Genomic DNA, 72,089 nt, shown 5'->3' with positions numbered 1-72,089 from the left:
TATGGATTATCTGAGTTGATTTTCCAGATGTTGAGAATATTCTCAGAACTTTAATACCTGATTCGGTATTACTTGACTTGATGTGTTGCCACATGATGATTATAATTCCTGTAACAGCTATGAAGTCGATTTTGAGATAATGCTATGATGATATGATGAAAAGAAATCTGATTTCTTTGTGTTGAAATGATACTATCGAAGTATATGACATCAGACCAGACATGATTTGTCGATATCAGATTAGATTTGATTTGAGGAACACAAAGATGATAAATATGAATCTGTATGAAGCGAGAACAATGAAGACGAATCAGAGTAAGTAATTGAATGATAGATATAATTTTTTAAGCTAAAACTGATTCGTTAAGCGGAAGAGTTATTCTTGAAACATCATTCAATTCAGAATTGAGAAAGAACAGAGTTGTTTTACAGATTCAGAGTAGGAATGGGAATACTGATTGTGAAGTGATGAACAGAATGACAGTGTAGACTTGATATATGTTCTATGCAGAGCATGGAATAATATAGAGAAAGAAACAAGTCAACACAAAAAGCTGAAATTTATTGAATCAGATGTCTGACAGAATTGATGATTTGCTTGAAAGATTTATTCTTTTCAGCTCGATACAATGGGTCCGAATTGTTCCATGTGATTAAAAGAAGAAAGTATCAGTAGATTCTTCTTATGTACTTTAATCCAATGAGATGGATATTGAAAAGATTCTGAGTTAAGTCGATTATTCGACAGATATTATATTGAAGAAAGAAACAGTTCAGAATGAATTCTTTGCAATTAATTCAAGTACAACTGAAGAGATACCAAAAACAAGAGAATTGAAGCAGATTCGAAGAAAGAATCTGATATGAGATGAATAAATGAAATATGAAGTTTCAGAGTTATATGATTGAAGTGAGAATCATTTGAGATAATCATTCAGTCTATCAGATTGAATAGTTCGATTGAATGTGATTTCGAGGACGAAATCATTTCTTAGAGAGGAGGAATTGTAAGGCCCGAAAATATTAAATGAATAATTATGGGATTTGAGAATTCAATTTCATATTATGGGCTAATATTTATTTGAGAAGTTATGGATATGATAGATTTAATTTCCGAACCGAAAATATTTAATTTGAGAATTTATGGATTTTGAGAATTAAATTCCGAGAATTCTTAAATTAAAAGAATAAATATTCGATTTGAATATTTATGGGATTTAAGATTAAATTCCATGTTTCGGGAATTAACGAAGATTAAATTTGAAGATAAAACCCGACCAGGGACTGATTTGCAAATATCGAAGTTGAAGGGCTAAAGTGCAAAAGGCCGGGATTATGGATTTAATCCGAATTTATTTAATTTTAATCCGAGTATATTTAATTTGGGAATATTTAGAGTTTTGATTTAAATTCTAATATTCTTAAATTATTTTGGATTGAAATTGAATTAAAAAGAGGGCCGAGGACTGAATTGCAATTAAGGAAGACTTGAAGGACTAAATTGCAATTTGGAAATACATATCCGATTTTAACTTAAATATATCTGAATGAATAATTGTGTGAAGATGTCCAAATTCAGCAATCTGAAGAACAGAGCTCGAACTCCCTTTCATTTACTTTAGATTTTGATTTTTCAAATCGCCGTAACTTTTGATCCGATCGTCCGATTTTAATTCCGAAAAGTGTTCTGGAATCCTTGCGATGAGGAATTCGATTTGATGTAAGTCTTGAATTATTTCGGTATATTTTGAAGATCGAAATATGGCAGAGATCAGATTTTATGTTCTATGCATGTACTTGAGCTGTTGTATTTTGTGTAGTCGAAATTGAATGGAGGAACGATTGTTGTTTGTATTCGTTATGATTTCCAGAAGTGTTTCGACTTATATAGATTATGATTATGCTGGTTTCGATGGCTTGTGAACTGACTTGAAGTTACGTATGAATGGAATTGAAGTTAGATTCGAATTCGATATTTCGTCGGTTACCGATTTTCAATCGCTACACCATCGATTTGTGTTTTAAGACCAGTTTGATAGCTGATTATTGAGATGAGATGTTCTTTGAAATATTATCGATGATATAGCATTTTTATTTCTCAGTTTCAGACTTGTTTTGAAGATTAACGACGCATAACTCCGAATGAGAACCGAAGAAGAAGAAGTGGAAGTTTGAAATGGATTGAATGAAGATGTATTGATGAATTTGACTCGACTCTGAAATGAATGAATTGAATGAAGTTTGATGTGAATGTTTGGATATTGTAGTGCAGATTTGAAGAATTCAGAACATAAGAAATACGAAGGTAAAAGTGGACTACTACTTGAATGGGATTAAAACTCGAGATGGTTTGTATCGAGTTTTCTAAATCACATACTTATTTGATTACTTGCTCTTATGTGACTTATTGAATGAGTCTATGATATTAATGAATGCTATATTGATGTATATGTTGCATTCATCTTGTGAGACCTATCCTTTGATTTTGAAATGAACGGAGTCGTTCGATTAGACGATTTGAGGAACTATATATGTATGGCCTGGGTGGTTGAGTTAGCCTAGCGTCTGATTTACATGTATAGTGGCTTCAAAGTCTAGAGAAGCAAGATAAGTAGCCCCACCTCGATCGGGAGTGTCGGTGGTTTAGTTACGATATCTTCTTCTCGGGATCCCAACCGACGAAATGAGAGATTTCTTGAGAGAAGCCTGTTTTAAATCATGCATTGTATTTTATTTCTTATCATGAGTTTGATAATTATAATTTGCTATGCATGTTAGTTGCTTTTACTGGGAAATATATATTTCTTACCGGAGTTATCCGGCTGTTGTCATGTTTGTATGTGTGCATGGCAACAGGTGATTCAGGAACAGGGCAAGGACGGGCATGTCGAATCGAGACTTGAGATATTAGAGTGATGATCCGGTGTAGATGTTAGTTGCTGTCAATCTTTGTTGGTTCAAGAGCATTGATCTTGTAGTTGTTAGACTTGAACTTTTGGTCTAAATATTCCACTACTTTGAGATGTATAACACATGATCATGTTGAGTTTGAGTTTTTGATGTTATCATCTTCTCTTGTACATATTTGGTTTTGTTAGAAGAAGTTAGACATCACAAACCTTCATTTGACAGCAGAAATTCAGATTTTTTAGCAGCGAGGCAGAGTGCAGCTCGCTCGAGCGGAGCCTGAGGCTTGCTCGAGCGAGCCAAGGGGTCTTGGACTCGAGAGGCTCTCGCTCGAGCGAGAGGTGAGGCTCGCTCGAGCGAGCCACCTTAGTTTTTTTAAAAAAAAAAAAAAAATTTGTTGGCTTTGATGTTTGCCTTTAATTCATGAACATTGAATTATTATTATTTTGATTTGAGAGATTAAGAACCGGGTCATCACAATGTAGCTCAAGAAACAAATTTAGAGCTTATAAAAAGGATCAACACAAGATGAACACATGTCTTTCGGATAAACACATAACTCATTATCATTTAAGGATCACAAATATGACTTCTATGATGAACGCATGTCTTTCAAGATCAATACAGTAGCAGCAACATTATATCATTTCACAAACATATGTGTTGTAGGATGAACATACAATTCACAGTCAAAACCATGAAGGATGATCTGGAAAAATTTGATAACAATATAGGGCAACATGAAATCAAACAGGTTCTTTCATTTGCATAAACTTAGTCAAAACACAACAATACAACACAATGTCTTTCCAAGGTTTTTCCAACTTCCTTATTCTAAATTAAAACATATTAGCTAGCCGCATTTATGCATCTAAAAGAATTACAAACATAGCTAAAACAACTACAAAACCAAGAAGACACAACGCCAACACAAGATAATTTTTTATTTTTTTGTTCTCCTTGGCCAGCTGCTCACGTTCATCTTCCAAAGTAGATATCTTTCTCTTTAAAGCTAGAATAATTGACATAGCCCTAGAGCACATGGTTGGATCCTCCCAAACAAAAAAAATTGCAGCCCCCATTCTGAAAAATAAAAACCAAGACCCGGAAATGAGAATCAACCAAAAAAAATTCAATGTCATTCTTATATTTACAGAAATGAACATTGGTTCAAATTAGGAAGAAAGATTACCTTCCAGTTCTGGCATCCGTGAAACCTTCTTCCTGGACTGTCAACTGTCCAAGATGTACGCAAATAAGCTCTTTTCCCACAATTACAATGCAAGGAACCACCATTAGAAACAGAAGACATTTTTTTCTTCGAATTGCTATTCTTCAACGATGCTTTCTGGTTTGGAAAACTTTTTCATCTGGGTTCAACTCAAAAAGTAAGAGTGAATTATTGGATAGTGGAGGATTCTGGAGGGAAATGACATGGCAACATAATTTCTCGCTTTTTTTTATTTCTTGATCAAGTGTATACAATAAAATATATGGGAAATATGATTAGGAAATGTAGTGGCCAAAATTTAAGTGTGTCATCCGAATTTAATGTCACATAAGCTCCAGCCACCGCCTACTAGGATTTTTCCGGCAGAAAGTGACCGTAAAATAGAAAATGGACCAAAACAAAAGAAAAGTAAAAGATAGTGGATCGAAATCCTTAATGGATTAGTTGATAGACCAAAACCCAAAATGTGTAAAGTTATTGGACTAAAAAAAGTATTTTCCCAAAATAAAATTTAGAATTTGAAATTAGAATCGGATTTTAAATCCATGAAATTATAATTTTATTTTGGTGTTTGAAAAAAATTTAAAATATATTTTGGAATTTTATAGTATAAATTTTGGATAAATTATATTTTGTAAAAAAAAATTATAAAGAAAACTTAAATTTAAAAGTAAAATATATAAATTTATTATTAAAATTAATTTTTATTATTTTATAAACTCAAATCTCGTGAAATTCGAATAATTTTGTCAAAACTTCACTTAAAGTGATACCTTATGAAATTCCATCAAATATCAATCTCATTTTGAATCTCGTCTTGCCAAACACTAAAACGATATTTTTAATTTTAAATCCCACTAAATCCCGTCTAATTCCACTGATCCTAACATAGTGTTAATTTCTTGAAAATAAAGGGCCTGAGTACTTAGCATATGTATTTATTTGATGGCAAAATTTTTATTTTGTATAAGACTGATCTACTTTTCAAATAAATTTGATGAAATTTTAATTAATTTTATAGAGTTATTTTCAAATTATAATTTTCTTTTGACTTATTCAAACTTATCTTAAACAATATATATCTCATCATTTATTATTATTATTATTATTATTATTATTATTATTATTATTATTATTATTATTATTATTATTATTATTATTATTTATCATACTTTATCGCATTTTTAGAATTTATAAATTACTAAATACCTTTTTATCTTAATATATATTTTTTAATATTTAATTAGTAATGTGAAATTGAAGTGAAAATTAATTAACATAAACAAAATATTACGTATATACATGATGCATGTGCAAGAAGCTCTAGCTAGTAGGCATAAAAAAAATGGCATATGATTAATTAAGTGGATTTCAAGGTGGTATCGATATTAATGTTTTGTTTAAATAACAGCTTTATGTGTAGGTTTTTTGTAAAAATATTGAATAGCTAGACACATTTCATAAGTAAAACGAAAAGTAATATTTTTTTATGTATCGAATTGAGTAGCAAATCTATATAACAAAATTTAGGTTTGATATAGACTCACAATAGTTTTAATCAAGCATTATATATTTAAGTTAATATCCATAAAAACAATGTCGATGAATTCATTTATTTTTCCACCTCAAAAAGAAAAAAAAAACACTGGGAAAAAATGGAAGACGATTCAGAACGCACACGCCCTTTATAATTTCCGAAGGACAGACAAACCTCAGTGCAATGCCTATTCATCCTCAGAATATTAGTCTTAATAATTTCATCACCTTGGAATTGAAAACTAACCTTTTCATGTTCGTATCTCTTGGATTCGTATCTTCAATGGCTTTTTTTTTTCGTATTTCTTGCATTTTCGAACGTGATGCACGTTACATTTGTTTACTTTCAATTTTTATGTATTATTTATCTAAACTATATTAATTTAGACTAAATAAAAACATATCTTCTCTAGAAAATATATTATAAAAGTTGAATAGAGTTGATTCATACGCGACCGCTGCCTCGAGAATTAAATCATCACTTAGCATTAATCAAAATTTTAATTTTTAAAAAAACTGACCTTATTAATCATTATCACATGATAACTTGACAGCCACTGCAGAAGTGCAACGCTGATGAAGAGTACCATTATTTTTATTTTTATAATGGCATATTGAGTATTTACAAAAAAATAAACTAAAAAAAAATGTGTCCAAGCATAAGATGGCTTTGTAAGTTTCATCGCTGAAAAATAAGTTCATAAATAAAACTTTCGAGAAGCATTCGGTCAATTAATTTTGTCTAAAATTTAGGTAGTATTTGTAACTTTTAAAAATAAGTTATTATGGAGATTCTCTTAATAATTTTGTTAAAAAAATCCTCATAATAACTTGTTTTTAAAGGTTGCAAACACTACCTTAAAAACCTAACAAAATTCTACGCCCAATTTTCTTTTCGTGGATTGATTGGGGCATTGAAATGCGTTGTAAGAACGATAATTACAGCAGCAAGGTCATCTATCCAGTTAACGAGATCCTAAGGTAGTATCTAAATATGCATCCAATGACATATATCGATCTCAACACATATGCATAATTAATTAATGCTATAGTGCTGACATGAAAAATTATGAGTCGTTAAATCTCATGTTAAAATAATATCCTTAAGATCGATTAAATTAAACCATTAGGATAATAACCTTAAATTAGGTTGAATTAAACTCATCTACCCATACCCACAGGATGCGAGACATTCGGGTATATGCTTATTTTAATTTATTATTATGGACAATATTTTTCCAATATTCAATTTAGTACCTAACACCAAGGACCTCATATTGAAGGACAAGCCCGTGAGAGTATTGGACCACAACAGATTGGCCCATTTTGTACGGCCCAGCATAGATATCAAATCAAATCCCCCTCTTTTCCCCACGTCGATAATTATGTAGCTTTCGTGTTTCAAGTATTTTACTTTTATATTCATAGTATATTTTTTATTTTTATTTATTAAAAAATTGTATGTTTATTTCTGTTAAATCATAAGTGAAAAACGAAGAATAATTCTTTTTTTAGAGATCAAGAAGAAAATGTCAAACTCAAAGTTATCATAATAATAAGGAAAAATTATTTTTTTGGTCATGTAAGTTTGTCACTTTGCGATTTCAGTCCTTTATATTTTTAGATTTCAGTTTTAGTCTGCTATCTTTATTTTTTGGTAATTTTAGTCTTTTTTCCGACGTAGCGCTGACATTGCACCAATTCAGTGTTGATGTGGAGCTGACGTGTACAGTGCCACGTAAGCATTTTCGAATAAAAATGACCGAAATTGCCAAAAATTAGAACATGCAGAACTAAAACTGAAATGTGAAAACATAGAGAACCAAAATTGCAAAGTGACAAACATACATGACTAAATTTGCTATTTTCCCTAATAATAATAAATGAAAAAATAAAAGAAAAAATAAAAAAGAAGTAAAGGATGATTGTGAGACTTGGTCTTAAATATACCACCTAACCTTGGTAAGTATTTAATATTTTGGTACAATGGAAGACATGTCTGAACCAAAGCTGTCGAAAAAACGACCCGCAAACATTTATTCACAACTCATCCCAAATCACGCTTGAACTGAGTTGAATTTTTCCGAAGCCCCTGGCAAAAGTAAAACAAACCGGGTTAACGAGATGCTATCTTTAAGATACGTAATCATGTATCCGATTGTTCATATTTATCATAATTTTGACATGACGAATCACGAGTCATTAAATATACAATTACGACAATATTTTTAACTCTTAAGATAAGTCGAACTCTGTCAACAAAGAGATCGAGATGGATGGATGCATGGGTTCCCGCCTTGGCTCCCTTATCTTCTTGCTAAAGTGTGGTTACGATCAAATCATTTTTCTCTGGGTCCCTTCCCTTTATTACCTTGGCAGCCTCGAGTTTTGGCCAGCCTTTTATTAATTTGCTATCGATCAGTTATAATTAATTCTTCTGTCCGTTGCAATGGCTCAATTGGGGTTTCTATTTCTAATAATTAAACCCAAAATATTCTTTCGAAAGAGTTGTAAGAAGTCAATTTAACATCTCACGTTCTATTAATTAATCGATCGATACATACATCATTTACGGGAAATACTTTACGTACGTAAAATGAAATTCCAGATATACACAGACAGAAACTGCTCAACGAGCTTTGGCTTATCTTTTCTTGGCCTTTTTAGCAATGAAGACCTCTCATTTTCAAGGTATCATTTTTTACTTGGGAATTGAATACACCTAATTGAAATCATAGAATGTCTCTCTAAATATAATGTTGGGTCCATTTCATTCTTACCAGCATGCCATTAAGAATTCGAGTTGAATGTCCAATTCCTAAGAGGAAATTACATTATTCGGTTCCATCGTCTCATCATCATCGATAAATATATACACGTGATATTTATTATTATTATTATTATTATATTATTATTATTATTATTATTATTATTATATGACCCAATGATGAACATTAATTAGGTAGGATATATTAACGTACAGGGAAAAATTTCAAACGTTTGGTATACAATATTGACTTCTAATATGAACATTCGACCTTCGGAATTAACTAATTCAAGCTACTCTTGGACTCGGTCTTTTCTAGTTATGTATACATAAAACCCATTAAACAATATTGTATGTGTTATTTTCTAGAAAATGATCGATTCTACAAAAACCCTGAATCAAAACTTGTGGTTTTGTAATGACTATTGGAAAAATTTGTTAAAATCCCATGCAACAAGAACGCTTCAGTGTTCTTAGGTCTTACATTTAAAACCCCTTACAAATACAACGATTAATTCTTTTATTCTTGTGTTTTCGTGCATTTACGCATAATTAAGAGATTCTAACGTAGAAATTAGCTAGCCAAGTAAAAATTTTAAGGCGATATGCATGTATATATATAAATGTATTTTTATTCTTATTTTGTTTTAACACAGTCTCTCTATAAAAATATTTGTACTGTATTTTTTACTTGGGAACTCTATTTCTGAAATTATTAATGTGTAGGTTCATTAATTCAGTTTGTTTAAAATAATAAAATGAGATTTTATACAATTTATCCATACAATTCACGATAAAATTGGGAAGACAGGCTTACAGATTCCAATGTAAAGTACGAGTAAGTATTAATAATTAACAATAAAAAATCGAAGCTAAGTGCATGTTCCCTCGCATCAATCCCGAGGAAAATGATTTGACAATGAATGACCCATTTCTCTAAGTCGTTTTTTAGGACTATATAATTGATTCAAGGGTAAATGATTTAAAAATCTCTACCAACTTTTCAAATTTTATCTTAACTTTCTAAATTCAAATTTTATCTTAACTCCCTAACTATAATTTTTTTTATTTCAACTTTCTAGTGGTCTCCATTTTTGAATTAAATATTATTTAGCAACTAATTCTTTGTACGTGGCATTGTTAACCTATCGAACCAGTCACGGCCATGCAAGACTATCATTTACGCAAGGTTTTCAGCCGATATACTCCGAATTAGGGTCCAACATGCTTCCGTAAGATGAAATAAATTTAAATACCTCTTTGACCAAAATGTCGTCGGGTCATACCTGCCGAGTTTTACGAAGTGGTCCTCACACTCCAACCACACAGTCGCAACAGATGGTTTCTGCACAAGCTCCTTCAACGACACCCAGCACAGCCTTAATTCGTTTTTTACCTTAAGGCGTATGGTATATAAATTTAATTATAAAATATGAGCATGAAAGAACAAGAGGCTTTAAAGAAATTATTCAGACATGATATTATTACATAAATCAACTCATTTGAAGAGGAGAAGACAACTTGTTTAGCTACTCATAGTAGCCTTGTTCTTGTAATATATAAAGAAAACTTAATACAATAGAGAGAGAAATATTACAACAATTTATTTGTAAGAAAACTGAAGGGAATGATCGATGTTTTCAGCTTCCTTGAAAGCTTGTATTTATAGCAGAGGTTCCACTCGTTTCACCGAGAAACTTTAGGAAATCTTACAGCTATCTTTTATTTCTTTATGTCATTATTGATGGCATCTTTTACTAGTGGAGGAGGCAGCTGTCTTGTATTTTTTATGTCATTATTGATGAAATCTTTTACTAGTAGAGGAATCACATGTCTGCCACTTTCTTTTGGTTTTATTCTCCTCACATGCCTGCTTTATTGTTGTCGGAACATCTTTTGCTTTTGAAGTAGGCCCCTGTGAAAACGCATCTTTGGTGGTTCTTGTCCACCTTTGCTTGTCTCGGAAAAATCTTTTCGATCCGTTCGGGGTTTGAAGTTTTTTCCGAATTCTGGCTCCTTCTAGTTGGGACACTCTGGGCAGATGTTCTCTGACCATCTTCTGATATGATCCATGTTACAAAATTTTTGGCGAGTCTCTTTACTCCCCGGCAGCTTGTTGTTCCATAAAAAGTTTCTCTTCTTTTCGAAGAGTTCTTCCGCAAAAGCCATAGTTTTTCCTGTCATTGTATTTAACAGGAATGATCCGTTCACAGAATTTTGATAAAATTTGAACGAAAACTTGACCTTGTCCATCTCGATGAGACAAACCCAAATACCCCATGCCCTTCTGGTTGAGATTTTATTTTTTCCAAAAGTGAACACTAATGGTATTTCCTCAGGAATAGGGTCCTTAATGAATCTTTGATTATTCATGTCAGGTCTCCTTAGCTTGATGAAATGAAAGGGTTCGTGTGATTCTTTCCCTGTTGGTTCTGGAGCTGCACTAAAGAAATATAATTCAAGCACATCTCCTCTGGACAAATGGTCGTTATTTGCCCATGTTTCTTGGTGAAACGACCCTGACTCTATAATTAATAAATAAATATGCGGAAATTTTTTTTTATATATACTTACTAAATAAAATATGTACATATATGCCCATACATATATGCACAGAATAAAAAGATTTAAAAATAAATAAATAAATAAATACTTAAATAAAAATGCATTCTTAAAAAAATAAATATCTGAGTCTACATTTAATTAAAATACTGTCATGAGAAAATAATTAAAAACTGCATGCACTAAAAATATTTAAAAGTAACATTCCAAAACCCAACCACTGAAAAATACTTAAAAAAAATGTAACATACTAAAAATATTCAAAACATGCATAACGACTCAGACATCTAACACGGTCACGGGGTCACTGCATATCCGCTTATATGTCCTCGCCGCCGGTAGGAGCTACATCCTCCTCTACGTACTCACCTGCACCATACCAGTGTAGTGAGCCTAGAGGCCCAACATGCTAACATAACAAGGGTTTAAAATAATTTAAATCAATTTAATACTAATGCATAACATATACATGAAGGTGCATGCTTAAAATAACATCACAACATAACATAACTTAAATTAACTTAAATATCATAATCATACATAATACATAAACATTGTTGAGCAAATTATTTTCTAACATCGCATGGTTGTATCCATAGTGTAACCTTAAATCATACATCAAATACTGATCAGCGTGGAAACCAACGTACGTGGCGGTGATGAATCACCTCTTAAATTGGCAGTAAACTGCCCTTCAATAGTTCACATATGGGGACGAATTCCCCTTAAATTGTCACACTACTTCAACTCCCAACATAAAATATTTTCTTTTGCTCAACCTTAAACATTAAATCATGCATAAAAATTATTTCATGAATGCATGTACTTAAATAAAATGTGTGTCCTTCATATATATTTAATTTAATTTCATACTAACATATACATATTAAAATAACTTCAATGCATAAAAATAATTAAATATATAATCAGGACACATGCAATTTCTCATGGATTATACTGGACTGCTGGCCCTAAACTCACAAGCCCATTTACTTAAATCTGGCCCATTAACACTGAGACTAGCCCATTAACACTGAGACTGGCCCATTAACATACTTAAGCCCAATAAAATTATTCTAAGCCCAATTAAATAATTCAAGCCCATTAACAACTCATTCTGGCCGAATAGGCCCAAAAGCCCAAAGACTGGCCCAATAACTTCCATGGGCCCCCAAGCCCATAAAAATTATTGGACTAACTTAAATTAATTTAATTAAGCCCAAAAATAATTAAATTTAACCCAAATAATTAAATGGAACCCAAAACATTTTATTTCTAATTAATTGGCCCAAAAACCCATTAAATCATAAAATACTTTAAAATTAAAAAGACTCGAGCCCGGCCCACCAACCCGGACCCGGACCAACTTAACCCGACCCACTACCCTTCTGACCCAACCTGGACCACAGACCCAACCCGGAACCAAACCCTAACCCTAAACCCGACGCCCCCCCCTTTGTTCCTCTCGGCCGCCGCGAGCAGCAGCCCTTCTAGGCCTGCTGCCGCCCTGCTCCGACCACCCCTGGCCGGAGCCCCGCCGCCCAGACGTAGCCCACGTCTGGGCGGTTCGAACCTAACCCCTGACCCCGGCCCATGCACCCTACAGACCCTCACCCGAGCCCCCTTCCCCGAAACCCTAGCTGTGCTCTCTTCTTGGCCGATCCCTCTTGACTCCAAGTCTGGGCTCGTTTGGCTCGAGCCACTCGAGCCACTCGAGCATAGACCCATCCTAGACCCCTTACCAACCGTAACCAGCAGCTAGAACCCACCATGTCCTTAAAAACGTGAGATGAGTGAGTATACATGTAAACAAGCTTCAACCACAAATAATTCAATCCTCTTTTCTGAAAACTTTTTGAAAGTTTTTGATGCATACACAATACACACACACTAAAATAACTGATAGGCACGAAAATAAGGAAAGAATCATGCCTTGCACCGGAGTTTGAAGAGTTAACGGCGCGTGGGACGATTCCGGGACGACGAGCAACCTTGAAACTTCGAAGAAATTCGGCTATGGAACCTTCTTGGCTGTGGTTCGAGGAAGAAGATGATGAATAGTAGGGAGGGAGGCGGCTGATGGGAAAATAACGTGGGGTTTGGGTAGATTACGTTTTGGGTTTTTTTTTTATTTAATTAAAATAGGTTTTAGGATAATTAAAAGTTTTAAATATAAAATATAAAATTTCAAAACTCCAAATAAAAGTTAAAATCTGATAACTTAAATTAAAAATATAAAAATCCCGAAATTACAAATTAAGGGAATTTTAAAAATAATTAAAAGTCATTAAAATGGCTAAATTTGAATAAAAATGGACTCCTAAAATTATATAAAATTAAATACTAAAAATTTTGAGGAAATAAAACTCAAAATAATATTTTTGGGCTCTAAAAAGACTCATAAAATAATTTGGATAGAAAGTTGTCATCTCGTCCGTCCACGGTCCCGTCTACGCGATCAAAAATAATTAAATACTAAAAATCATAAAAACCACTAATTATGGGTTAAATGCTTAAAAATAAATTAAATCATGCACAAATAATTCACATAATTATTTAACCCATAAATCTAAACTTTAAATAATTAAATATCCTAATTATGCATGCGGATTTACGTATTTAAAATACCGGGTGTTACAATTCTCCCCCCCTTAACTTGAATTTCGTCCTCGAAATTTAAAGTACTTACCCGAAAAACTCCGGGTAGCGAGTCCTCATGTCTGCCTCGGTCTCCCAAGTAGCTTCCTCCTCCGAGTGATTCAGCCACTGGACTCTGACCATCGGTATGACCCGCGTCCTAAGCCTCCGCTCCTCCCTAGCCAAGATCCGCACTGGCCTCTCCTCATACACTAGATCTGGTGGCAACTGCAAGGGCTCGAAATTCAACACATGCGACGGGTTAGAGACATATCTTCGAAGCATGGATACATGGAAAACGTTGTGCACTGCCGCTAGCCCTGGTGGTAGAGCTAAACGGTAGGCCAACGTGCCAACTCTCTCCAAGATCTCGAATGGCCCTATACACCTCGGATTAAGCTTGCCTCTCCGGCCAAAACGCACTACTCCCTTCATAGGTGACACCTTCAGGAATACGTGATCACCTACAGCGAACTCCAAATCTCGTCGTCTGGCATCTGCATAACTCTTCTGCCGACTCTGAGCAGTCCTCATCCGATCTCGAATCTGAGTCACAATGTCAGCTGTCTGCTGCACAATCTCAGGACCCAGTAAAATCCGTTCACCAACCTCATCCCAATGCACAGGAGATCTGCATCTCCTCCCATACAATGCTGCATAAGGAGCCATACCTATAGACGACTGAAAACTGTTGTTATAGGTAAACTCCACTAATGGCAGTCTAGTCTACCAAGAGCCCCGAAAATCAATGACACAAGCTCTCAGAAGATCCTCGAGAACCTGGATCACTCTCTCAGACTGACCATCTGTCTGGGGATGGAATGTTGTGCTGAACAAAAGCCTAGTCCCCAATGTTGTGTGCAGACTCTTCCAAAACGCAGATGTGAATCTCGGATCTCTGTCTGACACAATCGACACTGGTATGCCATGCAGTCTAACAATCTCCTTGATGTAAAGCTCTGCATACTGTGTCAATGAGTAGGTAGTCATCACGGGCAAGAAATGAGCTGATTTGGTGAGTCTATCCACAATCACCCAAATCGCTGTGCAACCTCTGGCACTCCTCGGTAAGCCAACCACAAAGTCCATCGTAATATTCTCCATTTCCATTCCGGAATAGGAAGAGGTCTAAGAAGTCCTGCTGGACGCTGATACTCTGCCTTGACTTGCTAACAAGTCAAGCACTCTGACACCACTCTCCCGATGTCACTCTTCATCCCGGGCCACCAATACAATAGCTGCAAATCTTTGTACATCTTCGTACTTCCGGGGTGAATGGAGTACGGAGATGTGTGAGTCTCTGCTAAAATCTCAGCTCTCAACTGATCGACGTTCGGTACCCACATCCTACCATGGTACTGAACGATACCATCCACTACTGTATACAAGAGGTTACCCCTAGCCTCATCTCTCTGTCTCCATCGCTGCAACTCCTCATCAGTAGACTGTCCATCCCTGATCCGATCTCGCAGAACTGGCTGCACCGTCAACACTGACAAGCTCGGTGCATGACCACTCGGATAACACTCCAAGTCAAATCTCTGAATCTCGCTCTGTAGTGGTAACTGTACGGTCAAACATGAGGCCACTGACGACTTCCGACTCAAAGCATCTGCTACTACATTAGCTTTACCCGGATGGTAGCTAATGTCACAGTCATAATCCTTCACCAACTCCAACCATCGGCGCTGTCTCATGTTCAACTCCTTCTGTGTGAAGAAGTACTTGAGACTCTTGTGGTCTGTGAAAATCTTGCACTTCTCGCCATACAGATAGTGCCTCCAGATTTTCAAAGCGAAAACCACTGCTGCTAACTCCAAGTCATGCGTCGGGTAATTCTTCTCATGAACCTTCAGCTGCCTCGACGCATATGCAATAACCTTGCCACACTGCATAAGTACTGCGCCTAAACCCAGCTTAGACGCGTCGGTGTACACCACTAACTCCTCATGTGGTACTGTCACCGCTAACACCGGTGCAGTAGTGAGTGCTTTCTTCAGCTGATCAAAGCTCCTCTGACAGTCTGAACTCCAGATAAACTTCGCATTCTTCTTGGTTAAGGAAGTCAAGGGTACTGCAATCGAGGAAAAAACCCTTGATGAACTTCCTATAATATCCTGCCAAACCCAAGAAACTGCGAATCTCCAAAGCACTCTTCGGAATACCCCAATTCTGCACTGCCTCAACCTTCGACTGATCAACTGCAATCCCATCTCTCGAAATAATGTGGCCAAGAAATGCCACCTGCTCGAGCCAAAAATCGCACTTGCTGAACTTGGCATACAAACGATGCTCCCTCAAAGTCTGCAAGGCTATCTGAAGATGCTGTCTATGCTCCTCAATGCTCCTAGAATAGATCAAGATATCATCAATGAAGACTATGATGAACTGATCTAGATACGGCTGAAAGACTCGGTTCATGAGATCCATGAAAACCGCTGGAGTATTGGTCATCCCAAATGGCATCACTAAGAACTCGTAATGCCCATATCGTGTCCTGAAAGCAGTCTTGGACACATCTGCATCTCTAACACGCAACTGATGATAACCAGATCGCAGATCGATCTTGGAGAACACTGAAGCTCCCTGCAACTGGTCAAATAAATCCTCTATCCTCGGCAGTGGATACTTATTCTTCACTGTGACCCTGTTGAGCTCTCGGTAATCGATGCACAGTCTCATACTGCCATCCTTCTTTTTCACAAATAACACCGGAGCTCCCCACGGAGAAAAGCTAGGACGAACAAAGCCTTTCTCTAACAACTCCTGAATCTGCTCCTTCAACTCTTTCATCTCGGTAGGAGCAAGTCTGTACGGTGCCTTAGAGATAGGCACGGTGTCTGGCACTAACTCAATGCTGAACTCCACATCTCTCACTGGTGGAATTCCTACAACATCCTCCGGAAAGACATCCGGAAAGTCACGAACCACCTCTATATCTGATAATGATCTGCTAGATGGCTCTGAAGTCGTGACGATACTCGCTAGAAACCCCTGGCAACCCCGTCTCAACAACTTCCTCGCCTGAATAAGAGATATCACCTGAGGAATATCACTGCTCTGAGATGCATGAAAAGTGAACGGGTCGCCTACTGTAGGTCTCACTGACACTGATCTCCGACGAAAATCAATTGAAGCTCCATTGACTGTCAACCAGTCCATACCCAAAATCAAATCGAAACCACTCAATGGCAAAACCACCACATCTGCTCGAATGGAGTGTCCCTACAGCTCCAACTCCAGTCCTCGAATAACCTTCGAGGTAGAAATAATCTGCCCTGACGGCATAGTAACATCATACCCACTGTCAATAATCTCAGGTGTGATGCCTACCCGCCTGATAAAATCCAGGGAGATAAACGAATGCGTAGCCCCTGAATCTAGCAACGCAAACGTGGAGTTGCCTCCAACTAGAATTCTCCGTGCACGCAGAAAATTCCCAACAATTTCATACCACTACTAAATTTTTCCCCAACAAGTCACTACTAACCCTTAATTCTAATCACAATTAAAACATGCTTCTTATTCTAACATGCAGATAGATAACCCAAAGAACAACAATTCCATAAAGAAAACGAAATTCTTAACCAAAGGAAAATTATAAAATACTAGGGATAAGATATACCGGTGATCAAGGAGGTGTCTGGGTCTGCCTCCTCTGCCTGCATGACGAACACTCTACCAGCAGTGTTCTTCTTCCTCGGGCAGTTAGCTATCTGATGCCCTGGCTCCCTACAGTGGTAGCAAACTCCTGCTCCCAAAAGACAAGGTCCCGAATGCATCTTCTGACACTTCGGGCAAGTAGGAAAACCTATGGCATTAGGGGCCCCGCCCCTCTGCTGCTGCGGCCTCTGCTGCGGATTCGGGCCCTTAGCCGGCCCTGTAAACTGCTTCTTCGCAGGAGGCTGCGAAGATGGTCGCTGATACCCAGCCTGAAACTGCCTCTTCCCCTGCTGCTCCCTCTGGATCTCTCTCCGACCCTCCTCGGAATGCAAGGCTCTACTGACTGCAGACTCATAAGTAAGGACGTCTGCCATGCAAACATCATGCTTGATATCCGCCTTCAATCCCTCCACAAACTGCCTCAACTTCTCCGGTGGACTGTCTGAAATCAGAGGCACAAAGCGACAGCCCCTCTCGAACTGTCTCACGTACTCAACTACTGACTTGTCCCCCAGACGGAGACTTATAAACTCCCGGATCATGCGACTGCGCACATCCTCGGTGAAGTACTTGGCGTAGAAGATACGCCTGAACTCTGCCCAAGACAGTGTAGGAAGGTGAACTCCCCTGGCAGCACCCTCCCACCATAGAGCTGCATCTCCTCTCAGCATGTAAGTCGCACAGTTCACCCTATCGGCGTCTGTGATCCCCATATAAGCAAAGATGGACTCCAGAGAGCGAATCCACCCCTCAGCCACCAAAGGATCGGTGGTACCAGAAAAATCCTTGGGTCCCTTCTTCTGGAACCTCTCAGCAACGTCCTCCTCATGGGACAACCTAGGACGAGTAGCCTGCTGCTCTAACAGAGCAGTAATCCCTGCCATCATATTCGCATTGGCCTGCTCCAATGCTGCTAGAGGGTTCTGCGGAGGTGGAGGTGGAGGTGGGGATCCCCCACGTCTGTTCATCGGTCTGGGAGGCATTCTGCACCACCACATATTTCTTTACGTAAATCGTCATGCATAACTAAGTGGTTTAAAAGTAATGCTAACTTAAATTCAAAGAATTAAATCATGCTATAAACACTTAAAACTTACAGACCGGTAGCGTGGATTTCTGAGCTCGCATAGTAGTAATGACCCCTCCAAGGACCGTGCTCTGATACCAACTGAAACGACCCTAACTCTATAATTAATAAATAAATATGCGGAAAATTTTTTTTATATATATACTTACTAAATAAAATATGTACATATATGCCCATACATATATGCACAGAATAAAAAGATTTAAAAATAAATAAATAAATAAATACTTAAATAAAAATGCATTCTTAAAAAAATAAATATCTGAGTCTACATTTAATTAAAATACTGTCATGAGGAAATAATTAAAAACTGCATGCACTAAAAATATTTAAAAGTAACATTCCAAAACCCAACCACTGAAAAATACTTAAAAAAATGTAACATACTAAAAATATTCAAAACATGCATAACGACTCAGACATCTAACACGGTCACGGGGTCACTGCATGTCCGCTCATATGTCCTCGCCGCCGGTAGGAGCTACATCCTCCTCTACGTACTCACCTGCACCATACCAGTGTAGTGAGCCTAAAGGCCCAACATGCTAACATAACAAGGGTTTAAAATAATTTAAATCAATTTAATACTAATACATAACATATACATGAAGGTGCATGCTTAAAATAACATCACAACATAACATAACTTAAATTAACTTTAATATCATAATCATACATAATACATAAACATTGTTGAGCAAATTATTTTCTAACATCGCATGGTTGTATCCATAGTGTAACCTTAAATCATACATCAAATACTGATCAGCGTGGAAACCAACGTACGTGGCGGTGACGAATCACCTCTTAAATTGGCAGTAAACTGCCCTTCAATAGTTCACATATGGGGACGAATCCCCCTTAAATTGTCACACTACTTCAACTCCCAACATAAAATATTTTCTTTTGCTCAACCTTAAACATTAAATCATGCATAAAAATTATTTCATGAATGCATGTACTTAAATAAAATGTGTGTCCTTCATATATATTTAATTTAATTTCATACTAACATATACAATTAAAATAACTTCAATGCATAAAAATAATTAAATATATAATCAGGACACATGAAATTTCTCATGGATTGTACTGGACTGCTGGCCCTAAACTCACAAGCCCATTTACTTAAATCTGGCCCATTAACACTGAGACTGACCCATTAACACTGAGACTGGCCCATTAACATACTTAAGCCCAATAAAATTATTCTAAGCCCAATTAAATAATTCAAGCCCATTAACAACCCATTCTGGCCCAATGGGCCCAAAAGCCCAAAGACTGGCCCAATAACTTCCATGGGCCCCCAAGCCCATAAAAATTATTGGACTAACTTAAATTAATTTAATTAAGCCCAAAAATAATTAAATTTAACCCAAATAATTAAATGGAACCCAAAACATTTTATTTCTAATTAATTGGCCCAAAAACCCATTAAATCATAAAATACTTTAAAATTAAAAAGACTCGAGCCCGGCCCACCAACCCGGACCCGGACCAACTTAACCCGACCCACTACCCTACTGACCCGACCCGAACCACAGACCCGACCCGGAACCAAACCCTAACCCTAAACCCGACGCCCCCCCTTTGTTCCTCTCGGCCGCCGCGAGCAGCAGCCCTTCTAGGGCTGCTGCCGCCCTGCTCCGGCCACCCCTGGCCGGAGCCCCGCCGCCCAAACGTAGCCCACGTCTGGGCAGTTCGAACTTAACCCCTGACCCCGGCCCATGCACCCTACAGACCCTCACCCGAGCCCCCTTCCCCGAAACCCTAGCTGTGCTCTCTTCTTGGCCGATCCCTCTTGACTCCAAGTCTGGGCTCGTTTGGCTCGAGCCACTCGAGCCACTCGAGCATAGACCCATCCTAGACCCCTTACAAACCGTAACCAGCAGCTAGAACCCACCATGTCCTTAAAAACGTGAGATGAGTGAGTATACATGTAAACAAGCTTCAACCACAAATAATTCAATCCTCTTTTCTGAAAACTTTTTGAAAGTTTTTGATGCATACACAATACACACACACTAAAATAACTGATAGGCACGAAAATAAGGAAATAATCATGCCTTGCACCGGAGTTTGAAGAGTTAACGGCGCGTGGGACGATTCCGGGACGACGAGCAACCTTGAAACTTCGAAGAAATTCGGCTATGGAACCTTCTTGGCTGTGGTTCGAGGAAGAAGATGATGAATAGTAGGGAGGGAGGCGGCTGATGGGAAAATAACGTGGGGTTTGGGTAGATTACGTTTTGGGTTTTTTTTTATTTAATTAAAATAGGTTTTAGGATAATTAAAAGTTTTAAATATAAAATATAAAATTTCAAAACTCCAAATAAAAGTTAAAATCTGATAACTTAAATTAAAAATATAAAAATCCCGAAATTACAAATTAAGGGAATTTTAAAAATAATTAAAAGTCATTAAAATGGCTAAATTTGAATAAAAATGGACTCCTAAAATTATATAAAATTAAATACTAAAAATTTTGAGGAAATAAAACTCAAAATAATATTTTTGGGCTCTAAAAAGACTCATAAAATAATTTGGATAGAAAGTTGTCATCTCGTCCGTCCACGGTCCCGTCTACGCGATCAAAAATAATTAAATACTAAAAATCATAAAAACCACTAATTATGGGTTAAATGCTTAAAAATAAATTAAATCATGCACAAATAATTCACATAATTATTTAACCCATAAATCTAAACTTTAAATAATTAAATATCCTAATTATGCATGCGGATTTACGTATTTAAAATACCGGGTGTTACAATTCTCCCCCCCTTAACTTGAATTTCGTCCTCGAAATTTAAAGTACTTACCCGAACAACTCCGGGTAGCGAGTCCTAATGTCTGCCTCGGTCTCCCAAGTAGCTTTCTCCTCCGAGTGATTCAGCCACTGGACTCTGACCATCGGTATGACCCGCGTCCTAAGCCTCCGCTCCTCCCTAGCCAAGATCCGCACTGGCCTCTCCTCATACACTAGATCTGGTGGCAACTGCAAGGGCTCGAAATTCAACACATGCGACGGGTTAGAGACATATCTTCGAAGCATGGATACATGGAAAACGTTGTGCACTGCCGCTAGCCCTGGTGGTAGAGCTAAACGGTAGGCCAACGTGCCAACTCTCTCCAAGATCTCGAATGGCCCTATACACCTCGAATTAAGCTTGCCTCTCCGGCCAAAACGCACTACTCCCTTCATAGGTGACACCTTCAGGAATACGTGATCACCTACAGCGAACTCCAAATCTCGTCGTCTGGCATCTGCATAACTCTTCTGCCGACTCTGAGCAGTCCTCATCCGATCTCGAATCTGAGTCACAATGTCAGCTGTCTGCTGCACAATCTCAGGACCCAGTAAAATCCGTTCACCAACCTCATCCCAATGCACAGGAGATCTGCATCTCCTCCCATACAATGCTGCATAAGGAGCCATACCTATAGACGACTGAAAACTGTTGTTATAGGTAAACTCCACTAATGGCAGTCTAGTCTACCAAGAGCCCCGAAAATCAATGACACAAGCTCTCAGAAGATCCTCGAGAACCTGGATCACTCTCTCAGACTGACCATCTGTCTGGGGATGGAATGTTGTGCTGAACAAAAGCCTAGTCCCCAATGTTGTGTGCAGACTCTTCCAAAACGCAGATGTGAATCTCGGATCTCTGTCTGACACAATCGACACTGGTATGCCATGCAGTCTAACAATCTCCTTGATGTAAAGCTCTGCATACTGTGTCAATGAGTAGGTAGTCCTCACGGGCAAGAAATGAGCTGACTTGGTGAGTCTATCCACAATCACCCAAATCGCTGTGCAACCTCTGGCACTCCTCGGTAAGCCAACCACAAAGTCCATCGTAATATTCTCCCATTTCCATTCCGGAATAGGAAGAGGTCTAAGAAGTCCTGCTGGACGCTGATACTCTGCCTTGACTTGCTAATAAGTCAAGCACTCTGACACCACTCTCCCGATGTCACTCTTCATCCCGGGCCACCAATACAATAGCTGCAAATCTTTGTACATCTTCGTACTTCCGGGGTGAATGGAGTACGGAGATGTGTGAGTCTCTGCTAAAATCTCAGCTCTCAACTGATCGACGTTCGGTACCCACATCCTACCACGGTACTGAACGATACCATCCACTACTGTATACAAGAGGTTACCCCTAGCCTCATCTCTCTGTCTCCATCGCTGCAACTCCTCATCAGTAGACTGTCCATCCCTGATCCGATCTCGCAGAACTGGCTGCACCGTCAACACTGACAAGCTCGGTGCATGACCACTCGGATAACACTCCAAGTCAAATCTTTGAATCTCGCTCTGTAGTGGTAACTATACGGTCAAACATGAGGCCACTGACGACTTCCGACTCAAAGCATCTGCTACTACATTAGCTTTACCCGGATGGTAGCTAATGTCACAGTCATAATCCTTCACCAACTCCAACCATCGGCGCTGTCTCATGTTCAACTCCTTCTGTGTGAAGAAGTACTTGAGACTCTTGTGGTCTGTGAAAATCTTGCACTTCTCGCCATACAGATAGTGCCTCCAGATTTTCAAAGCGAAAACCACTGCTGCTAACTCCAAGTCATGCGTCGGGTAATTCTTCTCATGAACCTTCAGCTGCCTCGACGCATATGCAATAACCTTGCCACACTGCATAAGTACTGCGCCTAAACCCAGCTTAGACGCGTCGGTGTACACCACTAACTCCTCATGTGGTACTGTCACCGCTAACACCGGTGCAGTAGTGAGTGCTTTCTTCAGCTGATCAAAGCTCCTCTGACAGTCTGAACTCCAGATAAACTTCGCATTCTTCTTGGTTAAGGAAGTCAAGGGTACTGCAATCGAGGAAAAACCCTTGATGAACTTCCTATAATATCCTGCCAAACCCAAGAAACTGCGAATCTCCAAAGCACTCTTCGGAATACCCCAATTCTGCACTGCCTCAACCTTCGACTGATCAACTGCAATCCCATCTCTCGAAATAATGTGGCCAAGAAATGCCACCTGCTCGAGCCAAAAATCGCACTTGCTGAACTTGGCATACAAACGATGCTCCCTCAAAGTCTGCAAGGCTATCTGAAGATGCTGTCTATGCTCCTCAATGCTCCTAGAATAGATCAAGATATCATCAATGAATACTATGATGAACTGATCTAGATACGGCTGAAAGACTCGGTTCATGAGATCCATGAAAACCGCTGGAGTATTGGTCATCCCAAATGGCATCACTAAGAACTCGTAATGCCCATATCGTGTCCTGAAAGCAGTCTTGGACACATCTGCATCTCTAACACGCAACTGATGATAACCAGATCGCAGATCGATCTTGGAGAACACTGAAGCTCCCTGCAACTGGTCAAATAAATCCTCTATCCTCGGCAGTGGATACTTATTCTTCACTGTGACCCTGTTGAGCTCTCGGTAATCGATGCACAGTCTCATACTGCCATCCTTCTTTTTCACAAATAACACCGGAGCTCCCCACGGAGAAAAGCTAGGACGAACAAAGCCTTTCTCTAACAACTCCTGAATCTGCTCCTTCAACTCTTTCATCTCGGTAGGAGCAAGTCTGTACGGTGCCTTAGAGATAGGCACGGTGTCTGGCACTAACTCAATGCTGAACTCCACATCTCTCACTGGTGGAATTCCTACAACATCCTCCGGAAAGACATCCGGAAAGTCACGAACCACCTCTATCTCTGATAATGATCTGCTAGATGGCTCTGAAGTCGTGACGATACTCGCTAGAAACCCCTGGCAACCCCGTCTCAACAACTTCCTCGCCTGAATAAGAGATATCACCTGAGGAATATCACTGCTCTGAGATGCATGAAAAGTGAACGGGTCGCCTACTGTAGGTCTCACTGACACTGATCTCCGACGAAAATCAATCGAAGCTCCATTGACTGTCAACCAGTCCATACCCAAAATCAAATCGAAACCACTCAATGGCAAAACCACCACATCTGCTCGAATGGAGTGTCCCTACAGCTCCAACTCCAGTCCTCGAATAACCTTCGAGGTAGAAATAATCTGCCCTGACGGCATAGTAACATCATACCCACTGTCAATAATCTCAGGTGTGATGCCTACCCGCCTGATAAAATCCAGGGAGATAAACGAATGCGTAGCCCCTGAATCTAGCAACGCAAACGTGGAGTTGCCTCCAACTAGAATTCTCCGTGCACGCAGAAAATTCCCAACAATTTCATACCACTACTAAATTTTTCCCCAACAAGTCACTACTAACCCTTAATTCTAATCACAATTAAAACATGCTTCTTATTCTAACATGCAGATAGATAACCCAAAGAACAACAATTCCATAAAGAAAACGAAATTCTTAACCAAAGGAAAATTATAAAATACTAGGGATAAGATATACCGGTGATCAAGGAGGTGTCTGGGTCTGCCTCCTCTGCCTGCATGACGAACACTCTACCAGCAGTGTTCTTCTTCCTCGGGCAGTTAGCTATCTGATGCCCTGGCTCCCTACAGTGGTAGCAAACTCCTGCTCCCAAAAGACAAGGTCCCGAATGCATCTTCTGACACTTCGGGCAAGTAGGAAAACCTATGGCATTAGGGGCCCCGCCCCTCTGCTGCTGCGGCCTCTGCTGCGGATTCGGGCCCTTAGCCGGCCCTGTAAACTGCTTCTTCGCAGGAGGCTGCGAAGATGGTCGCTGATACCCAGCCTGAAACTGCCTCTTCCCCTGCTGCTCCCTCTGGATCTCTCTCCGACCCTCCTCGGAATGCAAGGCTCTACTGACTGCAGACTCATAAGTAAGGATGTCTGCCATGCAAACATCATGCTTGATATCCGCCTTCAATCCCTCCACAAACTGCCTCAACTTCTCCGGTGGACTGTCTGAAATCAGAGGCACAAAGCTACAGCCCCTCTCGAACTGTCTCACGTACTCAACTACTGACTTGTCCCCCAGACGGAGACTTATAAACTCCCGGATCATGCGACTGCGCACATCCTCGGTGAAGTACTTGGCGTAGAAGATACGCCTGAACTCTGCCCAAGACAGTGTAGGAAGGTGAACTCCCCTGGCAGCACCCTCCCACCATAGAGCTGCATCTCCTCTCAGCATGTAAGTCGCACAGTTCACCCTATCGGCGTCTGTGATCCCCATATAAGCAAAGATGGACTCCAGAGAGCGAATCCACCCCTCAGCCACCAAAGGATCGGTGGTACCAGAAAAATCCTTGGGTCCCTTCTTCTGGAACCTCTCAGCAACGTCCTCCTCATGGGACAACCTAGGACGAGTAGCCTGCTGCTCTAACAGAGCAGTAATCCCTGCCATCATATTCGCATTGGTCTGCTCCAATGCTGCTAGAGGGTTCTGCGGAGGTGGAGGTGGAGGTGGGGATCCCCCACGTCTGTTCATCGGTCTGGGAGGCATTCTGCACCACCACATATTTCTTTACGTAAATCGCCATGCATAACTAAGTGGTTTAAAAGTAATGCTAACTTAAATTCAAAGAATTAAATCATGCTATAAACACTTAAAACTTACAGACCGGTAGCGTGGATTTCTGAGCTCGCATAGTAGTAATGACCCCTCCAAGGACCGTGCTCTGATACCAACTGAAACGACCCTAACTCTATAATTAATAAATAAATATGCGGAAAATTTTTTTTATATATATACTTACTAAATAAAATATGTACATATATGCCCATACATATATGCACAGAATAAAAAGATTTAAAAATAAATAAATAAATAAATACTTAAATAAAAATGCATTCTTAAAAAAATAAATATCTGAGTCTACATTTAATTAAAATACTGTCATGAGGAAATAATTAAAAACTGCATGCACTAAAAATATTTAAAAGTAACATTCCAAAACCCAACCACTGAAAAATACTTAAAAAAATGTAACATACTAAAAATATTCAAAACATGCATAACGACTCAGACATCTAACACGGTCACGGGGTCACTGCATGTCCGCTCATATGTCCTCGCCGCCGGTAGGAGCTACATCCTCCTCTACGTACTCACCTGCACCATACCAGTGTAGTGAGCCTAAAGGCCCAACATGCTAACATAACAAGGGTTTAAAATAATTTAAATCAATTTAATACTAATACATAACATATACATGAAGGTTCATGCTTAAAATAACATCACAACATAACATAACTTAAATTAACTTAAATATCATAATCATACATAATACATAAATATTGTTGAGCAAATTATTTTCTAACATCGCATGGTTGTATCCATAGTGTAACCTTAAATCATACATCAAATACTGATCAGCGTGGAAACCAACGTACGTGGCGGTGACGAATCACCTCTTAAATTGGCAGTAAACTGCCCTTCAATAGTTCACATATGGGGACGAATCCCCCTTAAATTGTCACACTACTTCAACTCCCAACATAAAATATTTTTTTTTGCTCAACCTTAAACATTAAATCATGCATAAAAATTATTTCATGAATGCATGTACTTAAATAAAATGTGTGTCCTTCATATATATTTAATTTAATTTCATACTAACATATACAATTAAAATAACTTCAATGCATAAAAATAATTAAATATATAATCAGGACACATGCAATTTCTCATGGATTGTACTGGACTGCTGGCCCTAAACTCACAAGCTCATTTACTTAAATCTGGCCCATTAACACTGAGACTGACCCATTAACACTGAGACTGGCCCATTAACATACTTAAGCCCAATAAAATTATTCTAAGCCCAATTAAATAATTCAAGCCCATTAACAACCCATTCTGGCCCAATGGGCCCAAAAGCCCAAAGACTGGCCCAATAACTTCCATGGGCCCCCAAGCCCATAAAAATTATTGGACTAACTTAAATTAATTTAATTAAGCCCAAAAATAATTAAATTTAACCCAAATAATTAAATGGAACCCAAAACATTTTATTTCTAATTAATTGGCCCAAAAACCCATTAAATCATAAAATACTTTAAAATTAAAAAGACTCGAGCCCGGCCCACCAACCCGGACCCGGACCAACTTAACCCGACCCACTACCCTACTGACGCGACCCGGACCACAGACCCGACCCGGAACCAAACCCTAACCCTAAACCCGACGCCCCCCCTTTGTTCCTCTCGGCCGCCGCGTGCAGCAGCCCTTCTAGGGCTGCTGCCGCCCTGCTCCGGCCACCCCTGGCCGGAGCCCCACCGCCCAAACGTAGCCCACGTCTGGGCAGTTCGAACTTAACCCCTGACCCCGGCCCATGCACCCTACAGACCCTCACCCGAGCCCCCTTCCCCGAAACCCTAGCTGTGCTCTCTTCTTGGCCGATCCCTCTTGACTCCAAGTCTGGGCTCGTTTGGCTCGAGCCACTCGAGCCACTCGAGCATAGACCCATCCTAGACCCCTTACCAACCGTAACCAGCAGCTAGAACCCACCATGTCCTTAAAAACGTGAGATGAGTGAGTATACATGTAAACAAGCTTCAACCACAAATAATTCAATCCTCTTTTCTGAAAATTTTTTGAAAGTTTTTGATGCATACACAATACACACACACTAAAATAACTGATAGGCACGAAAATAAGGAAAGAATCATGCCTTGCACCGGAGTTTGAAGAGTTAACGGCGCGTGGGACGATTCCGGGACGACGAGCAACCTTGAAACTTCGAAGAAATTCGGCTATGGAACCTTCTTGGCTGTGGTTCGAGGAAGAAGATGATGAATAGTAGGGAGGGAGGCGGCTGATGGGAAAATAACGTGGGGTTTGGGTAGATTAGGTTTTGGGTTTTTTTTTATTTAATTAAAATAGGTTTTAGGATAATTAAAAGTTTTAAATATAAAATATAAAATTTCAAAACTCCAAATAAAATTTAAAATCTGATAACTTAAATTAAAAATATAAAAATCCCGAAATTACAAATTAAGGGAATTTTAAAAATAATTAAAAGTCATTAAAATGGCTAAATTTGAATAAAAATGGACTCCTAAAATTATATAAAATTAAATACTAAAAATTTTGAGGAAATAAAACTCAAAATAATATTTTTGGGCTCTAAAAAGACTCATAAAATAATTTGGATATAAAGTTGTCATCTCGTCCGTCCACGGTCCCGTCTACGCGATCAAAAACAATTAAATACTAAAAATCACTAATTATGGGTTAAATTCTTAAAAATAAATTAAATCATGCACAAATAATTTACATAATTATTTAACCCATAAATCTAAACTTTAAATAATTAAATATCCTAATTATGCATGCGAATTTACGTATTTAAAATACCGGGTGTTACACTTGGACTGCTTCCTGAATCCATTTGGGTAACTGTGATATCTCCGGGAAGCTTGGTAACGTTGTATAAATTGAGGCCAAGGCTCCAAATTCATACCAAAGCTTTACATCCTTAGGATTGACATTGTTTTTTAGCCATACCCTTGGATATATCCCTGCAACATCAACCCTGCAAGTGTTAGGGTTAATTTCACTTCTTGTACTTAATTTCTCCCACCTCTGTTGATAAACCTGAAATGGAGAAATAATAGCTGGATTAGTATCGATCTTAGATTTGCCCTTGTTAGTGTTGAGCCTAAGATTAATCTCTTCCTCTTTTACCCCAAAGGCGGAGGGTTGACTTGATGAGGAATCCTCATCAATTGTTGCTTCATCTAGATCATCAAAAGCTGATGATAGATTAGCACTTATTTCTTGAGTTTTAGCTTCCTCAACATCTTGTTTTCCAACCGGTGGTTGTATTTCTTGTTTTTGTAAAACCAATGGTTTTAGCATATCTCGTTTATGAGAAACAAATGGTTTCTCTATGGCCTTCACAATTGGCCCTTGAATAGCAGCCCATAGTTGTGTTTGAGCTTGCATACACCCTGTAATTCGATTAGATACTTTGATCCGATCAGCTTGTTGTAACCTGCCGGCCATTTCAGCATTAATGGCTAACTGGTTGAACTCGATTTGAAGCAACCCAAGGTGTTCCCTGAGATGCCTCTGCATTTTCATGATGGAATCCACGTCACTGCCTTCCATCTCTTGTTAAGAAATCTGCAAGAATATTTTCATGAGATTTAATAATAACAATATCAAAAATATAATTTTGACATAATGCTTGCCATCTTAATAACCTAGCTTTCTCAGGTTTAGATTCAATCTTATTTTTTAAGAAAGCTTTTACCTGGGTGTTATCAACTTTTAGCGTGAATTTTTTAGGAAGTAAAAATAATGGCCATTTTTCGAAAGCCCTTTTAACTGCATAAAATTCCTTTTCGTTGATATGCCATCTGATGTCCTCTGATTCTGAAAAAAGACCGCTACAGTATCTGCATGGTATTTCTCCATCCGGAGTGATCTTGGTAAGGACTGCTGCCCACCAATCGTCACTAGCATCCGTAAATAAAACCAGATCTTCTTCATCTTCGGGTATAACCATTTTTGGGAGATTCTTACATATCTTCTTTAATTGGTTTACCCCTTGAGTATGGTCTTCGGTCCATATAAACCTAGCATCCTTTTTTAACAAAGGACTGAACACCTTTCTGTACATTGTTAGGTTGTTAATGAATATCCCTGCGAAATTAACTACTCCAAGAAAACTCTGGAGTTGTTTTATGTCTTTGAGTTTATCTGGAAAATTCTTTACCTTTTCCACAATATGGGGTTGTAGAATTATTCCAGTTTCATCAATCTTAATACCAAGGAATTCAATTTTCCTTGTTGTTATGACTGCTTTCTTTTCAGATAAGACCAGTCTTTCTTGTTTACAAATTTTAGAGAAAATCTTAAGTGTTTTACGTGTTCGTCTATATTTTTTGATGCTATAAGAATATCATCAATATAAACAAACATAAAGTTGAAATAATCTTTAAAAAGGTTATCCATCTTTCTTTGAAATATCTGGGGTGCATTAGCCAATCCCATAGGCATAACTTCCCAAATATAGTGTCCTTGTGGAGTAGAGAAGACTGTGAATTTCTTACTGCCTTCTTCCATTTGAATCTGGTAAAATCCAGACTTACAATCAAATTTTGAGAACACTCTAGCATTTCGTACACAGCTAATTAGGTGTTCTCTACTCGGTATAAAGTACCCATCAAACTCCAGGATTTTATTAATACCTTGGTAGTTAATAACTAACTTGGGTTTCCCTCTTTTTATTTCACCATGATTTTTGACTAGAAATCCTGGGCTGCTATATGGTGAAACTCCTTCTTTGATTAGACCAAGGTCCAAATGTTCCTTGATAATTATTCTCATATCCCTTTGATCTGTTATGTTCATCGGGATAGGCTTATATCTAACGAATGCATACTCTTTGCCTTCCTTTAGAGTAAGACTAGCTTTGAGTTGATTTCTATCCCACCATGCCAAAGGATGCTCGTTGTAACTTTCTTTGAGCCTCTTTTTGACATCTTCAGGGGATACCTTATTTTCTAACTCTATATCTCTGTGATTTAGAGTCACCTTGAGAATCTTCATATTCTCTTTTTGGAGTTCTTGTTCTGTTGTTATTTTCAACATGGTTTCTCCAAACCTTATTGGATCTTTCATTTTTGGGTGAAAAAATTGTCCTTTATCACCACGCTGGCTGCGAAATATTATCGGCAATTGTCGATAAAAAGCAACTTTGAGTCTTTGAATGATAATTTTTTGATCACAAATTGTAGTGAACATAAGTCTTCTTGACTCATTGTCTTGTGTGTACTTCTTAAACATTTGTAAGAAGTTATTTCCTAATAGGATATCAGCTCCTGTATCATGGAAATAAATTGGTGGTGTCTTTACCTTGTACCAAGGTGTTTGACATGCTCCTCCCATGAGGATTTCTGCTTGTTTTATTCCTTTGCAAAGAATTAAAATTCTTCTAGAGAAATCCCGTCCAGCAATTTTTGGCAATTCTTCTTCACATTCTTCAGGGAAGACTTCTCTTTTTGCTGTACAAATTTCTGCTCCCGAGTCAATATAAGTTGCAAAGTATTCAGCCTTATATTGTTCATACAACATTCCTATTGGAATGTATATGGAGAAAGGACTTGTTGTCATTTTTTAAAGGGATTACTAAATGGCCCTGCCATTTTTAACAGACTGTGTTGCAACTCAGTAATCCGATTAAGACTTTTCACCTTTAGTTTTTCTAAGGCTTCGGAAGGTAGAGTATGGTTACTTCTTTCTACTTCTTCGATGCGTCCTAGTAAATCATGTTCATGACTTACTAATTTCAGTAGTTGCTTCTTCGTCTATTTGTAAACAGAGTTTTCGAATCTGTTTAAGGGATTGTCCCTTATCCAATTCTCTTGGTTTTCCATCTCGTAGAATTTTTATTGAATCCTCCAAGTCTTCTCTTTTGCCATAAACTATATTCCTTTTTCAAGGCGTTTCCATCGTTTATGGTCCTCCAGAAATTCTAGGCCAAGAATGAGCTGATCCATCTCTTTTCCTGGAATTCCACATATTTGAACTTTCAATTCTCCAATATTTATCACTCCTTGGTAAGTTCCTTTTTCTTATTGTTCCAAATAGTAAATCGAGTTACAAGGGAACTGATTCCGATGACTTGTAATTTCGAATACTATTTTCACTTATTTCCATCCTTCTGGAGATCTAAGTTTTCCTATTATAGAAAACTCCTTTTCTTCTGGTGGAATTTCTTGAATAGGAGATTTGTCCCATCTCCTACTTGTCATTCGGTCTCCTTGGAAAGATAACCTTCGGGGTTCTATTTTAAGGTCTCTGTATAGAACAGGTCTGTCTTGAATTTGAATGTCTGTTTCCTGGATTAAAGAAAACTCGATTCTTTCCGGGTATGTTGCATGAGCAACTTTCCCAAATATCTCTGGAATTTCAATGAACTCATTTCTAATAAATAATTCAGAATGGTGAGTATTAGAAAGAGCATATGAAATTTGATATGTTATTGAATATGGCATATTACCTTCCTTCATTAGTCTTTTTTCCTTGAAGTTTTGATGCAACGTCATGGCTCGACTAAAATCTCTATCAGCTAAATTGTAGGCTATTCTTGGATAAATAACTCCCACAATTTTTCCTGCGCACAAATTTCCTGAGATAGTTCCTAGAACCGCATCTTGTATATTTCCCATTCTTTTATCGCATACTATGATATCTATGGGTGAATCTATTCCTTCTTTAAAAGTAGCTTTGATCATAATCTGGATTGCTCCAATATGAATCCAAGACATTGTCTTTGCTACTTATGCTTTTAATTTCTGTAATTCCTCTCGAATTTCTTCAAAGGGAATCAACTGCATCTCAATTTGATTACTGGTTAATTCCATAGGAATCGCCATTTCTCTTCTGGATACCTTATAAATCAAATTATGTCTTCTTTGTCTTAGCCCAAGGTTTTCTAAAACTCTTTCAACTTGTCCTGCCGAAAATCCTTGGTACTTCTGTAGTGTTGGATTTTCTCTCATAATCCTTTGAACCATATTATGAGATATCGTGGTTTGACTAAAGAACCCAGCCAAACTTTCATGTGTTTCATGTCGAAACACCTCCTCTTTACTCTGATTCTGATTCCAATTCATCCTCAGAAACTTCTTGACTAAATAATATCTCTTCTTCGTATATGCTTTCATCTGAGGGGATATCCTCAAATTGATATACTTGGACTAGATCTTGAAAGAAAACCACATCATCCATATCTGGTGTTGCTTCAAAGAGTTTGACTCTTTTTTTCTCGTTTTCTGGACAATTTGTAGATATATGTCATTTTTCTCCACATGTCCAGCAGTTGCAATCCTTGAAATTTTCACTTGCCCTTGTATGAGTTCTTCTGAAAGTTCTTCTTGATGGTGTTCTTTCCCTGCTTTGTGATGAGCCTGTTGCTGGGGACATTCTTGTAGGTCCACTTCTTCTACCTGATCTATAAGATCTGGCTTTTTGTTTGGACCAAAATGTTCTTGGTTTCCAAGAACTCTTCATTCTTTTATTATAGGGATTATTTCTGAATTTCTTCCTTTTAAATCCCTGTGTTCTGTTTCCAATGATCGTTGGAAGATCATTTTCTCTACAACACAAAGGTGTACGCTTATCTATACCCCTTATTTTCTTGTAGTTCTTTTGTAATGCTGCCATATGGCACCATTCTGTCAATTTTCCTTTCAAAAAGGACGCGCGTCTTGCCAATGTATCAAGATTACCTGGAACGTATTCTTTAATCAGCATTTCTCTCCAGGGACTTGGCATTTTTACAAAAAATAGCTGAATAGCTACATTTTTCTCGACTCCCGAATTCCATCTGTATTTAGTGAATAACATAATGTATTCATCAACTAAACAAATATCATGTAACTCGAGGCTATACAGAGCTTGAGTATATCTTCTCTTTTTCTCTGTATCTTGATTATTGAAATAGTCTACCCCTATGAATTGTGCTTTAAATAGGGTGGTCATTCTTTCTCCAATCTCGCTGAGGGATTCTCCTGCTAAGATTGATTCCTTCGTATCTGACATAGTCATCTCCCATGCGATCTTGACAGATCCCATTAGACTCATTTCTAGAAGTTTAATGAATCCTTCTTTATTGAGATCTAATGTCCCTACTGCAATTCTCATAGCTGACGTCCAATCATCTATAAGATCTTCTCTGTTTTTGAAGTCCAAAACATCAAGGTTTAACATAACCCCATAAGGATGTATCAGGTCTAAAACAGTTTTTCCATAAGGAGTTTGATGTAGTGGTATTTTACTCCTTCTTGATCTGGTTCCTGCTGGATGTGAATTTTCTCCCACATGGAACTCACTATGTGATTCTTCTGTTTTTACCACATATCTTGGGGGATTTTCCATGGGTTGTTCACCCTCAGGGGAATTCATTTTTAGATCTAAAACTTTGAAATTCGCAAAAGAATCTGCAAGATCTTGTAGATCCTCGAGATTTAATCTTTTTAAAGTAGTCATCAGATAGTGTTTTTCTCTGATACTGCTTTTATAAGATTAATCATCATTTCATCATTAGTTAAAGGTTTTTAAACCATTTTGGTTTTATCTTTCTGATGTAACAAAGGTTCGGTACCAAACGAGAGTGGTAACCTTCCTCCTGTATTTTCTTTTCTAGAACCAGAAGTATGTTCTAGGTTTAGGATTTTATTTTGAAGATTCTTTAGAGTTCCAAGAATTTATTCTTGTTTCTTAAGGATTTCTTCAATTTGCCGAGGTATTTCATACAACTGATTGTTGTAATATTGTACCGTCTTTTGAATTTCTCTAAGATCTGCGGAGAGTTTAGAGGAATCTGGGGTAATCTCTAAAAATTTAGAGTTAGAAATCATTTTTCTTTATCTCTTCAAATTTGAGAGCATTAGTCGCAACCTGTTGTAAGTAATCTATTGTGAATAGATTAACTTGTTTATAGGATTTCGTATGAATAAAATTCTCTTGATTCAAACCTTCGTTTGAAGTCATCTTTTTGTAAAATCTTCTACTCAACAAAGAAAAGCGTGAATTAACGAATAATATTATGTCTGAATAATTAACCTAAAGCTTTGATACCAATTTTGCGCATAATTCTTTATACTACAAATGAGCACAAAATCTTCAGATTCAAGCATAAAACCTTTACAAGTTAAGCATATAACCTATAGATTTCAAGCATAGATTAGCATAAATCCAGCACAAGAATTAAATATTAAAATATTCAAGTTTGGTGGTCCTAGGGAGTTATAGTAAAGAATCTTTTGCCTAAGGAGTTCTAATAAAGTTAGGAAAGGTATTAGGGATTTTAGGACAATTCACTCTTGATTCAAATTTTAGGATATCAAAAATATGCTTGTGATTTTTATTTTTTATTATAAAAAATATTTCAATTTTAAAAAATCTTAGTCCCAGAATATTTGTGCTTGTACCCGTTTCGTTCATACTTAGAAGCTACTTTTACTTTCACAAAATTAATAATTTATATCAACCTGATTATTGCGTTTTTGAAATATACTCACTTTTATCTTTTCCTTTAATAAATACTGGATCTACTCGAAGGCGAAAAGGAAAAAAGGAAAAGCATTAGGACATTAGCATGCATTCATTCCCTAGGTCAAAAGGATGAGCTAGCGTAGGGAAATAATTATAAGAACCAACCATCTTTTAATTAATTAATTAATATATAATATTTATATTTATATATTTGGACATGGTAGTATGTATGTATGTATGTGTGTGTATATATATATGTATCTGATAATAAATGTCCCCCGGTAGCATGGTATTTTGTTCGTTGATTTTATGAACATAAAGTCTCCATTGTTCTACCTACCAAAAGCAATAAACAAAAGATATTTATATATTGTAAATCAAAACACGCCGCGCTCCGTTTTCAACATTCCACACCTCTCTTTTCGTCACCTTTAATGCTAACAAATTTTATTCTTAAATCATACTTTAACAATCTTCGTATTTCATCATCAGTACATTAAATCACTTCCGAATAGATAATTAAATATGGAGTTATGTTACATGTATATATTTGGTTATACGTTATTTTCGATATTATAAAATTATTTCACGTGCATTACCGAAAAAATATCTTCATTCAGATAATTTAACAACTTCACATATATATAACATTTTTCTTAAATGTACATCCCCTTTAATTAATCGTATTTACTTTAAAGATATACAATTAAGATACAATTTTTTATTTTATTTTTTTGCTTTCAGTGGCATAACGGGTGTAATATAATTATCTACATGTTAATGAAAATTTTATATATGGTTATTAATGATATCACTGCGTGTAATAACGATTACAATTACAATTGGACAAAATGACTATAAAACCCTTCATGTTCACCATTAGAATGTATTTGAAGCGCGAAACTAGTCACACCTTTCCAATTAAGTAACTTACTTTACTACATAATGTATAAAAATTATTATAATATATAGATAATTTCATCCACGTATTTTATGTAGGTGATTAATTAGGATGAAATGAAATAATAGCAAGTAATTGTATGGTTTTTTTTTTTTTTTTTTTGCAATATAAAAAATTGAGAAAGGTCAAACCTGGAAAACGATATTGCAAATCCAACCCCAGTGGCCGACAATTAGCTCTTCCCCTCACATCACATGCAAACAAATTTAACACTTTGAAATCTTTCCCCATTTAAATATCCAAAACGCCTTTCTAAAAATCCAATTCAATCCTACATATACAAACAAATTCTCCCTTCATTCACAAAATTAATCAAGTATTCATGCATGCCCTCCCATCCGTTGTCTTCTTCTTGTAATACCAATGATGTTGGCACAAATATAACTCAAATTTTTTATAACATGATTTATATATATATATATTATATATATATATATAAGTGCCTTATCAATTTTCATGCAAGTCCAATGTTTGATGATCTGATCTCAATTAATTACATACGATCATGTGTTGCAAATTGCATTGTAACATACAATTAGTAACGATAAGCTTAGCAAAAATTGATTTGCTGATATTGTGAGTATCAGGGAAGAAAAGTCTAATAATCCCAAATATAGGCAAGTGAAACAATTTTATTATCATAATCCGAACAATAGATAATAATAATATTAATAAAAAGAAGTATTTTATGCTCATCTTCTTGCTTCATCCAAATAAAATGCCAACCATCTATGCCTCTAAATAGACCCAACAAGATTTCCATGCCCCACCCTTCATACAAGGAGAGAGAGAGAGAGAGAGACAAAATATACACAAAAACGACCCCTGGCCCTGGTTCAAATATGATGATACTCCTACATGAAGGTGGGTGATTGAATTGCAAAGATGGCTGGCATTTAACATTAGATTCGTACACATATTATTCGACAAATTGCTCTCTAATCTTTATGACAGATTTTAATTAAATAGGCAATGAACTAAGATGATTAATTGGGTCTGGTTTTCTTGGACGAAGGTTCCGGTGAGGATGAAACCGAAGGATTTTTGGCCTCTGCCCACGAATCATTGGTAGAGCTTTCAGAGCTGAATGAAACATCCATGACTCCTGTGGGACTTCCGGGGAAAGATCCAAACTTTCTTTTGTTTCTTGAGAGGAAGTGGACGCTGGTGGCTACATCTTGTATTAGCCTGCAGCAGTGTTCCACTTTTTCCTGTTTCAATTTCTCTGATTAATTCTGAGTTGAACTTGTAACTATAAAGATTCTACGATTTGAGGAACATTAAGTTTTCTTCTGCTGTGAATTAGAACAAGGACAAAATATACCTTAGTTCCGAGAATGGTCACTAGTTTATCTTGATATTGCACCCCAATGCTGGGCTCAACACTGCTAATAACATACAGCATTGTGGCAGAGGCCAATGCAGAAGGCAGATAAGAAATGAATCTACAATCTGCAGGCACGAATAGAACAAAAATTTAATCTAGGAAACATTCATGGAAATTGGAGTCAAAAGATGTAGCTCGAATTATTATTTTTACCGGAAATGAGGGATAGAAGCAAACACTGGCATCTGTCTTGGAAGTCCTTACAGAGATGGCTATTAAATCCAAGTCTCTTTGAAAAGTACTCGAGGAATGAATGTGGGGTGACAGGATTCATCTTCCATTTAAGCGTAGAGAGAATCAGAATCTCCATTCTTTGAATGGTTTTTGACTCGAACACATATTTGGAATCCACCTAAACACAAAAAGTCGAATCAAATTCAAATCTTTAATCACACAGAATCAAGCAATAACAAGAAAATTGTGCCTACTTGGAGGTCTAAAAGAAGTGGAACTTGGGTCTCCTCGACTTTGGCAGCCAAAGAAAGACAAGCCACTGCAGCAAGCTGAACCATCCACGGCTTCTCTGTGTGGGACTGATTAATGCTACACAAAAACCTATCCAAATAGTTAACTGCAAGAACCGCAGTGAGACCAGAAAACGAGTAATATCCAACGACCCTTAGCATCCACTCCACCGCCTCACGCCTATCCTTAACCAAACACCACTTCTCCAAAAATCCATCGTACAGTTGGTTTTCCTGCTCTCTATGCAGTAATGCTCTCAACTCATCATCGTTCTGTTCCAACAGCTCCACAAAAGCCGTGGGTTCCAAGCTCTCCCCTTCTCCTTGTGCAAAAAAGCTTCTTTCGATTATTTCTCCATTGTCATCCCATTGCTCCTCCTCACAATACAGAGAATCCAAACCCAACGGAAGCTGGTTTAGTTGATGGCCGGAGGAAATCATGATCTTCTTCCAAGAAGAAGAGTTGGAAGACTGATTGCATTCATTGTGGTCAAATAAGTATAGAGAAGGAGAGGCGTAGATGTGAACTTTGCGCCATCCCAATGAGGAGGAGTGGACGAAGGTGCAGACTTTTGAGAGTGGGGGGAGCTGAGGAAAGGACAGGCTATAGGAAATGACTAAAGATTGTATTTTTATTGCTTTGTGGGATTTGGTGCGCGCTGTGGTCTCTTTTAATTAGTATGGCATGATGCCCACCAAATTACTTCCAAGATTTTTGAGTATGTGCCCGTGATACGAATTAATTTTACCCATATAATCATATTTACAATAAGAAACTAATATTTTTGATATAAAAAGTAATATTTTTTTATGGATAACACAAATAATATATCATTCTCACAAAATTGACGCGTGAGACCATTTTACGTGAATTTTTGCCAAGATTTTTTTATTATTATGATTTTATTTTTAAATTATAAATGTTTTTTTATGTATGTGCTAATCAACTAAAAGTGATTAGAGCACGTATACAATATGCCTATAAATAGGGTTGAAATTTATATATATATATATATGTATGTATTTAAAAGAATGTAACTTTTAGAGAGAAGTGGAAATATTTTGATGGGTTGAGGAAGGTTGAATGCCCAAAAAATATGACTAGTTTCTCCTATGAAATGAGAACATTAGCTGTACTTGCATAATTTTTGTTGTACGTTAATTAAGTATTTTCATTATACATTATTTTATAATAAAATGCATCTTTATAAATATTATTATTTATAATATTTTTTAAACTTAATTTTGAATTAGGAAAGTTAAAAGAGTGGCTTGAGTTGGAAATTGGAATACAAAAATTCATTGATTTTAAGTTGAAAAATAATTTAATATCCTAAAAATTCAGCGTATTCAAGCCACTTGTGCAGAGGAATCTTAATTTGTTATTTATACGGGCTTAGGCCCTTATAGCAATGGGCCACACAAGAAATAGCTAGGGTCACGTGAGTCTTCGAACATCAAAAATCCGTATCAATTGGGCCCATGATGCGGGACCCACATGTATATCATTAACGAGCAATATTCATTGAAATGGCACCTAGTAGATCTCATATTGTAATAATATTGATACTGTTAATGTCATAAAATATGTGTTATTTGATCAACTGTAAATGATATTAACTTTAGAATAACTTGAACTCGACCGATTGAACTTGTGCAACTTTTTCTTCGGTTTAGATAGAATAAGTGCCCAGAAACTTTTATTAAGATGAGACAGTTTAATTCTCTTCAGATAAATGACAGAATTAACGTAATTAATGAGACTTAAATAGTGTTTGCAAAAAATTATCCTTTTATAAAAGTGATTAAATTTATATATTATAAAAAATTAAAGAAAAATCAAAAGTTGTTAGTGTTTAGAAACAAATATGAAAATTTAAAAATCAAAGTTGGATAGTGTTTGACAAATAAGTGATTATAATGATTTTAACATTGACTTTTTTATTAGAATCACTTTATTTTGAAGAATCATAATCACCATATGACTAGATTTTGAATTTTAATTAAGTTAAGTATAAGTTAATACATAATTTGTGTTTAAGAAATACACAAAAGTAATTCTTTAAATTAAAATATAAAAATCAAGTTTTTTTTAATGATTACAAATAATATTCTCTTACAAGTACAACAACTGCATTGTATAATCCACCACTTCAATTTGCACATTTTGTTTATATATATTTCACAATAACAATAACATTTTTACTATTGTAATCATTAACTTCCTCAAATTTTTGAACAAATGTATTGTCTGGAATCGCATACTTTTTTGTCTATACTAACAAAAAAAAAAGAGTAAAGCTAAAATCATTTACTGTCGGACATGCTTTATTTCTTTAGATGTAAATGATTAGAAATAGGGTTGTTTTATTTTACTATTATTCTGTATAAAGTATTGGAATCACCCTATATATCCAAATGAGATCGATATTTTCCAAGCAAAATAGTCAAATAGACAACTTCCATTAAATACGTACTTTTCTTCTTTCTTTTTTTTTTTTTGACGGGATTAAATACTTTTCTTCTTGGATATATTGAAAGTTTACTTATAGACATTAGACCTTGTAACACTAGTTATTTTCTTATAACATACATGAATAATAATTTTATGATACAATGCTACGGGCCGGGAGAAGAAAACGTGAATGTGTTTGTTACAACTTACACGTCACCGTCAAATTACAAACCCAACTAAAGTATAACCCCAACATCATATATATATATATATATATATATATTTATTTACATAAATTTAAAAAGTTACTAGAAACGTAAATTCTAGAAAAAAAATTTCAATTTTATCTTTATTTAATAAATATTTTAATTTAATTAAAAAATTATTAGAATTAGTGATCAATGTATGGAAAAAATGCAATTTTAGTCCTGTATATTTGTTACATTGCGATTTTGGTCCTCTATATTTTCATATTTCAGTTTTAGTTCTGCATGTTCTGATTTTTGGCAATTTTAGTTTTTTTCTTTGAAAATGCTTACGTGACACTATGCACATCAGCTCCACATTGGTGCCACATCAGCGGCACATAGGAAAAAAGGACTAAAATTGTAAAAAAAAAAAATAAAGTTAGCGGACTAAAATTGTAATCTTAAAATATAGAGAGGATCAAAATCGCAAATTGACAAACATACATGCATGACCAAAAAAGTAATTTTTCCTTAATGTATTTAATGATGAGACATATTGGAAAATAATTGATAAAATAATATCAAACATGAAACGTGAACTATATATTTGAAACGGGTGAAATTTTTTATATTTGACACATGAAAATTATATAACAACTATTGCTTAATTATTCCTAACATTGTTAATTAATACTCACACCAATTATATAACAGTAAATAATTGATTTCATAATTTATTTTGTAAGCATTGCAATATTTTGTAAGTTACTTGAAACATGGAATCCGATTCAATATATAGATTTGGAAGTCTTCATTTTCTCCGAGAATTGGTTGTTTATTTATTTATTTTAATTTGAATCCTGCATGAGTCCAAAAACCGTGTGCTTGATACTCCCGCAAATCTACATCTGCTAGTTGTTATGCAAACAAGTCCACATGATTTATTCGTTTAAAGACGAGTTATTTGCATTCATCTCTTTTATATTTTATGTATTAAAAAAATTATATTACATTATCCGTTTAAAAATTACTACATAACACAAGAAGGTAAAAATAATATCCCATATTCCCATACATAGTAAAGTACAAAAAACGTGAATACAAATTTACTTTTTTAAAAAAGCTCAATCTCCAAATGTCAGCAGGATTAACATGCAAATTAGATGTTTTGCTGCAAGTCTCGGCTGAATTCAGAGAATTGGAGGATGATTAATTTGATATTTTGTATAGATGATATAAAATTGTAATTACAAAATGGAAACTTCCATATAAATCTTTTGACATCTATATATTTAAAAACTATCACGTTCTGTGACTGTGATCCCATCTGGATCGTCGACTCTCGTATAATATATGCATGTCTCATTGTGAATGATTGCATATTTGCATCGAATGGGGAACCAGAATGCATGGCATATTAAAATTAAATTAGCATGAGAGTGTGGTTGGTCAACATTGGAAAGTTGCCAATGCATGCGTTCCCCATACTTTTGGTTTCTTTCTCCATATATATGTTTGGATGTAATAATTGCATTTTGTATAATCATCGATCCATGGGTAGGCATACACATGGCCCAAACTCTTCCATTCAAAATCACCATTCATTCATATATAATTACCCTATCCAATTCAATTTTATCACCATCCGTGGACCGTACCATGCTCATTTGACCATATATTAATAGTTTCATCACATGGAACATATATACATAATTGGTTCACATTTCACGCTAATTAAGTATCTGTGCACTTCTCCATTTTATAACCAAATCTCGCCAATTTGCACACAATTAATGATCGAGTAATTTTATGATGGAAAGCTTTTCGCATTGAATTAGATTAATGAGAAAATTAAATGTTAATATATATTAAGTAGCATATAATTAAAGAGTTGTCATGCACGATCGTAATGAAAAATGTAATCATATATATATAATTCCTATTTCACAACTTGTCCCCCACCCGGCCAGTGGCCACCCCTTTATTACCAGCTTGACCCGCAGCTTTAATGTCTTTTCCCACCATTATTATTTCTGTCTTTTAAGCGGTGAAAACATATATAGCTTAATTAACTCTTTTACTACATGCGTCGTTCGTGTGAGCTAGCTAGTCAAAACCTTGCAGTTCATTTTTATATATGGCCCATAACATAATAAACTAATTATATATATAACAAGTCAAGATGGATATTTATTGGAACTCATTGTTCATAAATAATCTCCCGAATTTTAGTACATATTCGTTCCAAAACTCAAAATATTGAAATGTTTTCTTTTTCTTTTTTTATTTTTAGAAACTCGTAGTTTTTTTTTAATATATATGAACGAATCGACCTACACTCCGGTTAGTTTTTCAATTGGAATAACTCACCTATATCAATTCATTGATATTGTAGGTATTCGTACGTACATACATACAAATGTGTGTGTGATTAAATGATCGAAAAGGGGTTTGATAATTGGAGACAAGCACAGCATGCAAAGCAGTCAAAAAGTGACACCATATATAATTCTGCCCAATAGCTAGCTGTTGTAATTTCACTACGAGTGTGAGTGAGGTTGAGGAGTAGGACCAGCATCATATCATTTGAACTGCTCCTTTCAAGTCCTCGGGAATTTTATTTTATTTTTATCGAGCTATATTTGATTTAAGAATATAAATCTTATATTAATTACCATTATATATTAATGTTTTATTTTTTTTTTATTACTTTTTAAAAAAATAATTGAATCTCAAACTAACCCCACACTCCGACATGAGTTTTGGGAGAAGGACTTGTAAGATGGGGATCGTGCATGCGGGAAGGATTTTTCATTCACTTTTACTATATATATGGAAGGAGCTAGAAATTAATTTGTTTTTTTGTGAATTAATTGGAGCATATATTGTGCATGCATCGGTTCATATATTTGTCTTGCGATATCTGGCATGAGAATTATCCAAGGGGTGAAAACAAAAATGATATTTGCATGTGAGGTTTCACCAGTAAATTTCGTGGTATTCTTTTGTTGTCTTTATAGTACTTTTACATCGATAAGATTACAAAAAAGTTTAGCTTTATGAAACTACAATTGTGTTGTCTGAAAAATGGAAATATTTTATATATATATACAAAAATAATTATGGTAACCATTATTATGCTAAAAGTATGTGAAGTGGCAATCTCCTTTGCTACTTTTACCTCTGCGGGTATAAATTTAATTTTGACTCCGATATCCTTTGAAGGGCTATAATTTCAAATAAAAACTGAAAAATATAAGAACAAAAGTAGAGTAAATTTGTTAGAAGCAACAAATAACAACTCGATCGATTGATTATCTATTGGACCACTAATTGGAGAACCTATACTGAAACTGATATCACGGCCCCTTTTGGTATGGGCTTTTATTTTCAAATTTCTTTTGAGCTTATGTTGAGTGTGGGCCTTGTACATGGATGGACCTGAGTCCAGGATATTTGGTAAACATCGGGCAGACGCTACATGGCCTTCAAATTCGAGCAGCCATGGGTTTAAAAGAATAAAAGAAATGAGATTCCATCATGTTGTGGTTGGATTGATGTATGTGAAATTCATAATAACATATTCATTGTTTTATTTGATTAAATTCATTGGATAGTGGATTAAAATCTCAACTAGTTATTTTTTTTAGTGATCATGGTAGTTTTTAATGCACATTTAAATCCTTTCTCAATTTCAAATCCTCCTATATGAACAATCTGGTGACATTTTGAGGAAAAAAAAAAGTAGAAAAAAAAAAAAAGAAGAACAATCTGGTGACGAGTGTTTTCACTTTTCATGTCAAATGTATGGTCCAATGCTAAACGTGTTGACCAAAATTGACAAATTAATGATCAATGGGAGAAGAAGCTGAAAATATTGAATTTCTATCCAGCTACATATTATAATTATAATAATCTAGCATATATTGCCTTGACAAGTTGCATGCATTATCAGGGCACGGTGAATATGCTTTAGTGACACGAGTTAACTTTATTTATATTTTTAATATGTATTTATTATCATCAATACTCATGTGAGACGGTAACATGATATAGATATGAACATATATAAACGAAAAATACTACTTTTTATTGTGAATATGAAAATGGTTGATCTGTTCGTGAGACCGTTTCACAATAAATCTACTTATTTATTATTAATTCATTATCTTTTTTTCCTCACCATTATTAATTCCTTATCTAGTTACTTACATAAGATTGTCAAATCGATTTACATTTAAGTCGGATATCTTGTCTTTATTATTAATCAAGTGAACTTTAATTTAATTTTATTTTTTTGCCACATTAACAATGCGCTAATTATTAAGGAAATGACATAATTCAAACAAAATTAAATGAAAAGGAGAAATTTAATAAATTATGTTTTATTGCGCGTTCATTACGTATATAATTAGAAAAGTAATGCCATTAATTCAAATGCTGCTCTATCATTTCTTTAGAATCCCATTCACGTTTTCAAAACCTCAATCATCCCAAATTAAAGATGATTATTTTATTCTATGATTAACGTAAAGATAATCCAAAAGCTTGAAAAAACCCAAAGAAGAAAGAAAAAAGAAAAGAAAAGAAAACACCCTTTTTTCACAAATCAAAAGATTAGCTTGCTGTGCATTGGTGAAAAGCTCCCGAGAAGGTGCAATCGAAAGACTACACCTCCGTCGCAGATGGGCCAATCAGGTTCCACCTCCAAGCTCAGATCTCCTAAGCCCGCCGCGGCTATGATCTCCTCCCCGGCGGTGGCGATGGAGGTTGTCGAGGATCCTGATTCTGCCACTACACTCCAAGATGACTTCATCGATGGAAACGACTTCACGTTGGATCTCCCTGACGAGTGCTTGGCGTATGTTTTCCACTCACTTTCTTCAGGTGACCGGAAGCGCTCGTCTCTGGTGTGTCGCCGCTGGCTGAGAATCGAGGGGCAGAGTCGCCACCGTCTGTCTCTCAATGCGCAGTCCGAGCTCACTAATTTTTTCCCTCGATTGTTTCTTCGTTTCGATGCGATCACCAAGCTTGCTCTGAAATGTGATCGCAGATCTGTCAGCATTGGCGACGATGTGTTGATTCAGATCTCCCAAAAGTGCACGAACCTCACAAGATTGAAGCTTCGTGCCTGCCGCGAACTAACTGACGATGGGATGACCAGTTTCGCAGAGAACTGTAAGAATTTGCAGAAATTCTCTTGTGGGTCTTGCAGTTTTGGGGCAAAAGGTATGAATGCTTTGCTTGAAAATTGTGGGCTTCTTGAGGAATTGTCAGTGAAGCGGTTGCGAGGTATTACTGATGGGGCCGCAGCCGAACCCATTCGGCCGGGAAAAGCTTCTGGATCGTTGAGGGTTATTTGTCTGAAGGATCTTTACAACGGGCAGTGTTTCGGGCAGTTGATCGTTGGGGCGAAAAATTTGAGGAGTTTGAAGTTGTTTAGGTGTTCCGGGGATTGGGATAAGGTGCTTGAAATTGTCGCGGATAGGATAATTGGACTTGTAGAGCTTCATCTGGAGAGGCTTCAGGTAAGCGATCGTGGTCTTTCTGCTATATCGAATTGTGTGAATCTCGAAGTATTGCATTTGGTGAAAACCCCCGAGTGTACTAATTTTGGACTTGCATGTATTGCTGTGAAATGTAAGTTGCTTCGGAAGCTTCACATCGATGGATGGAAAACAAATAGAATAGGTGATGATGGGTTAATTGCGGTTGCTGCTCACTGCCCAAATCTGCTGGAGCTGGTTTTGATAGGCGTGAATCCTACACATTTGAGTTTAGCAAAGTTGGCCACAAATTGCCAGAATCTGGAACGATTAGCGCTTTGTGGGAGCGAAACCGTTGGAGATGCTGAGATTTATTGCATTGCTGAAAAATGTACTGCTTTGAAGAAGTTGTGCATCAAGAGCTGTCCTGTCTCAGATCATGGCATGGAAGCACTTGCTGGCGGATGCCCTAACCTTGTTAAGGTGAAGGTTAAGAAGTGCAGAGGGGTGACTTCTGAGGGAGCAGATTGGTTGCGAGCCAGTAGAGGTTCACTTGCAGTGAATTTGGATACCATCATGCCCGAATTGCCTGAAGCCGGTGGCATTGAGCAAGAAATTGGTGGTGCTGATATTCCTCCATCTGATGGAGGAAATAGGGATGTCAACATTGCATCTAACAGTACCGGGAGATCAATGTCCTTTAAGATGAGGTTAGGGGCTTTTTCAGGGAGGAGCTTGGTGGCTTGCACGCTCAGGAGATGGTCAAGCCTTGGTGGCCGTGGCCGGGGCCGGAATAATCTTGGAAGGAACTCGGGTAGAGTAGCTGTGGGGAATTAAAGCTATTGGTCCGGTTAGTTTGCATTCTAGTTCGGTGTATGTACTCAGATGATGTTAAATTCCACCCCATGATCTTCACAATCTAGAGTTAAGCTAATTGAATGTCATTGAATCTTGATATATATGGTAACTACTGATATTGGTTCTTGCTTCTTAGGTAGAATTTGTGGTTCAAAAATGTATGAACTCTTGTTATCACTCCACCTCCCCAAGTATACGAGGCCTTAAAAATTCTCTGGTCTGTGGTTTTATATTGGCTTGCTGAATATGTGCTTGGTTATTCCTTGTTCCTTCCATTTTGAGGTTCTGATTATCAATGTAAACAAGCGATAATACGATATCCGAACATCTTATTTGGTTTAGCTATGATTGTTCATTGGAATTGTAATCACTGTTGAAGTGCAAAGATTATACTGTTAAAAGTTCTGCAGTCCATCATTTCCTAATTTTACCACATAACCTCCCTATTCGAATTTCGGATTATCTGATGATCAATAATAATAACAATGATTCACTCCTATAGATAATTCAAACCAAGCATTTAAAATTCTTATTCAAATATGGATCAAGAACTATAACCTTGATCTTCAATCAACTAGAAGATCACGCCCAATAAAAAAATTACCCAGGAACTCGGAATACAAAAGGTTATCTTTTAGAGAATAAATAACATCCGAAAATTTGAAGTTCTGAACTTGATGATTTCATAGGCACAGAAATATGTGAATCCAGATATTGGCTATCACTTTGTTGGATGGGTGAGAATATTTAAACTGACAAACAACTATGTATACACGGTATGAAGCACTTCATGTTAATGGACGTCCATGTGTTCTCAAACATGACCCCGAAGTAAAACTCAACGCAAATCATAGATGGGGCATCTTCTTCGCACATTTGAAAGCTTATGATAAAAAACCAAAGGAAAAGTTTGCTCGTATTGAAAAACGCTTAAATGTTATACAAGAACTTGCTCAAATAAAAATTCTGGATACAAATCAATATAACACGAATTTTTTGCTGTGGGTTCAAGATTAAAATTCATAATTCATATGATCCTGATTAAAATTGGGGTGGTGGTGGGTAGGCACCTCCAGCGGGTGGAGGAGTTGGGTAACCAGTGTTGGGTGGCGGCATTGGGTTGATACCCATGGAATATGGCGGTTGGCTTGTCAAATTCGCTTGAGGCGGGTACTGACTGGCTGGGTTGGGATATGGTGCTTGGATTGTTTGATTCCCTTGGGGTGGAAACTGACCTGCAGGACATAAGAAGCATAAGATTGTCATCGGCATCCTCAAGTTCAGAGTTTATAGTATTTGTCAAAAAAACAATTTCGAATTTTTCTCACATAAATCCTTGATGAATGCCAACTAATATAGGAAATATAGTTGAGATGTTGCCAATGTACCTGGAGGATAAGCACCTGGGGGCGGCTGAAGGCTACCAGGCTGTGCAGGATATCCTGTCGAAGGATAGACAGGTGGCGGAGTTTGCCCTGGGTTTACCGGGTAAGTAGGAAATGGAGCCGGGGCAGATGAAAAAGGGGAATAAGCAGCTGTTGTATTGGATGGATTGGGAGGGTAAGGTGAAGGGGTTGTTGAAGATGGGTGATAAGGATTGGCCGGCGGAGCGGTGGTGGAGAAAGGAGGAAAGGGTGGCGGTGCAGTGGCTGAGCTGACAGGAGTAAAAGGCTGTGGTGGGGTGGTTGAGTTGACCGGGAAAGGGCTGGATGTTTGTGGATTAGGATTTGGGTATGAGTAGTTAGTGTTCAAAGGCTGTGCAGGGTTTGGATATGGCGCAGGGTAAGGGCCAACAGGGGGCTGCGGCGGCCCTTGTGTTGGATTCACTCCGTTGTACGGCAAGAGAGTCGAAATGGATGCATTTGGTGTCGCGTAGAGCTGAGGTGGTGGCGGAGCATATTTCGATTCCATGCCGTTAGCACCTGTATTCATTTAAATCGCAAAATTTGTTTCTAATGTTGGTTTGAAAACGCAGAAACCTAAATGTAACATAACACAAACAGATCCAACTTGAAATCTCGAACAAATAACATTCATATTTTATATTGATACCTGAGCTTGCAGGGAACTGGGGCTGGGGCTGGGGTTGATTTCCAGAGTAAGAATCGGGTGCTCCAACCATGGCTATCAAATTTGAAGGGCTGACTAATTTATGATTCTTCTGAAATGATGGAACTCTATATAACGAGACAGGGCGGAGACTTTGGCATTGGAGGGTTGACTTTGAAATCTAGTACCCATTTAGATCCACGTTAATGCTAACAATATACTAGTATGTATCATCCAGGCCATAACTCTGCCATAAAGTCAACTATTGGATGCTCCGAATTTCAAAACTAGACTATTTAACACCCAACTTGTTCGTTGGCATGTGCGAACAAGGCTCAAAATCATGTCATTGAATTAATCATATCAAATTTCGAAACCTATCTCATTTTTTAGGGATATGATATCACTAGAACAGAAGATCTTGCCGTTTAGAAAAAAGAGATTTTGGGAAAAAAAAATAGTGAAACTGAATAATCATAATAATAATAATGATAGTATTTCTTGATTTGAACATAATTTACGTGCGACTATAACTTTATAGACCAGTGGTTATTCAACTATTTTATTTTTCATTTTCTAAAAATTTATGTCCACATCTATCGACATAATTATTTCTCTCTTATGGAAACTTTCATCTCTCTCAAACTATCTTATTCATACATTATTATATCACAATACAATATTTTCCAAAATTCTTAAACACACATTTTGTGTTTGTGTGTGTATAATGATTACCAAAAAAAAAAAAATGATTGCAAAAATATATATTTTTTTCTGAAGGCAAAATGAATAAAACATTATTTATATATTTCCGTACATCTAGCAACATACAGGCCCATCCATTTCTCGAAAAAAAAAACATACGGGCCCGTAAACAGTTTGCTCTTTGGCCCATTAAGGAGTTTATCTCTCGCAAACCCGGCCCAAATAAAAGCCAAGCAACCATAAGCCACTGCCACTCAATCAAATCTAGACCGTCGGTTGTACCATTTCGAAAACCGGAAGAATCGGCGTTTACAGTTTTCCTCAGTAATCTCTCTTTTCAATACCGAAATACAATGAATATGGGTGGCGGAGCAGGCGTTGCCGGCGACAATCCCGCCTCCGTCGTGACGCAATTCAGCCACACTGTGTGGCAGCGGTACCAGCATTTGTTGGACAAATCGACTCCGTTCGTGCTGTACCGGTGGATCTTCCTCTCGGCGATTGCTTTCCTGTACGCGCTGCGCATCTACATAGTGCAGGGTTTCTACATCACCACGTACGGGCTGGGAATTTACATCCTGCAGCTGCTGATTGCGTTTTTGTCGCCGCAGGTGGACCCTGAGATCCACCAGCTGGCTGATGGACCCACCCTCCCCACGCGCGGCTCCGACGAGTTCCGCCCCTTCGTACGCCGTCTTCCCGAGTTCAAGTTCTGGTTAGATGGAATCTTTTTTAAGAATCTGATAAAATTTTATGATCCAGATATGTGTGGGTAAAAGTGATTGTTGTAACTTGTAAGATATTATTTCCATGAATTCTGTCCTGTCTTTGTGCAAGTTTAGTTATGCCAACAGATCATGGATCTTGATACCTTCTTAAATGAATATATTACTCATGTAATGTTCAACAGCTGCACTAATAATGTTTCGTTTAATTTGGTTTGGGCTTCTGGGATTCTTTAGAATAAGATTGAATTTCGGCCTTTCTTGGTCTTCTTTCTTAATTCTTATGCGCTTGCTTCGCATAAGCTGGGTGCCGAGGTCACAGGCAGTAGCTCTCCCTTATTCGAGTTTCTCTATACTTACTGCTTCGAAGTGTTTTGGCCTCTAAATTTTCGATCTTTCAAGATTTATTTTTACCTGCGAAGATCTTGATGGAGTTGTTGCATCGCATATATGTGAAACTCAATTTGTGTAGAGCTAGAATGTAGCTGAAGTTTTAGGCAAAAAGTTTGAGAATTGTGCTAAAACTGGAGATTCTTTCTCATGATCCATCTTCTCATCTGCTTATCTATATGCCTGCCTTAATGCCCTAAATATAGTCTTTACGTTCGGTACTCTGAATTGCAGGCATTCACTCACAAAGGCCATCTGCTTTGTTTTTGTGCTGACGTTCTTTAGTGCCTTTGATGTGCCCGTATTTTGGCCAATTCTGCTTTTCTACTGGCTGATTCTATTCATTTCAACGATGAAGAGGCAAATAATGCATATGATCAAATATAAATACGTCCCTTTCACATTTGGGAAGCAGCGTTACCGTGGGAAGAAAGCAGCTTCCGCCGAAGAGGCGATAACTTCTAGGCCTTAATATTCCAGGTAAATAAATCAAGGCCTTGATTTTCTATACAGGTTCTTCTTTAGGTTTACTTGTCTATTCAGAGTATTGTATCGTCAACTATTTCTCAATTCTCAGGCAGTCACAACAGACAGAATTTGTAGTTTTCCCTCTTCTTAAGAATCCCACTTTCTAATCTGCTCGTGAAAGATTTCATGTTGTTCGCTAGGAACACAATTTTGTCATTGGTGTGGCCACCTATGCCTATTGCCTAATAGAAAATAAATCTTGTGTAATGTATTTTTTAATTTTATTACAATGAGAGTGGGGATTGTTCCTTTAATTCTTGTGTGATGTACCGCATAATGAAGTCTTGTAATTTAATGATAAGATCCGGTTCTCAAACCCAATCGTGAACCCAATCAGACACCATTTTGAGAAAACATCGAACTCCAAAAATTAAAGAATCCCTAATTTTATACTGTGACACGGTAATTATCATTCTGAATGAACTCCACTGGTTAAAGCCCACTGAAATCTCGTGTCATTTATCGGAAATCAAAGAAGACATTTTGGTATTTTCGCTTTCCTTTCGATAATACATAGCTGTTGGGTGGAACTTGTGGAGGATAAGTTGGCAGTCATCTATCACAAATGAATGATCTTATAAAGTTTTATGTATAATGTATTTATTCTAAGTATTAAAGTCTCAGCCGTCTTATTCCAATGTAACATAAACTAATTAGTACAAGTAGAAGGATTCAAGCTGATCCATTATTGAATCAATAAAATGAAAAACAGAAGCAACAATGCATGGTAGACTGTGATCCTTTGACTTCATATCCGTCCGATGAGCGAGCCGCATTTTCCATTGGGAGATGAGGTCTTTCCCCTGCCATATCCTCAGCTTCTGTTCAAGGTTCTTATCTCTCAAGTACCACTCGTTTTCGCCTTGATTCCATCCCCTATTGGTTTTGCAAGAATATGCTTCATCGCCTTCTCCCCAAGTGGGTTGTTCTTGCTCTGTCCCTATTAAGAACTCTCAATATCCAGAACTATACACATTTTCGAGATTTGTTGATTTTTATTTTCTGTTATACACATCATCTGAATTCAGAATTTTATGACATTTGTTCTCTTATGGTGTAGAATGATTTTAAAGCTGAAAACATAAAGAACTTTACTTTTATTCGACATACCTTTGAGAAAGTTCCGGCTCGAACATTGCACACTGGATAGTCGTGCGGGCAGCAACTGTAATGGCCTTCACAGTACATAGCTCATTGCAAAGGGCAGCAGCCCCATGCAAAGCAGTAGCCGGTGCCTTTAGTTGATGGGGGAGATGGGCCCTGGAGAGGAGGATTCGAGCCAGTCTCAATACTCGACGCCATTTTCGGTGCCATAACCTACAAACCACACCATGGTCCAGCCCGTCGCCGCACTTACCTTTGAATATACCCTGGAGAAATTTACGAATTAAACTGATGGCATGAATAGAGATGCAGTGGCTGATTTAAAAGACGTGAAAAGGGCAAAGTGTGATTTTTGTGGTGTAAGTTGACATGTGATGATCAATTTTTTTTATTTTTGTCATTTGTTCGCTCGAAATCACGATATCCAAAGAATATTGCTTATTTTGCACTGATGATATGTTATATGGCTCATGTAATAAGAATCAAACCTATATTACACATTTAATTGTACTGACAAACCATTAAAATTGATTTTTATGAATTTTATACTTAATTTCAAATATATTTATTTTTTTAAAACAATTATTAAATACAAATACGAATTATCATCTTTTATTATATATAATACAAGGTATAATTTTTTTGGATAGACTTAAAACATCATACATCTTATCAAACTAACTTATTATAAAAATATTTTCCTTTATATATTTTTTTTCTCTTTTACCAATTCAATTTCAAAATTAAAACTATTATTTTAACTTTTTTATATAAAAAAAAATTTCATTCTTAATTTTGTTTTACGAAAAACTCACTTTGGTTTTAATTATTTAAGAGCTGTAGACCGATAATGTTTTTAAGCTGGACATATGGGCCATGAGAAGTATTGAGATGTGAGAGAGAGGTTGAGGGGACCGAAGTACAAGGAAGCGAAATTTTGATTTGGAGCTGTAAGAAAAGACTTGTTATGTGAATAAGTTACTGTGGGAACACATCCATCCCATATTTTGATTGATACTTGTCTTGTTCTTTATTTGTATTTTTTAGCCAAATAAAATGTGTATATTGCATCTGATATTGTTCTTTATTGTATTTCATAACATATTTGTAATATGTTGAGTTACAAAAAGTAAAAATAATATAAAAAGGAAGTCGGGTATTCGGAATAGAAAAAGTATTTCCAACGTAGGGTAAATCAACGATTACAAGTTGAATTGGTCCATTCAAGCTGCTGATAGAAGCAGCTTCATTCTTGAATCATGAACGAAATACAGAAGCAACCTGTACATAATTAATATAGTAATACAACAATCTGTTCTTGTTTGCAATTCAGTCCTTCTACATGTATGATTCTTGATTTTCGTTCCCTTCCGACGAGGTCTTGCATAATCAAACAAACCAAAGAGATCATCAAGAAATAACACCTTGTTCTCCCATTCAGAATCTCCCTTCTGCTCGACTGTCGCCGACCTGTCGAGGCCTCAAAGAATCCGTCAAGAGCTACTCTTCTTCCCCTCCTTTCTGAATGCCCCGATCGGTTTAGCAAGAATGTGCTTCATCGCCTCCACTCCAAGAGGGTTGTTCTTGCTCTGCACCACGCACATATATATAAAAACTCACTCAATAACCAAGAAACTGTGTCATTGAACGAAATAGAAATCGTTTACTTCAACATACCTTTGAGCAGGTTCCAGCTCGAACGTTGCACACGGGGTACTCTTGTGGACAGCAACTGTTATGGTCTTCACAACAAGTAGCACCTTCCAGAGGGCAGCAACCCCATGCAAAGCAGTAGTTGTAGTACTCATACACACAGCAGCAAGTGGTGCTTTCAGGGCATTCATAGTAATCGTCACAAACCGATGGTGATGGGGTAGGTGATGGGGGTGTTGGAGGAGATGGGCCGGGGTTGGGAGGATTTGAGCCGGTCTTGGTTGGGTACGAGGGCTCCACAGCAATACCACAGAGACCGGATTTTGATGCAACATTACGTTCCATCCTTATGTAGCCCTTTTCTCCCCAACTCGCCCCCCACGAGTTTCTGACTATCCAATAATCAACACCACTTTCAGTTCCGTAACCAACAGCTCCCACACCATGGTCTAGTGAGACTCCACACTTCCCTTTGAATATACCCTGCAGAAATTTGCGGAACCATGCTGAGAGAGGCAACAGGAGGCGATGCGACAGATGACTCATTAAACTATCAAGGGTGAAGATCTAGTGTTTCAGTGTTGGAGTGCGACGAAACTTACTGATTCATACAATTGGAAGTCCCTCCCACCAGCCTCAATAGCAACGCTAATTGGTTGATTTGCAACAGCCTTCTGTAGAGCCTTCTCATTGTAAGTAGGCACGTCCTCATAGCCGTCAATCGACACAACTTTGGCATTTTTCTGCACATCAAATGTTCCAAGGAAATAGTCAAGTCCATGTTAATGAAATTAGTATATAATTCCATACAAGTCGTAAGCTAAGCATGATATGTATACACAATCTGGATCAGGTCATGTCAGATGAATTAAATTCCTTTGCATAAAGATATAAAAACTGACCCTGTACTGATCACATCTATCATCCCTTCCTGTGTAGGGATAATCCTCCTCAGAATCAATTCCACCATTCTTGATAATGAATTGATACGCGTAGTCCATGAGACCTCCATCGCACCCTTGATCATAACTCGTATCACAATCGACCAACTCTTGCTCCGAAAGTGAGATCAACTGTCCAGACACTATCTGGTTAATACCTTCCACACCGACAATGGTGGAGAACGCCCAGCAACTCCCTTCAAAATTCGAAAAAACTCAATCAGCCACGCATCATTTTCGGCACATTAAGTATTGACACAATAAAAGTAAAATAGCAAATTAAATTTCCAAGTTGGGCCATATGTGATTATGTTCAAACAGAGTTTGTAGCACACGATATTTTTCTATAAGATTACAACTTTTTAAGGCATGGAGCCAAAAGTTTCCCGGCTATGGGACACAGCAAAAAGGAAAGATAAAGGCCAGGAAAAATTATAACTTCATGCATGACTCTTGAACAGCATGGATGAATGATTCACGTTAATATCTTTTCTGAAAATGAGAGGCCAAAAAGGCTGCCATCCATACAAAGAACGAACTTTTGGCAAATAATCACATAAATTTTTTTTATTATTTGGTCAAGGGAGGTAGAAGTAGAATAGAGTGTTGTCCCCATATATCTGATTGACATAAAGATTTTATTATATGAGTAAGAAATGATCAACTTGAAATTCTTGAAATTGCACACTTTAATTTGTTTCTCATTTGTCAGCTTGCAATTAGTCACTGTGTAACAAAATTAAATCAATAGCTGGCGGCTCAATCACGTTAATGAATATATCATTAGTTATTGAACAAGTGCTGAAAGCTACAGAGCTTCACTGATTAATTTAACACCAAGGCCAATAATTTCCAACAAAACCCCGCTGATGGAGGCAAACCACCAAATATTTAATTAATTTAATCTTACTAATATATATCAATGACCCTTCGTGATTTCCGTGTCTATGTCTAAGTCTAACAAGTTATCCCCTCCATCAAAGTCTGAATTACATTCAAGAACTACAAATTTTGTATACTTTCAATCTATTCTAAGAGTTAAGGATAATGTTGGAGTTAATCAAGTACTCTAAAAAGATTTTTAAAAAAAAAAATAGCTCAAAAGATTACAAGAGGTCAAACTAGCTATATAGTTTTTTTCTTTTTTTACTTGGCAGGATCTAGATTTAAGAAAAATAATCAAAACTACAAACTACTGGTCTAGATCGTACAAACGATGAAAAGAGACCAGTCACAAACTTTATGCTGTGGGATTAAATTTGGTATATATTTAAAAGATATTTTGTATAAAGAGATTAAATTTTTTTCAAAAGCTGGACTAATCATAAACCAGAGATGCATAAAGAAGATGGAAAAAAAATATTGACCAATGGAAAAATAGTTAGGGAGTAAACTAGTTAGCTACCGCAGCTGCCTTGATCTTTGATCGGAGCCACAGCGCCTTTCTCCCTCCAGTCAACGGAATCCGGCAATTCGTCGCCGACTTTCGGTTCGTACCGGGAACTCACAGCCGACAACCGGCGCTCGGGTCTGGATCGCGTGCCGAGATACGTGCTACGGTACTCATCGTTGGAGACATCGGCGAACCGGTTCAGACCAAGCTTGTATGTCCGGTTCGCCACCGCGTTTTGCTCGTCTATGTACCTCAGATTATCCTTAAAAATCTCGAGCTTCTTCTCCTTTTCGCCCAGAGCATTATAAGCTCTCCCGTGTTTGACCATCCAGGATTCGAACATGGACATGACCTCATCATCGGAGCGCAGACCCGGTCCGGCTTCGACTCCGGTTTTCTCGTCGTAGGAGATGATTGACATGTCGGAAGCCCATGTTCCGGCGAGAAACAAGGACAAGAACAGTGCAAGAAGAAGGAACGAAATGGTTGAAGCCATGTCTAGAGTTTCTTGGAACTATGGAAGATAAAATGGAAGTGGTAGTGGTGCTAGCTAGTACAATTATAAAGGCAAAATACTTACTGCTAATATATTATTATTTTTATTATTGTATTGGTAAATTTTTATTTTATTTTATTTTTGGCCCTGATTGAATTTAAAAAAAAAAAAAAAAAAGCATCATTGACCCATTAGTCGGTTGCTTTTATTCTGTATTTTATTTGTAATTAGTATGCTAAGGTTAAGATATTTTATAAAACTATGGATTCCAAAAAATAATTAAATGGGTTAAATTAAAATTGAAATATTTGACAGTGGAAAAGAAAAAAGGGGCCTCAAAGACTAAGGAGAAGGGAAGGTAACAGCTGGTGATTGTGAGAGGCATGTGGATGTGAAAGCAGAAGAGAAGACCCAATAGTAATTGCAATGGTAATAATAATAATAATAATAATATTATTGTTATTATTAATATTATTATAATATTTTCTTTTAATATACTGAACAAATGGCCGAATGGGGAAGTCACCAACTAACATGAGATGCACACTCAATTCCAAATCATTTGGCTTTTTATTCGGAGCTGTAACAAAAACCCAAGACTCCTTTTTTATTGGAAGATAATGTTCGGATAAATATGTTCTCATATTTTCAATTCCCAAACTTTTGAAGATAAATGAATCCACGTGGGGAGAACGTGGACTATAATTCTACACTAATTCATATCTAACAAATTATCTTCTCAATCAATTAAAGCATTATCTCGCACGTCGAATTATTGCTTTTAACCAAAAATGTATTATAAATTAAATTTAATTAAATAGATTATTTGTTAATTAACCTATTGAACCGGTCGATCAAGGGATTTATTTATTATCTATACTATTTTTTAGAAAAATAGTATATTATATTTTTTAAAAACGGTGTACGATATCCTAAATATTTTATTAAAAGTTATTAGGGAGGTAGCAAGGTATTTAAGATATTATTATTATTTCTAATGTGCGGTGAACACAGGATTCTCTTGTATCATTCTGCTCCACATACGCCACCAGAACAAGAGATTGACCAACATTTAAGACCCAACACCTCCAATTTTACCTAACAAATTTCTTGAATTAGTTTTATTTATTTGAACAATTGCTGTGAATTAGGTCTTTCTTAATTATTTTTTATTTTGAGTTGAATTTTTATCATTATATATATTTCTAATAAGTTGTTTCTTTATTTACCGTGTTTCCCCCCAAGTTTATAGCATTTTTATTCTTTAGGTATTTGGTCTGTATGATTTTTAGATGTTAGATAGATATCCATGCCAATCTATTTGACCTGTAGTTTTATTAAAGAAATAAATCACTTCTAATGTATAACACCAGTTGTCCATTATTCGATTTCATAATTTTTCGTAAGTATTTGGGGTTACTTACCATTTCAGTTGTGATATGAGATTGGGACATTTTAAATTTTTTTTAAAAATAATTTTAAAAGGTTATAAGTCCAACTTTTGGTAGGCCTTATGAGAAAAAGGAGTAGGATATTTGTGCAATTATAATCATATATTCGTATTATTATTATTATTATTATTATTATTATTATTATTATTATTATTATTATTATTATTATTATTATTATTATTATTATATCTATCGTGACAAACGATAAATACGTGTTAGTTTTCTATAGTGGATGAAATTAGATGGATATAAAACAGATGTAGCCAAAAATATCCACAAATTTATTTAAAGCTTAGTAATAAATGCTAATTCTACATCTTTATATTATATATTTATTTATTTTTTTCAAATCAATTTTGTTGAATTAGGAACTTATTTTTTTTTTTAAAAGGATATATGCAAAGGCGTTACATCTCTTCAAGAGTATTTTCAATCATTAAACATTTTTTTATTTCTTCTTAATGGTATTACTAATATAATAATAATCATAGTATTAACTAAACCAAATAAAAGTCTTGAGATAATCGTCCAATATTAATATATATTAAAAACTGATAAGATATTATTATAGTCGTTGGCATACGAACCTTTTGCTTGTGCATCTAAACTTCCCATTTTAAGGTCAATTTTTCGCCTAACGAGGCCAATTTCATGGATCTACGCAATAAGTTATTATAAAGCACAATTTCTCATTTTATCCCTTCAACTATACACATACACATTATTAATTGAATCGCTATATGTGCTTCTCGAGTTATTAATAATATCATTGTATATATGTTTTTTTTTAAAATAAAGTATTAAGTAAATAATTTTGATTATGTAAACGTATCTTCATACATTTCAATATTTGTTAAGACTGTGTCTTGCAAAACGACCCATCGAGTTGAATAGATTAAACTAATAAATTTTTTAATCTACTCATATTACTGCTTTTTAGTAAGATTTTTTAAAAAAAAAAATAATTGATTTTAGGAATAGAAAAAGAATCTGAAGACTGAATACGCGGCCAACTAGTTTTTTTAAAATAAATAAAAAGAATCAATAAAGGTGTTAGTTTTGGCTTTCATGTTATCATCCAAACAGACGCATATTTTATATAAATAGACAATATATATCTCTCGTATATATAAAAAAATTTTCTCTTAAACATCATCTTTTAAATTGTCGAAATTGCCCTTATGTAATATAAATATTATAATTTTATTTTTATTTGTTTTTTTTTATATTTCAAATTTCCATATTTTTCTCAACTAAACATTGTAGATAAGATAAATTGATAAAAAAAATTTAAATTTATTTTTATATTATTTTATAAATGTTAAAAAATAAATTTAAATATTATTTATATATAACATACAATATTAAATATATTGTATGATTTTATACACACGCAACGCGTGTGCGATTATGCTAGTATATATAGTGAGTCTAAATAATATAACGGATAGACGCTCTCTTGTGAAATGGATTAAGGAGATAAATTTCATAAAATTGACCTGTCAAATAATTTTTATAAACTTTTTGTGTATTATACCTCTCTATTTAATTAACATCAAATATAATATTATATCGCTATGATTACTTTATCAAGTCGATTTACTTGTGATATATGCACACACGACCAAATGAGTTGAAATATTTTTTTAACAACTATACACGATTTAAAACTGCAATTACATGGTGTGACAAATTGGACATTAAAAAGGGTACAAAAAGTTTGATTTTGAAAAAGAAAAGAAAAGAAATGGAATCATTTTTTTTTATTAAAAAACGAAAAGAAAAGAAAAGAAAACCTAGGGGTATGGGGCAAAACAATTGTATTATTTTATAGATTCTAATAGCCAAGCTTAACAAGTACTGGACCTACGGGTGAAAAAGAAAAATAAAAGGAAAGATTCCATGGAAAATATGCGTTCATACTATATGAATTTAATAATACACGTACATTTAATTTATCTTCATATGTATGGTCATTATTTTCATATGTCGCATTATTAGTAATACAATGGTCCACAATAGGGGGCATTGTATATGTACATGTAATATTTATATGAACAACCACACGACTCTCTCACCCCATCTCCTGTTCTGACCTAAAACATGTGCAACTATATATCCACTTCGAATTCCTTACTCTTCAATAAAAGCACACTCTTTCAAAATTTTTATATATTTCATGTGTGTGTTGTGTGTGTTTGTTAGAAAGGGAAAGGATAAGATATCAATAGATGGTGGCGGAGGTAAGCTTCCATATAATTTAGAAAGTTGGTATCGTTCAACGCATCTATGTTATGTAAAACTATATTAGATTATAATTTTTTTATCTATATAAGTTCAAAAATATTATGTTTTACCATATTGAAATGTTTTTTTTTTTTTTTTTGGAAAATTTAATAACATTGCTCACTAAGAAATCAAGAGATACAATGTGAAAGCCATCTCCATTAAGATAATATTAGTGGTGATCACGGTGCGATTTTGTGGTTTTTTTAAAAAAATTTAAACCGAATTGTCCTTTGTAGTTCGGTTATATTATATTTTTTTAATTGCGGTTTTACATAGATTTTGAGCGATTTCAAGCGGTTGCAGTAGGTTTGCGATTTTTTTAAAGATAAGTAGAATGAAAAAAAAGTTATCAAATTATTTAAAACAATAATAAAAAAAATAATAAATAGCATATTTAAAGATAATATAATCACAAATAGTACAAAACATAATTAGATAAAATATATAACATAAAAAATAAAGCATCAAAATAATGTGAAAATAGATGAATAGGATCTTTATGTTTCATTTTTAGTCATGATTATAAAATATCTTTGAAAAATATTTGTTGTGCTAAAAAAAAGAGAAAATATTGAAGGAATGTTGTGAAAGAAAGTGACGGAGTATAATTAGAAATAAAAATATATTATATATTAAGATGTCGTTAATTAATAACATTATTTAAAATAACTATATAAGCAAGGCGGTGTGATGCGGACGTTTTTGGGTAAAAAAACAAAACAAACCCGCACCGTGGAGGCGGTGCATTTTCATATTTTTTAAAAAAACTACGGTTATCTAAAGAAAATGAAAAAAACAGTTCGGTGTGATGCGGTACAATCGATTCAGACGGTTATTGAAAATTTTTGATTAGCCCTATATAATATAATAGAGGGTAACTAGTAAGTTATTTCTCTCCGAAATCTAGTTATTTGAATTTAGACAATTCTTCTAAACTTTTACCGTCGCATTGGTGTAATGGAGTTGTCATTGGAATATTCAGCACGAAAGGCAACATGTGAGATTATATTTTAATTAACTTGAGTAGATATGATTGAACTTAAAGGACAAAGTTTATAATAATTTTGGAATTGTTGGATTATTAATGCCACCGTGTCACTAATTTAAATATTTGGTTGCTTGATTTCTACCATAGGCTATACTATGGTTGCCCCTGAGGCCATCTCCAACCCAAAATTTCATTTTAAAGCAGCTTTACTCTAAAAGAGTGCAATTTCTGCACCAAATATAACATTCATCTTCAACCCACTTACTTCAAATCTTACTCTAAAAAAAATATTCTCGGAATATTCCTTTTACTTTACTTTTTTATATTAATTTTTATTATTTATAAACATATATATTTAAATATTTTCATTAATTAATTATATTACATTAAATTTTTATTATATTAATATTATAATATTAATAATAAAAATAATATTACTAAAATGATAAATATATTAATTTCGAATTATTATAATAATATATTATAAGAAATTAAACATAATTTATTCCAAATGATGAAATAAAATAAAAATACATGATATAAATTAAAACAAAACAATATACTTCAAATATTTGAATGACTATATTCATCCCATAAATGGTCAATTAAAGCATTTCGCAATCCATAATGAGCATAAAAAAATATCACTTCGTCAAGAACAATTAGCATTGGCTAAACTTCAAGAGAAAAACAAAATTTTATACAAGGGTGTTAGCACAATTGAAGATCCTGTGCTGCGCCAAATTGTTGAGAATGATCGAGCAAGAATTATGCAGAAAAGAGGAGAAGAACGTCGTCAACAATAAGGCAACTCATTTGGAAGATATTTTGGTGATATTGGAGGGTCTGGTTCTGGATCAGATTTTCCAAATTATTGATGATTTAGTTTGTTTCTGGTTTATCATCTTTGCATTTATTCAGTATTTGATTCTGTATTTTAATTTCAGTTGTGTGTTTCAATGCTTAGTTTTGTATTTGAATTTGTATTTTTATTATAAATTTATGTTGAATGTTTAATTCAATCATATAATTCGTATTATTTATTTACATTGTCTAATATTCTCCCAAATTATTAAATATTTTAATTATTATAACACAAAATATTTATTTCATAAATAATACCTTAATTATAAATCATTATTAATATTTAATTTTTTTCAAATTATTATTAATTTATATTAATTTAATAAAATTATTTATTATATAAATAATAAATAACAATAAAACATTAAAAAAAAGTAAAAGACCCCTGCGAATTACAAATCATTATTAATATTTAAAATTTTATTTTTAAATTATTATTATTATATATTAATTTAATAAAATTATTTATTATATAAATAATAAATAATAATAAAAAATTAAAAAAAAAAAAAAGTAAATGACCCCTGCGCCAAACCATGCGTCAAATCTGACGCAGGGCTAAAAACTATTGGACGCTACTTTAAGTAGCGTCCAGGGATGGAGAAGAAACCCCGCTTCAAAATGGCGTGAAACAGGGTTGAAGATGCCCTAAGTGATATTATAAATTTTGTGAGCTCAACGTTTTTATAGCTATTATGAAATGTCAACCTTGTGCTGTATCATATGATATAGTTCGAGTTTACTCGTATAACTGAGACATATTGAAAATTTATTAATGTTATGACAACAAGTGATAGGTTGTGATGAAATCTTTTGTTTAAATGAGAATGAATTTTCCGATAAATGAAATTATTTTAGGTGATCATCTCATTTGTAACATGTCATTTTGAATATTCGAAATTTTTTCACACATCTTTTGTGCATTTATGAATTCATATGAGATGGATCACCGTCGAATTCTGTATGTGGGCATTGGTTGCGCATTTTAATACAATCTTGTTCATTTTTTGTATTTCTTGAAATTGTACTCCAGTTTCTGGAGCCATATGTTGATTCGGGTGAGCTTCACATTCACGTGACAAATTATGGAAGTGAGTATATCTTATAGTAATATGAAAGTCAAAGTATGGATATATATCAAGGTATTTGCAGACATTTTGGTTTATAAAATGGTCGGTTCTGAAGAAACTCCATAAATATATCATCTACGCTTTGGGCTGTAGCAAGTGGGTCTCATTGTTTTGCTAAAGCCCATAACAAGTCAATTCCAGCAACTTCTCAATCTCAGCCTTTGGGCCCAAGTTCTTTATAGAACTTGTTATGGTAGACTAAAAGGCCTGGTTGGACTGTATTGACATTTTTTTTTAAATGGCGTGGACCACAGTCGGTAACTTTCGATGTATATTAGATAAATCATCAGACTAAGATTTGTGCGACAGACTAGTGTAGGGGTGCAACCGAGCCGAGCTACTAGTGAGCAGCTTGTGAGTAACTCGGTCAAAGCTCGACTCGAGCTCGAGTAGTTCGAGCATAAAATCGAGCTCGAGCTTTAAATCTATGTGCTCGAGTAGCCGAGCTACTCGATAAGACACACATATATAAAATATAATATAAATATATATATAAATATAATATATATATTATTATATATATATATTTATTTATTTATATATATAATTTTCAAGCTCGAGTACTCGAACATTACTCAAGCTCGAGCTCGAGTACAAAATTTATTACTCGATTGAGCTCGAGCAGTAAAATACGAGTCGAGCTTGAGCTCGAGTAGTATGCTACTCGATCTCGGCTCGGCTCGATTACACACCTAGGCTAGTGGATAGTCTGCAAACATCACTCACAATCCAGGTAAATCGCAATAGATAAGTCTTGTGCGACATGTTGGTTTTGGACTTAAATTAATAGATAAATTATAATTAAAATTAAATCAGATGTTATTTTACAAGGGATGTAATGTTATATGAATAAATTCAAGCTCGGCATTTTTATATAATCTGGATATAAATAAATCAAGAGTCCCAGATTTAAAAGCCTCACGTCAAACTCGATTAGTTCGCTATCTTGATCGTTACATGATCGTTTCATACATATATATATATGAAAATATTATCAAAAATATTTCACTCCATATAAATATATATAAATATAAAGCAAATAAAATGTGTGTACATGATTTTATTGTTCAAAACCCAGTGCCCATAAATTATGCGGGAGGCAAATAGGCAACTACCCTATTTAATATGGTCAATTTAATTAATAATCTAGTAAGCCGAACAAGGTCCACCGCAGAAATGCATTATTATGGGAAAGGTAAAAATCGTGATTGGGGACCTCACATATGTGACTTATAATGTCGCGATGCATCCATATTTATGTAATAATTAATCTCATAGACTCTTTGAATTAAAATTTTAGAATCAAATTAAATGGTTTATATCTCACAAATTTATTCATAAAATATATTTATTGCGAAGTAATTGCACAAAACAAATAATTTATACTTGATATATATATATATATTGATGTAGCCAAAAATCACTTGTACTCGACACGTTGCTTCCGCAAAGTTCGGAGTATGAATAAGTCCTTGTACGTTCCCTTGGGAGATCTTCAGTGGGTTGTTCCTACGTCACAAAACAAAGTCAGAGAAGCCGGAAAGGTTCCCGGCGAAGGCGCTCCGACGCTCAAGTCAGTGATTACTCAAGGAATAATAATCAAGAGTAGAGCGTTATAGTGCTAAAAAAAGTGTGTACCTTAATAATGAGGTGACTTGAGCTATTTATAGATATTCGGAGAGTTTCACGGGCTTGAGCCTCTTATGGGCTTTTGTAGAATTCAGGGCCTGCTTGAATTAAATATATATAATATTTAAATAAGCTAGGGCCTGAAAAATATTTGGAATGGACCTTCATGATTGGGCTCAGGCCCAGTTGAATTTTTAGGTGTAACCTATCATAGGCCCCCCACTCTCGGGCGTGTCGCGTGTGTTGAGAGGACCGAGAGTAGAATTTTTATCGGAGTATTGTCAAAATTTTAGCTGTCGAGAACGAATATTGTGTGCCACTGCGAAAAATATGGAGATACCATGATGGAGAAAACGTAATAGGACTGTGATGCAATGAAATTTAAATTCTGGCGAAATAATAATTACAGTGTAATTGGATAGGAATCAAAGTCCTGCCAGAATATTAATTGTAGAAACCCAGTAGAACTCTATCAAGTATTGTGATTATAAATTCAGCATCGCAGTATGTTTTCATCACAATTTACTAACGCGATTATTTCTGAATTTTTGGTGCAGTATTCGCTCGTGTGCGTTCCAACAATTGACAAAGAGATATTGCCAAAAAGATATACATGGCTGGTAACACATCATTCTCCACCCAAATTTTGGTCAAAGTTTTCGGTCAACTATCTTCTTTCTTTATTATTATTTTTCACAATTGGTTGGCTTTCCCTATTTTGCCGTGGTCTTTTATGCTTGAGAAATATGCGATTTACTAGTTCCTCAAACTTCTTCTTCTTCTTTTTGTTGTTTTTTTACGGTTTTTTTTTTGTTTCAACCCACTCTCTTCTTCGTCTGTCACGCTGAGAATTTGTGTGTATATGCTTGTGTGTGTATTTGTATCTGCTATCCTTCTCCACGGGTCGGCATCTTCTCCCCAATCCACGGCCGAACTAGCGGGGGTGCTTGACGAAGAAGCGGCGAGGCGGGGCAGTGGTGATTAGCTTTTCCGGCGTGCTTCGAATTCCAGCCATGGAGTTGCGTCCTTTTCTTGCGGATGCGCCCAAATCTGGACGGCTTAGTGATCCGGCGAACGGCTCCCGTCGATTTCCAGCCATGGATTAGTTTTCACGCTGTCCAAATCTGGAGTCGACGGGGCTACGATGACTTCGATGATGTGCGGATCGTCTGTGCGAAGTTTTGGCGACAGTGATGTTGTAGATCGAAGAGGGAGGAGACGTTGCTTCATAACAGGACTGCCGACATCCACATACACCTAAGTTTCATCCATGGCTACGTTTCTATGTAAGGAACGAGGCCAAATCTGAGATGGTGGTGGCATGGCTGTGTTCTGGCAGTTGGAGATCGAGGACGGTGGTGGGTGTGCGACAGCCGATTGTGGGGCGGCAAGTGGTGTTGAAGAAGTCAGTGGATGATGTAGACTATGTTGAACCCGCATCATAATGGAGATAGATCCATATACATACAAATATACACACACAAGATACACAATATGAAATATAAAATTAATTATGACCAAAATGTTTGACGCTTATTCTTTTGATAGTAAATTGACTGAAAATTTTTCATTCAAACTTGATATTGCACAAGAAAATATTATTTGGTAAAATTTATTTTTTTATATGTTTATCCTTGTAAAAATCATTGCAAGGTGTCATTCGCGGGGTAAGGTACTTTCGGTGTTGGTTGCTAACCGAGATACTTATCCCTCCTCGCCAGCGGAGTCTGGCGGTAATAGTGAAATTGACGAGTGTTTATCTCCTATGAGTTATTTGAATTCTTGCGATAATAGTGGTTCTCAAGAGTCTTCGGGAGGAGTGAGCGAGCGTCTTCTGGACGAGTTTGAGATTTTAAGCCCATTCCGAGAACTTGAATTATCATCTAGACATATTCTTAAGATTCCAAAAAATGGAGATTCATGTCAAGAACCGCCTCCGGGATATTTTACTGTATATCTGGAGTACTTTAATTTTGGTTTCTCGCTTCCTCCTCATGCCCTTTTGATAGAAATTGTAGATAGTCTTGGGGTGAGTTTAAGTCAATTAACACCAAGTGCGATTCTTTTTTTTACGTGCTTCCTATGTAGAGTGACCGAAATTAAAATGTCCCCAACTATAGACTTATTTTATGCGCTCTTCTCGGTGCGTCGTTCCATGCCGGGTTCCTATACTTATTTTTTACCTCGCGAAGATTGTAAGTTTTTATCTCGTTGTCCATCCCCGAAAAGCGATTGGAGAAAAAAGTTTGTTTATGTCTGGGATTATGGTTGGGAGGTTCCCATAGTATGGAGTCCGGACCACCGGAGAATATTTTTTAGCAAAACTCATCGTGAGTTGCAACTTGAATGTCGCTCGTTAGGTCTTTTCAAAAAGTTGGTTGATCCACAAACTTTGCTTCCTGCCGGTATTTGCTTTTTCATTCTCTTGCATGCTATTGTATTTTTTTTTTAAAAAAATAAATGTACCTTGCTCGATGTAATTTGAGAATTTATTGTATTTATTTATATATTATTCTCCTTGTTTTTTTTTATATAGGAAAAAAAATAAGTTTGGCGGAGGTCCGGGCGTGCATAGAGAAAAATGAGAAGGATGCGTCAAAAATGCTAAGAAAAGACTCCACAAAGGAGCGAGCTATCGTTGGTTCTCAAGAGCTTCCCCGAAGGAGGAAGTCTCCCGGGCCTTCAAATCATGCTCAACGTTCTGGCCCATCATCCAAACGATCCGATGTGCATAACAGAAATACTGGCAGCAAAAGGAAAGATGTTGCAGCTGGACCCGACATCGATGCACGTAGTAAAAAGGTTGAAGATCTGAGAGATCCGAAGAAAAAACGTAACAACGAACGAGTAGTTGATCTGGGAGCTCTCGAGGGTCGCCACTTGTTCGTGGAAGGAGTGAACCAAAATAATAATGCTGGATCTTTTTGGGATTTGAAAGATCCGGAGATTGGTTGGAGAAATATTCCCGTGAATCGGAGACCGGTGAGATTTTTCTCAGTTCGTCAATAGGCAAGAATCTCTTGCGAAGCACCGGAGAAAAAACAATTGAAGGCTATCGAGAATCCACAGCTTTTAGAGATGAAGTGATTCAGCGGGCGATTGTTATTCATGATGAAGTTGTCGTGGATTGTCGCCAAGAACTACGGGATACTAAACTAGTTCCGGAGGAAATTATTATGATGATTCACCCTAAAATTCCGGAGCCTAGAACTGCAAGAGTTGAGGATGACTCGGATCCTCCCTTAGGGAATTTATTGGGAGGACTGGGTGATGAGGAGATGATCGAAGCTTTGCGTTCGAATTTTTAGCTTATACAATCAATAATGGCGGTGTGTGTCGAAGCTACATAGAGTCTACTCTTTGGAGCCATGGAGCAGTTTAGCTTTATTATTTTTTGCCACTTTTGGGCAAAATTTTTTTGTAACAAAGTCAAAGTCATAGACTTTGTCTGTTCTTTTTGAGTAAGTAAGTAGTTGGTGGAGGAGCAAAGGAAAAACAATTATTTCCCCCTTTTTTTTATATATATATTCAATTTTGTCAGTTATCATATCTCTTTGTTTTCTGAAGTTGCTATTGCATACTTGTTTGATGAATAAAATACTAACGCTTTAATATTGGAGTACTTGGAAGGGGATCAGTCTTCCAAGATTTTGTCTCATGGGGAAGTCCTAAACCCACTTAGTACGTGGTGAGGTATCCCGAGACTTATAATATTATTATGTTGTCCTGAACTCTTACAGCATCATAAGTTCAAATGTCCCATGGGGCTGGCCAAGCCTTTTATTATTGGGAATTTTTTTTATGATTGCTAGGGTCTATGAAGTTTACATCGTAAGTAAGCGTTGGTATAGGAGAGGAGATATGATAAGCTTTCGACAAAGTAATCTGCTTGTATAACAAAATAATCAAATTAATTGAAAAATGTATCACAAACTTGTAATATGAAAACATAAGAAAAATATGCTAATAGCAAAAAAGGTAAATTTAGCCTATTATTGGCAAGAGTTGCAGTTTATGCATAAAACTTCTTCAGGTTGGCCACGTTCCAAGGTTTGGAAAGTATTCTTCTATCTGAATGTTGGAGGCGATATGTTTCCATCTTCACAATCTCAATTACTTTGTACGGGCTTTCCCATTTTGGGTCTAATTTACCCACAGACTTCAAGATGTCGGATTTTCTCAAGACCAGGTCTCCTACTTGGAAAGATCTTGGTTTGACTCTGTCATTGTATGCTTTAGTCATACAAGCTCGATATCTCTCGGCTCGTGTCGAAGCTTCATCTCTCAGTTCATCCACCAAGTCCAATGAAATTCGGAGGGCTTGGTCATTCCCAGATGAAGTGTACTGTTTCACTCGCCATGATTGCTCTCCGATTTCGGCAGGAGCCACAGCTTCCGCTCCGTAGGCCAGGTTGAAAGGAGATTCTCCAGTTGAAGAGCGTGGAGTGGTTTGATATGCCCATAGAACACTTGGCAACTCATCCATCCATTTTTCTTTGGCATTGCCTAGACGTGTTTTGAGGTGCTGTAGAATGGTCTGGTTGGTGACCTCGGTTTGCCCATTTGCTTGAGGATTCCCTACAGAACACTTGGCAACTCATCCACTCATCCACCCATTTTTCTTTGGCATTGCCTAGGCGTCCTTTTCTTGCTGCTTTTGCGCTTGCGGGTTTCTAGGTACTGAGCAACTGCATCTTTTGCTGCGAGTGCTGCTGTGTTTTCCATTAGCGCAGTCAAGTCTTCACGGATGAGAGTAATACTCGGCGGTGCGTTTCCATTGTTAATATTTCCTTGAGACATTTTTGAAGTAATATGTGTTCTCAATGACGTAGTGAACGGTTTCCCACAGACGGAGATCTTCAGTGGGTTGTTCCATTGTTAATATTTCCATTGTTAATATTTCCTTAGGAGATCTTCAGTGGGTTGTTCCTACGTCACAAAACAAAGTCAGAGGAGCCGAAAAGGTTCCAGGCGAAGGCGCTCCGACGCTCAAGTCAGTGATTACTCAAGAAATAATAATCAAGAGTAGAGCGTTATAGTGCTAAAAAAAGTGTGTACCTTAATAATGAGGTGACTTGAGCTATTTATAGATATTCAGAGAGTTTCACGGGCTTGAGCCTCTTATGGGCTTTTGTAGAATTCAGGGCCTGCTTGAATTAAATATATATAATATTTAAATAAGCTTGGGCCTGAAAAATATTTGGAATGGACGTTCATGATTGAGCTCAGACCCAGTTGAATTTTTAGGTGTAACCTATCATATATATATATATATATATATTAAAAAATATAAAATTAAATGGATGGAGTTAGTTGTCTATATTCAATTTTCATTTCTCGACTTAATGCAGAATGTGGTATTAAATTAATGCGACAACGTCGACAAGTAGATGAAGCACAACCAAAGGCGTTGCAATGAGGATGGACGAAGAAGGTGGGTTTATTATTGAAGGACTAATCTAGGTTAATTAGGTCACTCATAGGCTATAGTCCACCACATATTTTTTTATTACTCATATAAGTTTGTAATTACTTAGTCCAATAAAGTTCACGTTGCCACACTGAAGCCCACTCCATCTTAATTCTAGCATACAACTTCATTTTTGGTGGAAAATTGTATTTTTGCTTATGAAAATTTATTAGTTTGTGATTTTGCCTCTCCGTGTTATCAAATTTCAATTTTAGCAATGCAAAATTTTATTTTTGACAGTTTTTAGTCTTTTTTCGTTAATAGTGCTAATGTGACACTATAAACATCAGTGTTATTACATTAGTACTGCATTGTTTTCATGTTAGCGGCAAGCCGAAAAAAGATCAAAACTGAAAGGAAAAAAAAAAACAAAGATAGTGCGGAATAAAATTAAAATTTATCAACATAAAAGATCTCAATCATAAAAAGACAAACATATAGGACCAAAAAATATTTTTTTTGTGAGTAGTACAATGTAATAAATTTTTTGTTATAATATATAATTTATTACATTAACTTCAAGCTCACTCCAACCCTAATTTTTGGATCCGTCCTTGCTAATATCAATATACAAAAGCGCACGACATCTCAATTGGTATTCATATAAGTGTTTTATATTGTGCGTTCATCATATCAAAATTAGTTTGGTATCATAGTCGTATTCCTTCTTGGCTTTATGACATTGCATTGAAGGATTACTTGATTTCTAATTAATGGAGTTTGGTTCTCAATATATATATATATATATATAAATTTTCAGATTTTCAACAAATGATGCTCACTTTGTGTCGAACCATTAAAATCATGTGCCGTGTTTTAGTGGTGCGAAAAATCAAAAACAAAAACAACCTAAACCACGAAATGGACATGAATTTATTGGACATCTTAAAACTTCTATATATATATATATTACAGTGGGCATATAGATTTTGAATATGGTAACACTCGTTGTGTATCCCTATTCGAGCACCGATTGAGATGATGTTCTGTACATTCAATAAATCGATGTCAACTGAGTCGGTGATCGACAAATCAATATATAAAATATAAATAAAACGATTATTTTGTGTGTTATAAAAAAAGAGAGTGATATTGCAATTTGGTTGTGGGGTTTCCCTACCAGAATAGACTTTTGTATTTAAAGCGGTTAAAAGGTCAACTCTACCTCA

At 36.1% G+C, this 72,089-nt stretch overlaps 5 protein-coding genes across 8 annotated transcripts; 2 read left to right on the top strand and 3 right to left on the bottom strand.

Moving 5' to 3' along the window:
* Window positions 1-36,986: 36,986 nt before the first annotated feature.
* Window positions 36,987-38,745, bottom strand: LOC140865623 (cyclin-D3-3-like). Its single transcript, XM_073270311.1, has 4 exons — window positions 38,093-38,745; window positions 37,818-38,016; window positions 37,602-37,729; window positions 36,987-37,488 (listed from the first exon to the last, which is right to left on the bottom strand). The coding sequence occupies exons 1-4, from the start codon at window positions 38,567-38,569 to the stop codon at window positions 37,264-37,266; spliced, it is 1,029 nt and encodes a 342-aa protein (XP_073126412.1). The 5' UTR covers window positions 38,570-38,745; the 3' UTR covers window positions 36,987-37,263.
* Window positions 38,746-45,233: 6,488 nt separating this feature from the next.
* On the top strand, window positions 45,234-47,456 carry LOC140863523 (F-box protein At1g47056-like). 2 transcript variants are annotated; one of them, XM_073267005.1, is made up of 2 exons: window positions 45,234-46,299; window positions 46,417-47,456. In XM_073267005.1, exons 1-2 carry the CDS (start codon window positions 45,292-45,294, stop codon window positions 47,092-47,094), a joined length of 1,686 nt encoding a protein of 561 aa, XP_073123106.1. In that variant the 5' UTR covers window positions 45,234-45,291; the 3' UTR covers window positions 47,095-47,456. The 2 variants fall into 2 exon arrangements, with proteins under 2 accessions (XP_073123106.1, XP_073123105.1); XM_073267004.1 differs by having other exon boundaries at window positions 45,234-47,456.
* A 549-nt stretch (window positions 47,457-48,005) lies between these two features.
* LOC140866167 (uncharacterized) lies at window positions 48,006-49,374 on the bottom strand. The gene is made up of 3 exons (XM_073271075.1): window positions 49,168-49,374; window positions 48,504-49,037; window positions 48,006-48,350 (listed from the first exon to the last, which is right to left on the bottom strand). Exons 1-3 carry the CDS (start codon window positions 49,235-49,237, stop codon window positions 48,157-48,159), a joined length of 798 nt encoding a protein of 265 aa, XP_073127176.1. The 5' UTR covers window positions 49,238-49,374; the 3' UTR covers window positions 48,006-48,156.
* A 772-nt stretch (window positions 49,375-50,146) lies between these two features.
* Window positions 50,147-52,696, top strand: LOC140864528 (protein RER1A-like). 3 transcript variants are annotated; one of them, XM_073268769.1, is made up of 3 exons: window positions 50,147-50,584; window positions 51,219-51,464; window positions 52,573-52,696. In XM_073268769.1, the coding sequence occupies exons 1-2, from the start codon at window positions 50,223-50,225 to the stop codon at window positions 51,454-51,456; spliced, it is 600 nt and encodes a 199-aa protein (XP_073124870.1). In that variant the 5' UTR covers window positions 50,147-50,222; the 3' UTR covers window positions 51,457-51,464; window positions 52,573-52,696. The 3 variants fall into 3 exon arrangements, with proteins under 3 accessions (XP_073124870.1, XP_073124869.1, XP_073124868.1); XM_073268768.1 differs by lacking the exon at window positions 52,573-52,696 and adding an exon at window positions 51,562-51,766; XM_073268767.1 differs by lacking the exon at window positions 52,573-52,696 and having other exon boundaries at window positions 51,219-51,766.
* Window positions 52,697-53,773: 1,077 nt separating this feature from the next.
* LOC140894665 (low-temperature-induced cysteine proteinase-like) lies at window positions 53,774-57,150 on the bottom strand. Its single transcript, XM_073303232.1, has 5 exons — window positions 56,616-57,150; window positions 55,172-55,407; window positions 54,872-55,012; window positions 54,294-54,752; window positions 53,774-54,205 (listed from the first exon to the last, which is right to left on the bottom strand). Exons 1-5 carry the CDS (start codon window positions 57,097-57,099, stop codon window positions 54,110-54,112), a joined length of 1,416 nt encoding a protein of 471 aa, XP_073159333.1. The 5' UTR covers window positions 57,100-57,150; the 3' UTR covers window positions 53,774-54,109.
* Window positions 57,151-72,089: the final 14,939 nt, after the last annotated feature.

The sequence above is a fragment of the Henckelia pumila genome, chromosome 4 (genome assembly GCF_033568475.1).
Source record: "Henckelia pumila isolate YLH828 chromosome 4, ASM3356847v2, whole genome shotgun sequence".
NCBI lineage: Eukaryota > Viridiplantae > Streptophyta > Magnoliopsida > Lamiales > Gesneriaceae > Henckelia > Henckelia pumila.
The sequence above is the reverse complement of the archived record's forward strand: the minus strand, read 5'-3'. Positions and strand labels throughout refer to the sequence as shown.

Bases quoted from the DNA above. Each gene is read 5' to 3' on its own strand.
- LOC140865623 (XM_073270311.1), bottom strand. From the start codon at position 38,569: ATGATTTCCTCCGGCCATCAACTAAACCAGCTTCCGTTGGGTTTGGAT. The intron at 37,730-37,817 runs GTAAAAATAATA...TCGTGCCTGCAG, and splicing joins GCTTCTATCCCTCATTTCCG to ATTGTAGATTCATTTCTTAT. The intron at 37,489-37,601 runs GTATATTTTGTC...AAATTGAAACAG, and splicing joins TGACCATTCTCGGAACTAAG to GAAAAAGTGGAACACTGCTG.
- LOC140863523 (XM_073267004.1), top strand. From the start codon at position 45,292: ATGATTAACGTAAAGATAATCCAAAAGCTTGAAAAAACCCAAAGAAGA.
- LOC140866167 (XM_073271075.1), bottom strand. From the start codon at position 49,237: ATGGTTGGAGCACCCGATTCTTACTCTGGAAATCAACCCCAGCCCCAG. The intron at 49,038-49,167 runs GTATCAATATAA...AAATGAATACAG, and splicing joins CCAGTTCCCTGCAAGCTCAG to GTGCTAACGGCATGGAATCG. The intron at 48,351-48,503 runs GTACATTGGCAA...TATGTCCTGCAG, and splicing joins CCCAGGTGCTTATCCTCCAG to GTCAGTTTCCACCCCAAGGG.
- LOC140864528 (XM_073268769.1), top strand. From the start codon at position 50,223: ATGAATATGGGTGGCGGAGCAGGCGTTGCCGGCGACAATCCCGCCTCC. The intron at 50,585-51,218 runs GTTAGATGGAAT...TCTGAATTGCAG, and splicing joins CTTCCCGAGTTCAAGTTCTG to GCATTCACTCACAAAGGCCA.
- LOC140894665 (XM_073303232.1), bottom strand. From the start codon at position 57,099: ATGGCTTCAACCATTTCGTTCCTTCTTCTTGCACTGTTCTTGTCCTTG. The intron at 55,408-56,615 runs GTAGCTAACTAG...CGAATTTTGAAG, and splicing joins CAAAGATCAAGGCAGCTGCG to GGAGTTGCTGGGCGTTCTCC. The intron at 54,753-54,871 runs GTAAGTTTCGTC...AAATTTCTGCAG, and splicing joins ACTTCCAATTGTATGAATCA to GGTATATTCAAAGGGAAGTG.